The following is a 61,580-nucleotide window of genomic DNA, read 5'->3' on the forward strand; positions in this document are numbered from 1 at the left end:
AAGGAGGGAGGCACACAGAGTTGTGGAAACTATATGGGGATAAAGATAATCCCCATAGAATACGATCCCCAAGAGTCATACGATGAAGTGCACAGACCTCCTCCAAGCAGCTCGTCCCCCTCCTAACTGGATCTACACCGTCCGCATGGTGATCTGGATCAGCACCAAAAGGTTCTAGATTGTTCTTGTATCTTTATACACCAACCATGAAAAGTCAAAGTGAATCAGAGTTTGTGTATTTTTAACTGATTCTTGAATCCATAAATGGGTTTTAATGTTAAAATGTAATATTTGATCCTGACCTCATTCTGGATCAGAACCAGAAGACATGTTTCATGAGGGTTCATATCAGACCCCTTTATGACTGGGATGTTTGAATGCAGATTTTACAAGATAGGATTAAAAAAAAAAGCCTCCATAATAAGTAAATGGGAAAATCCAGATGTTTCTGTATCCAGACGGGAATCCGGATCGCTCTCAGAATTGAATGGATCTAAATTAGACTAAGACCCATCTTCAGATTTTAATTCATCCAGATCCATCCAGCAGTTTTTCTGTAATCCTGCTAACAAACAAACAAACGCTGTCATCAACAGAACCTCCTCAGCGGAGGTAATCAATATCCATCCATTCATAAAGCGGTTTCATGCCCCGCCCACACCACCACCCCATCAGACTACATGAGTCCGGTGAGGTCAAAGCCCAGGGTGACTTTTATCAGCCATGTTCATTGTCTATATTTATTCTCTTGGCCTAACAGTTGTCAGTAAACCAATCCCTGCCAGGAGAGGGAACAGCTGCCATTCCCCGGCTAAGGGACGGAGACAGTGGGGAGATGATTGACGCGAGGACAGACAAGCTTTCGGGTGACGGAGCAGGTCTGCAGCATTTTGACTTTCTGGGATAAATCAAAGCGATCAAACGCTCTCTGAAAGGCAGGATGGCCGACGGCAGCAGCCCTCCGCTGTCCTCCTACATCATGGACGAGGAGACTCTGAAGAGGAAACAGAAGGAAAAGCTGAAGAAGCTGATGGCTACAGGAGGGAATCCCAGGCCGGCACGCTCCCTGCTGTTCCTGAGCCTGAAGAATCCGTTTCGCTGGGCCTGCATTGGCATCGTGGAATGGAAGTATCCTGCTGGCGCTGTGAGGAATGCTGCCGTGTCTGTGTTGCTTTGTAGACGTGGGATTCGTTTTGGTCATACAGCATGTTAGCGTGCTGTTTATGATCCGAAGGAAGCAATGTTCGCCGTCGTGCCCCCCCTCCCCGGTTCAAGGATCAGGCCGGTAATTGGGCTCCATCAACGTTTATGTTCTCTGGTCAATCATTAAGCGCTGAGCTTTAGTTGGGTGAGCGTGACGCGGCGGCGGCTCAGAGCAGCAGACACTCTCTGTAGCATCATGTCCATGTCCACTTCAGCAGGACAGGTGGTGGTGGTCACCCATGTGCACCACCAGCTTCAGGAAGGGGGGCACCAGCACCAGCCGCCTCTGGGCACCGCCAAGTTTGGCTTGGGCCAGCCGCTGGTATTGGGGGTAAGTTGATCCGTCGGCTGGCGGCTCGGGGCAATGAAGGAATGTAAAAATAAAAGCCTCCATTTGGCGTGTTGGATTTTATTTTACTCTGACAGGTGATTTTAACGTTAGCGATTCCCCGGTCGTAAACGCCGACGGGTGATTAACGTGGTTTAACGACGTGATCTAGATTCCGATGATTAAAATGATCCAACGTTAAAGCAGGAATCCACGTCAAGCGGCGGTTTAAACACCCGGAACCAGAGTGGTGCCTTGAGTCGTTTGAACCGCTTCAGAATAAAGACGAAGAAAAAAATTGAAATCATTATAAAATAAAAAATAAAGACTAATAAAATACATCAAATGTTTGAACGCGGCAATAAAATGAAGTTTAACGTGAAGGTTGGACGCAAAGTCTCACATCAACCGATGATGTCATGATAAAATCTCACCCTTCATGCTGAAATCAGCATTTTCAATTTTATCATTATATATAATCTTTTTTTACGATCGATCTTCTGTCTGTGTCTCCAGACCATTCAGATCCTGATCGGATTGATCCAGCTCCTGTTTGGGATCTTCATGGCCATCAATGCAGATTCATTGGGGGTCTACAGTGGAATCTTTGCCTGGGGGACTCTGATCGTGAGTTCAGCTTCTGCTCTGTCTCCATCTGCGGTTTTAAACTGTCGTTGAACTTAAATGACCGAATTTAAAATGAGGAACAACAGACAAGCGTCCACTTCAAAATGGGAACTTTTCCTTTTGGTGAGTTAAACAAAGGGCGCACCATTAGCCGTTCCCAGCCCGGGAACAACTTAAAACTAGCGTGCCGATGCCTGACCCCGGACCACGGGTCCGGTCCAGCGGTACCGACCTTCCAGAAGCTGATGAACAGGGCTTCTCTCTTGCAGTACATCATCGCTGGGTCTCTGACGGTGTCTGCTGGCAAATCCTTCAACCGCTGTCTGGTGAGGAACCGGGGAGGATCCTGTCCTCTGCTAGCTCTGAGGTGGAGGTGGTCTACGCCTCAGCCAGTCACAGACTCTGTATCATCTCAGCCTATTGGCGGACGCCAGGATTGGTCCAGACGTCTCACCTGTGGTCTCTCCTAGGTGAACGGTTCTCTGGGGGTCAGTGTCGCGGCAGCCACCATTTCAATCCCTGGCATCATCATCTATTCGATGGATGTGGCGGGAATGATGTTATCATGCTGGTATCTGGATGAAAACTACACCTGCCATATGTACAAAGTAAGTTACTTACAGACCTATAAAGAGGGCTCCATCTTCTTCGGATGCTCGGGAGAATCTGGATCGATACGCTTGAGGTGAAAAAATGAACGACTGCTTTAGAGTTTGGATTCATCTCGGCTCACACAGTGTAACATCCGGGGCGCTAGTCCCGTGTTTGCTACTGTTCAACGCGTCATCATCGTAATGACATCCTACTGGGTCATTACCATGCTAATTTAGCACGATGTCATGCCATCACAAATCGTCGTCTTCCTTCCGCGAGCTAACCCGTCTGCTTCTTTCTTCCAGATGCGGATGCGGGGCTTTGCCATCGTGATCACTGTTTTGCAGATTTTAATGTTGGCTGTGTCGGTCACCATTGCAGGATATGCCTGCAATGCCACCTGCAAGTGCAACACGGAGGTGAGTGGGCGTGGCCGGCGAGATGACATAATCATCAATGTGTGAGATCATAGTTACACAGAACTGGGTAACTTTAAATTACGCTCAATTCATAGCAGCCTTAATTGACCTTTCGGTGACACGCCCAGTCCGATATGTCCGATATGATATCATGTCATTGTTCTTCTCTTTTACAGACAGTGAGGTACATGAAGGACCCACCAGAATACCCCCAGCATCTTCCAGACTACGAGAGTGCCGTAGTTGACCACCCTGTTCTGACTCCCTGACAACGTCACCACCAAACACTTCATGCCCTCATTAATCACAAAAACGGGAGTGTTTTCTGAATCGCTGCTAATTAGCCACAGACACTGCTAGCTAGAAATAGTGATTGATCCTTCCTTTTCTTGGTGGTTATTTCTACGTGATTGTCTCTGTCGGTTTGTAATTGGATGTTTATTTTTTTTTAATCATGCCTGCTCATCTGTTCATTAAACTGTTTCGTGCATCTAGTTTTTTTTGACATGTTCATGACATGTTCTTTTGAAGCAAAGTATGAGAAAGCAGTTGGACCGGATGACATAGCTGGGGAGGTATGGAAGTGTTTAGGAGAGGTGGCTGTAGAGTTTTAAACGGGGTTGTTTAATACAATCCTAGAGGGGAAGAAGATGCCTCAGGAATGGAGGAGAAATGTTCTGGTGCCCATTTTGAAGAAGGAGGGAGACACACAGAGTTGTGGAAACTATATGGGGATAAAGATAATCCCCATAGAATACGATCCCCAAGAGTCATACGATGAAGTGCACAGACCTCCTCCAAGCAGCTCGTCCCCCTCCTAACTGGATCTACACCATCCGCATGGTGATCTGGATCAGCACCAAAAGGTTCTAGATTGTTCTTGGTATCTTTATACACCAACCATGAAAAGTCAAAGTGAATCAGAGTTTGTGTATTTTTAACTGATTCTTGAATCCATAAATGGGTTTTAATGTTAAAATGTAATATTTGATCCTGACCTCATTCTGGATCAGAACCAGAAGACATGTTTCATGAGGGTTCATATCAGACCCCTTTATGACTGGGATGTTTGAATGCAGATTTTACAAGATAGGATTAAAAAAAAAAGCCTCCATAATAAGTAAATGGGAAAATCCAGATGTTTCTGTATCCAGACGGGAATCCGGATCGCTCTCAGAATTGAATGGATCTAAATTAGACTAAGACCCATCTTCAGATTTTAATTCATCCAGATCCATCCAGCAGTTTTTCTGTAATCCTGCTAACAAACAAACAAACGCTGTCATCAACAGAACCTCCTCAGCGGAGGTAATCAATATCCATCCATTCATAAAGCGGTTTCATGCCCCGCCCACACCACCACCCCATCAGACTACATGAGTCCGGTGAGGTCAAAGCCCAGGGTGACTTTTATCAGCCATGTTCATTGTCTATATTTATTCTCTTGGCCTAACAGTTGTCAGTAAACCAATCCCTGCCAGGAGAGGGAACAGCTGCCATTCCCCGGCTAAGGGACGGAGACAGTGGGGAGATGATTGACGCGAGGACAGACAGCTTTCGGGTGTCGGAGCAGGTCTGCAGCATTTTGACTTTCTGGGATAAATCAAAGCGATCAAACGCTCTCTGAAAGGCAGGATGGCCGACGGCAGCAGCCCTCCGCTGTCCTCCTACATCATGGACGAGGAGACTCTGAAGAGGAAACAGAAGGAAAAGCTGAAGAAGCTGATGGCTACAGGAGGGAATCCCAGGCCGGCACGCTCCCTGCTGTTCCTCAGCCTGAAGAATCCGTTTCGCCGGGCCTGCATTGGCATCGTGGAATGGAAGTATCCTGCTGGCGCTGTGAGGAATGCTGCCGTGTCTGTGTTGCTTTGTAGAAGTCGGATTCGTTTTGGTCATACAGCATGTTAGCATGTTAGCTTCCGATGAACAACCTTCAGACCCTTTGAAATTATCATCCTTCTGGCCATCTTTGCCAACTGTGTGGCTCTGGCCGTGTACCTGCCCATGCCAGAGGAGGACAGCAACAAGACCAACAGCAACCTGGTGGGTCAGCATGCTTCTATTGGTGGGGACGCCTCGCCTGAACTCGGCCCGGCCCGGCCGCTGCGCTTTCAGCCGTGGTTATTGGTTGATTAGATGGTCTCAGTTCAGACCGGGTCTCAGATCTTGTCATGTTGACATCCCGTCATCCAGTGACATGCATCGAGCTCTAACGTAGACACCAATCTAAAAAACCCAGATGAACCCAAATAGTTCAGTGCCGGCTGAACCCTGGCGTCACGCTGCCAGTGGGTAAAACACAGCCTCCTCAGAAAGGCTGATGAGCATGATGCAGATGATGAAGATGATGCTGGTTGCATTATTGTGTGAGTTTCTCTTTAATCTTTGTAAACATAGAGATTCATTTATTCTATAAACCGGGACTGATCCAGATCCAGAGTTCTAAGGCCCAACCTTCATTCTATTTACTTTGGGCTCTTTTGGATTCTGATGACAGACAGTTAAAGCTTAAACACAACAAGAACCATTTTTGTTGAGTAATAAGGTTTATATTCTACTGATTTGATCAAGTACAGCGGAACCTCGGTTCTCCAACAGAATTTGTTCCGTAATACTGTTCTAAAACCGAAACAGTATTTCCCATAATAAATAACGTAAACGATATGAATCGGTTCCGACGCAGCAGGTAAATGTCCATTTACACGCCTCCAGTTATATTAATATGTTCTGGCTGCGGTGTCGGGAGGGACAGAAGGGAGGGGGAGGGGTTATTCCATTTAATGGAGAGAGTCCTCCTCCTTTAAACGACTGGGTAACTGTCCTCCTGGGTTTTATTCCTTCTCTTTAGCTCAGTCTTCGATAGTAAAGTCTAAATCGTTGATTTCTCCATCCCGTCGTGCAGCAGGATCCCAGACATGGATGCTGTTTCCATATTTGGTGATTCTTTCCTTCTTTAATTCAACAGTTATTCTCACTGCTTTCCTCTTTTCTTTTCCAGTAGTTTTACTGCTGCCTTTCTTTGTAGCCATGACAAAGAGCTAAAGAGAACAAAGCAAAAAAACACGCATACAAAGCGAAACATTAGCACACAGTCTTTCTCCTACGGGTGAACCTGCTCAGGTATAGCTCTGCCCTCGTTCAGCCCGGCTCCAGTCGTGTGTTTGAATCTGTTCGACTTCCGAGGCATTTTAAACTCCAACTATTTGTTGAGTCGCTGGAGAACCGAGGTTCGGCCGCATTTATAATGAATTACTTTATTGTTGTTCCAATAAAAGAATGGGAGGATGATACTGAGCCGGGTCACATGGCTGCAGAACCCAGTACTGGCAGTGTGTTTCTACTGAAACAGGAGAGGCCATTGGACTTTCCTGTAGTGAGAATATGTGACGAGAATAGACAGAAGACCCAACTCACTCTGACAGCATTAAAATACCTGCAGACACAGAATGATGTCAGCAGGTGATTCCAAGCCGGATCGGACCACGCGGTGACTGTAGGCTTGTTTACGGCTGGTATTCTGATTGTCTTGCAGGAAAGCCTGGAGTACATCTTCCTCATCATCTTCTCTATTGAATGTTTCCTGAAGATCGTCGCTTACGGGTTTCTGTTCCATGCTGATGCATATTTAAGAAACTGTTGGAACATTCTGGATTTTGTTTGCGTGTCTGTTGGGTAAGTTAACGTGAATCTGGCAAACTGCAAATTCAAGTTTCAACAAAAAATCTTTTCATATTTCAAGATAATTTTAAATTTGGTGAAATTTTGAATTTAAATTTCTTTTGTCGGAGGAATATATTATCACCTGCTGACTCTTAATCCCAGGGTTTACCTGAAAGCCTTTGTCTGATCCATCGATTGTATTGATTGATTTGAAGTTAGACAGCTGGTCCATCGCTAATTCGTCGTTAAACAACACCCCGTTGACCGACAACTTGGACGATGTTTTGCGTGGTCAAAAATGTTTATATTTCATACGTATATTCCATTTATACTGTAATGTGTAGTACTCCCTCACAACTCTGATGCCGATGCATTCCACTCGGCTAAACACAGACTTTTACATTTCAGAAAGCCCGTCGGAACTCCGAGTCATCGTTAAACAAGTACGTTGTTAATAAAGGACCAGCTGTGTAATATACTACCGTTGAATTTCAAAACTTTAAAAACATGTAAAATGTAAAACGAGGTTAGAAATGTCCACAACGACCTTTGGACACCGTGGACTTCGTTCAAAGTTCAAGCCCATGCTGTTCTGTCTCCACAGCCTGTTCACTGTGGCCGTGGACGCCATTAACCACATCAGTGGGGTCGAGGCTCCGGTTGGAGAGAAAGGTGGCTTTGACATGAAAGCTCTACGAGCATTCAGGGTCCTCCGACCGCTCAGACTTGTCTCTGGAGTTCCCAGTAAGTGGACCGTCCACTGGTCAGAATATCCATTGCGAGTGTAATCCAGTGTCGAGCCAGAGCTCGTACTCCATTGTGGAATGGTTGGGGAACAGTTGGGGAATAGTTGCCTGCTTCAAGCAGCAGCATTGAGTCCTTTCCAAACCTGGTCCTGCTTTGATCCTCAGGTCTACAGGTGGTGATGAACTCCATCCTGAAGTCCATGCTACCTCTTTTCCACATCACCCTGTTGGTCTTTTTCATGGTCACCATCTACTCCATTATGGCATTGGAGCTCTTCAAGTGCAAGATGCATAAGACCTGCTACTACACAGGCACAAGTACAGCATGCAACTCAGTGTTGAAACGCAGCTGTGATGTTAGAGATGTGCTGCTCTGATTGGTGGACTGACTTCCCTTTAGTTTAGTCACAAAGTGCAAAAAAGAAGAATCAACTGGACTTCTTCATCCAAGAGGCTTCTTCAGTTCCCAGAACAGTTCTCAGAACTGAAGAAGCCTCTTGGATGAAGGTGAAACGTCTTCAATGAAGCTTGAAGTCCGGTTGAATCTTGGTGATTTACCTGCACCTGGATGACTGAGAACCTACACAGACATCTAGTTTAGTGTTGAAGCAATGAGCGTATATTTACATCTCTCCGACTCACCTGGCAGAGTGATTACACTCTAATCACGACTGCTTTAAGCTCGTATGCTGTAGGATTCAGAACTATGAAAGGTAGACGCAACCCAGCCACACACAGAGGAGGGCTGATAATGACAGCTCTGACTCCGGTTCTACTCAGACTGCAGAGAAGAGCTGCCCGGCTACCTGGGAGCACGACTCTGCAGACTGGTAAACGTTCAAAGATATGCTGGTACCAGACTGTCAAGGCATTTCGATGGAAAACGATATTCTGGTGGGAGCCAAAATCTTTCTGGCCCAATCCTGGTTTTAGGGTGGCATTAAAAAGGAAAACCGATGGGTGCATCTCCAAGAAATATCATCCTTTAACCATTATCAACCATTCTGTCCATTGTTCTTCATCTTCCTGTGACATTCAGACATCATTGCTACGGTGGAGAATGAGAAGCCGGCTCCTTGCGCCCAAGCAGGGAATGGCCGCCGATGCACCATCAACGGTACCGAGTGTCGTGCTGGCTGGCCAGGCCCAAATAACGGAATCACCCACTTTGACAACCTGGGTTTCTCCATGCTGACTGTCTACCAGTGTATCACCACACAGGGGTGGACTGATGTCCTCTACTGGGTAACGCTCAGTCTCATTTAGGCTAACAATGTAGTTTTGGATAGGCCAAGCTAAGACTGACTTCGGTGCTGGCCATAGACAAAGCAACCACAGAGCTACCAAAGACATTAATCGTACATGTACAAACGGATGTCCTACTAGATTCAGAATCAGTCTGATCATCCCGGATGTGTCCCTCGAGATTCCGTCTCTAATAGAACAAATAATTAATGGAGGTGTGTTATGCTAAAACTCTAAAACTCTTCTAATATTGACTCCCATGCAATCAATAAAAACATGCAATCAAAATAGTTCCTATTTTGGTTGACCGACAGGTAAACGATGCCATAGGAATGGAATGGCCATGGATCTACTTCACCACACTCATCCTGGTAGGCTCCTTCTTCGTGCTCAACCTGGTTCTGGGTGTCCTCAGTGGGTAAGATCTCGACCCACCCAGAGTCTGTGTCCCTGCCCTTAATGTGTTGTACCCGCCTTACTCAGAGCTATCCTCGGATGTCTGCTCTCCACATTACTTGTCTTCTGGTTTGTGATAGTGAATTCACCAAAGAACGAGAGAAGGCCAAGTCCCGAGGGGAGTTCCAGAAGCTGAGGGAAACCCAGCAGCTGGATGAAGATCTGAAAGGTTACATGGAATGGATCACTCAGGCTGAGGTCATGGATAATGATCAGGACAGACACGGTAAGACAGTCAAGTAGAAAAATAGGCAGATATGTTACTGATAGAAAGGAGACGAGTCGCTAGAAGAAGTAGGAGTTCAGAATAAAGTTCATCCAGTGCAGGCAGCTGAAGACATCCTTCGATAAGAAAATGTCTTCTTTTTTGAGTTTGAACTCGTTTAAGTGTCTGTCCATTTCAAATGTGTGGCTCTGCTCTAAATGTGACGCTCTGCCTGACGTGGACTTTCTCACCAGGTCTCCTCACCACAGAAAACGGAAGCTCGGAAACCGGAAGTGTCAGCAAAATGGACACCATGCAGCGGATTGTCTATTACTAGTCAGTCCAGCGTCCTCAAATATAGAGTTAAAAAAAAATATAGAGTTAAAATGATTCATACCTCCAGAAACCCATCAGCCGAAAAGTCTCGACATGCACTTCCACACTTTCACCACATTTCCGTGCCCATGCCATTCTTTCTGTGCAGTAAGATGGCGCGAAAGTGGAATCGCTGGTTGCGTCGTAAATGCCGAGTGTACGTGAAATCCAGGCTGTTCTACTGGTGGGTCATCACGCTGGTCTTCCTCAACACGCTGGCCATCGCCACAGAACACCACCAGCAGACAGAGCGACTCACCAGCTGGCAAGGTCGGACCCGCCGCTCGCTGGATGCTCATTGGTTATTATTGTTTGTTTAGTACGCGCTATGCTACAGACCTGCTTCCTGATTCGCTCTCTGAATGATGACTAGCTTTGTTGTCCCTGTGGACAGACAACGCCAACAAGTTCCTGCTGTCCATGTTCGCCCTGGAGATGCTGATGAAGATGTACGCCCTGGGCCTGCCGTCCTACTTCATGTCGCTCTTCAACCGCTTCGACTGCTTCGTGGTGTCCACCGGCATCACGGAGCTCATCCTGGTCCACATGGGCTTCATGTCCGTCATGGGAATCTCTGTGCTGCGCTGCATCCGCCTCCTCCGCCTGCTCAAGGTCACCAGGTAGGGCCGTCACTGATCAACACCCACAGCCTGAGTAATTGATTCATTGTAATTTAAGCAGGTGATCTGCGCTCTAATAACAGGACTACAGCTGGTCCTCACTGAACGACGGAGTTACGTCCCTCAGACCCCGCCGCTAAACGACCACGCCGCTAAACAATCCCGCTGCTAAACAACTTTGCCGCTAAACTGCTGTAACTGATTTACACTCTTGTAACCTTCAGTTACTCTGTAGTAATCTGAGTAACGTCTCCACCCTCCAGATACTGGACGTCGCTCAGTAATCTGGTGGCCTCCCTCTTGAACTCTGTGCGTTCCATTGCCTGCTTGCTGCTGCTCCTCTTCCTCTTCATCGTCATCTTCTCCCTGCTGGGCATGCAGGTTTTCGGAGGGAAGTTCAACTTTCCAGACAGGGTGAAACCTCGCAGCACCTTTGATAGTTTCCCCCAGGCCCTCATCACCGTCTTCCAGGTACGAGCCACGCCCACCTGTCCAGGATCATTCCAGCTGAAACGATGGAAGAGTTAACCTCTGGTAACCTTAAAGTCTGCTTTGATTAGAAACGGTGAACACTGGGCTTTAATACCTAGTTGATCAGTTTTGAATTGATCCTGAAACTCTCACTGGCTCCAGTTTTATGAACCTTTCTCTTTGTAGTGATAACTTCTGATACAAACAGGTCTGACGAGTCCGTTGAGCGTTCCGGGTCAGGAAAAAGGGACAAGTGAGATATGTATGGTGGTTTGTTTTAGGTTCTCGTTCATCGGCAGACAGTTTTAAGACTTCAAGTCCAACTGAACTAAAATCGTTGACAGTTGATAATTGAGTTCAGAAATTCTCTTTCAGATCCTGACAGGAGAGGACTGGAACGCCGTCATGTACGACGGAATCATGGCCCACGGAGGACCCGGCATGCCTGGAATTCTAGTCAGCATCTACTTCATCATTCTCTTCGTCTGTGGAAACTGTATCCTTATAGTGTGTGTGTGTGTGTGTGTGTGTGTTTTACCAATCAATCATTCGTTGTCTTTGACTTTCTCATTAAGTCATCCTTTTGAACGTTTTCCTCGCCATCGCCGTTGATAACTTAGCGGAGGCGGAGTCTCTGACTTTGGCGCAGAAAGAGAAAGCTGAGGAGAAAAAACTCAAGAAAGCGCTCAGGTTGGTAATCCAAAACCGATCGGGCAATACGATGATCAGGACATCGTCAATGGTAATCCGAAACCGATCAGGTGGAATGATGTCCAATCACACAGTACCAGATTTAATGCGATTACGGGTGTAGTCTGATTCCAGATGTAATCTGAGTACCAGATTGCGGCTCTGGCTGTATCCCGCTGATCGAACCGCCGGATTGATCGGTTCTGATTTTCAGGGCTAGCCTGCCCGACAAGGCGACAGAGGAGAAAGCAAACTTGGCAAAGAAGCTGGCTGAGCAACGAGCCAAGGTAGAAGGTATTCCTACGACGGCCAAGGTGAGGCCTCGGCGCATCAAACACGTCAATCTGCCGTTTGAACTCTTTAAACTTTCATTTTTAATCTGCAGCTCAAAATCGACGAGTTTGAGTCCAACGTCAACGAAATCAAGGATCCTTTCCCTCCAGCAGACTTTCCTGGTAAATCCTGGTATCCAGGTCATGCAAGCAAGAACGCCATCCTCTAAACCTTCCTCTCTTTCCATTGGCTAGGTGATGATGAGGAGGAGGACCCTGAGATCCCAGAAAGCCCTCGACCTCGTCCAATGGCTGACCTGCAACTGAAGGAGGAGGCGGTGCCAATGCCAGAAGCCAGCTCGTTTTTTATCTTTGGACCGCAGAACAAGTAAGGCTGAGATTGGTGGTGTTGATGAACACACTGATGAATGGTTCACAGGTAGCGATGAAGATGAAACCAGTTCATGTCCGCACATGTCCTTCACGTTCTGAATATGGCCCAGACATCAATCTCCAGCCGGGGTCCTCTGACGATGTGTTTTCATCCCTCCAGGTTCAGGAAGCTCTGCCACCGTATTATCAATACAACGTCTTTCACCAACATCATCCTCCTCTTCATCCTCCTGTCGTCTATTTCTTTAGCTGCTGAGGATCCCATCGACCCCATGTCCTTCAGGAACCAGGTGACCCAGTGCATGCCAGTCTTCAGTCAGGATCCATAAATGACGTGCATTGAGTAAAACCAGTAACACTATTGATGGGACCTTTCCAGGTCTTGGCCTACGCTGACATCGTCTTCACGTCAGTGTTTACGGCAGAAATTGTGCTGAAGGTAACGAGGCGTCCCGCGGGAGGTCACGTCTTCTTCTGCTTGTATGTTCTATCATTGCTAAATGGATATAACTGCTGATAGGACAGTATTAGAAATGAGACAATACGAGGGACAGTGAAGGTTAGACGTTTAGGAGACAAGGTCAGAGAGACCAGACCTTGATAGTTTGGACATGTCCAGAGGAGAGACAGGGACTATATCGGTAGAAGGATGCTGAGGACGGAACTGCCAGGGAACAGGTCTAGCGGACGACCCAGGAGAAGATACATGGACGTAGTGAGGGAGGACATGAGAGATTGATGAAAACAAAGGCCTTCGTTCCTGCCCACGTGTGGGTTCTGGTTGCTACCTCATTAAAACTGGGTCATCAGAGTGGATAATTAGCTTTCATTTTCCAGATGACCACATACGGCGCCATTCTTCACAAAGGCTCCTTCTGCCGGAATTCGTTCAACATCCTGGATCTGCTGGTGGTCAGCGTCTCTCTCCTCTCGATGGGCATTGAGTAAGTGGAGTCAGGTAGAGCAGAGACCACCTTCAGGTGGGACCGCAACGTGTCAGCCAGTCTCAGAGCTGAGTCGAATCCATGGGAGGGGCCCTACGCGCTTCCATTTCCTGTAACAATGCTCAGAATATTGTTGGCGCTGAGTTTACAAAGGTTGAGATGTAACACAGATGCTCTCTGGGTAAGTGTGATGCTTTTACACATGCAGATCCAGCGCCATCTCAGTGGTGAAGATTTTGAGGGTATTGAGGGTCCTCCGGCCCCTGAGGGCCATCAACAGGGCCAAGGGCCTGAAGGTGAGACATGTCCACCAACATGTGACTTGTCAAAGCGAGCCCCCCCCCCCCCCCCCCCATCTGTCCTGATCGGCCTCCTGTCTCCGCAGCACGTGGTCCAGTGTGTGTTTGTGGCTGTAAAGACCATCGGGAACATCGTCCTGGTCACCATGCTGCTGGACTTCATGTTCGCCTGCATCGGAGTCCAGCTTTTCAAAGTGAGAAGAGACGGGAATGAACCGGGAATCTGTGGGGACTGGTTGAGGTCATGTTTGTCACCTGTTTGCTCACCTTGCAGGGAAAGTTCTACGCCTGCACAGACTCCGACAAAATGACAGCGGAGACATGCAAGTGAGGACCTTGTGGTTTCATGAGACCGGTCCAGCTGCCTGCTCTAGATTTAGCTGGAAAGTCCAAAATGTGCTCTCTCATTTAAATGTCCTTCTATGTGGTGTCAAATGCAACTGGAACTGTCCAGGTGACTGTGCTCCTTCTCACCTCTGTCTCAGAGGCTGGTATATAAGGTACCAGGAGGGGGCGCTCCACGACATGGAGGTCCGGAAGAGGGAATGGACCAACTCGGAGCTCAACTTTGACAACATCCTGAATGGCATGCTGGCGCTGTTCACCATCTCCACCTTTGAAGGATGGCCAAGGTGAGCTGTGATTGGTGGGGGCGGTCTCTGTGGGGGCGGGGTATGGACCACCACACCTGGTGAAGTTTGGGCTCCTCTTTGCTGCCTGTAGGATCCTTTACAAAGCCATTGATTCCAACTTGGAAGACAAAGGTCCGGTGTACAACAACCGAGTGGCCATCTCAATCTTCTTCATCATCTACCTCATCCTCATCGCCTTCTTCATGATGAATATATTTGTGGGCTTCGTCATCGTCACTTTCCAGGAGCAGGGGGAGCAGGAGTATAAGAACTGTGAGCTGGATAAGAACCAGGTGAGCAGGCTTCTCCTTCAGCGATGTCTGCTGTTGCCTTCGTTGGATTGACCTCATCTTCCTCTCTTTTGACCCCCCCCCCCAGCGTCAGTGTGTCCAGTACGCTCTCAAGGCTCGACCCCTGAGGTGTTACATCCCCAAAAACCCCTACCAGTATCAGGTGTGGTACGTCGTCACCTCCTGCTACTTTGAGTACCTGATGTTCCTGCTCATCATGCTCAACACCATGTGTCTGGGAATACAGGTACAGGTGACACTCACACACACACACACACACGCACACACACACACACTTGGTCCTCAGACGGTACCTGTTTCACCTGCAGCACTGTAACCAGTCAGATCACGTCACTCACCTGTCTGACATGCTGAACGTGATTTTCACCGTGCTCTTCACCGTGGAGATGATCTTCAAGCTCATGGCCTTCAAAGCGAAGGTTAGGCCGTTCTGTGTCATCCGTTAGAAACCGGCAAGGCATTCGGCTTCTGGTCCGATCTCATTCAGGTCACATGACCTCCAGTCAGACTCGTAGCCACACCTGCTCCTCTGCCTCACAGGGTTATTTTGGAGACCCCTGGAACGTCTTTGACTTTGTCATCGTTATTGGAAGTGTTGTGGACGTGATGCTGAGCGAAATCGATGTGAGTACGGCGTCTCTCTCTGACACACACACACACACACACACACACACACCTCCTCTTAACTTTGTGCTTCCTCCCACAGGCAGCGCTGGCCTCCTCTGGAGGACTCTACTGTCTCCATGGCTGCGCTGTAATTATTCACCTGCTTCACTTCGTCATGACCTTCACGTGTTGCATGTAATGCTTGTCCAGAGTCAGCAGCTAAACCGAATGGTGACGCTAACGCTAAAGTAGCATGTCTGCATGTTAGCATAAAGCATTTCCTCTTTTGCTTGAACGAGTTTGTGCCCTGAGAAATGGACCGAGGAAAAGCCTCCTGCCACACCCACACCGCAGGAGCAGAAACAAGAAGGGACGCAAACCCAAAACGATCCGACCCAACCCGAGACCACGACGACGTGTTTACAGCCCCAGCTTTCACTTCTTTCCAGCTTTTGTTCTGCACTACTGCTTCATTTGCGTTTGCATTTCCACACACCGCCTTGCTTCTCGTAGCGATGGCGTGTGCGTGGGTTGAGCCGAACGTTTAGGCTTTAGGGCATGCATGTGAAAGCGTGCTTGTCCAGGCCGTGCGTTCAGACACACCTTTGTTTCTGCAGGCGGTGGATCCCATGCAGGCGATCGCTGTGAGTAGCTGGCACCTTTACGCGTTTCAGTTAGCAGGCCGTCGCCAGCCGTAACGTCCAGCCCGCTGTCTCTGTGTCTCTCAAGTCCTCTGAGAACATGAGCGTGTCCGTCACGTTCTTCCGGCTCTTTCGCGTCATGCGTCTGGTGAAGCTTTTGAATCGCTCCGAGGGCATCCGGAACCTGCTGTGGACCTTCATCAAATCCCTCCAGGTCAGAGTCGGCGCCGTGCCTCGGGTTCCAGCTGTCGTCGTGTCCTCACGTTGGTTGTTGTGTTGCAGGCTCTTCCTTACGTGGCGCTCCTCATCCTCATGCTGTTCTTCATATACGCGGTGGTAGGAATGCAGGTGAGCACATACCGGATATCCGTGAGGATCATGAGACTCCATTACATTTAAACTCTATCTTTCTATAATCTGCCTTGTCAATGACATTTTTGATTCTACCTTCAAATGTTCAGCCATTAACTCCTCCCCTCTGTGGCGATGGGAGGTCAGGTGAACTTTCTCAGGTGGTGTTTGTATTCGCTGCAGATATTTGGTAAAATCGCCTTGGTTGATGGGACGTACATCGACAGGAACAACAACTTCCAGACGTTCCCGCATGCTGTTCTGCTGCTGTTCAGGTCAGTCCGTGTTCCGCTGCTGTCGCTTTATCCGACAACGTCTGCTTCAAAAGCTCACTGACTTCAACCCGCCATTAGAAACCAAGTCGGTTCCCTAGTCTAGTGGATCCCGTCACTAAGGACTCCACTAACAAGACTGTTAAGGAAGGAGGGACTGAGAGAGGTTGGAGGTGCGATGGACACATGTTGATGCGTCTCTTGTCCAGGTGTGCTACAGGGGAGGCGTGGCATGAGGTGATGTTGGCGTGCATGTATGGGAAGAAGTGTGACCCCAAGTCAGATCACCTGCCTACGGAGGAGTACACCTGTGGATCCAACTTTTCCATCATCTACTTCATGAGTTTCTACATGCTCTGTGCCTTTCTGGTAAAAGGAAAACGTGCATTAACATATATTACACGTGAATACAGGTTCTGATGTGGACCGTCTCTCAGCCGGTTCGTTTTCAACCTGTCCTTTACAGATCATCAACCTGTTTGTGGCGGTCATCATGGATAACTTTGACTATCTGACTCGTGATTGGTCCATCCTTGGCCCACAGCACCTGGATGAATTCAAGAAAATCTGGGCAGAATATGATCCAGAGGCCACGTAAGCGTCGTGAGCTGTAGCAGGAGTTTGGGTTAAGCGGTTTCATTTTGACCGTGGACCGCCAGGGAAGTCCCCGCCCATCTCGCCAGACGCTGCCGTTAGCTGGAGGAACGTTTTGTCTCTGCTATTAAAAGGACGCTACTTTTCCCTTTGAGGTACTTTTGGTTCTTTCTCTTAGGGGCCGTATAAAACATCTTGATGTTGTGACTCTCCTGAGGAGAATACCTCCTCCTTTGGGGTTTGGAAAGTTCTGTCCTCATCGCATCGCCTGCAAGGTGAGAGACGTTCAGCCGGGCTCATTCACTCTGACTGCGCCGCCTTTCTTACCTTCTTTGAGGCCTTTTCTTTTTCTTCTGCTTCAAAAACATACTTACATTTTACTTAGGATTTAAAAGAAGGATTCCGTGCTTTAGAATTTGAAGTGGTGTTCTCGGTGCCTGTTGGCGAGCCTGGGATTTCTAACCCTGTGATTGGTCGCTGCAGAGACTGGTCTCCATGAACATGCCCCTGAACAGCGACGGAACCGTCACCTTCAACGCCACGCTGTTCGCCCTGGTGAGAACTGCGCTGAAAATAAAGACGGAAGGTTTGTGCAACCACATTGAGTCATGTCATTTCCATCGCTCACACATGAAGGACTTGGAGAGAATCATCCGATTCCTTGAAGTCACATTTGTTGACTCTTGACTTTAACTCATTGAATTGAATTTTCTTTTGCTCAGGTAATTTTGAACAGGCCAATGAGGAGCTGAGGGGAATTATCAAAAAGATCTGGAAGCGCACCAGTATGAAACTTCTGGATCAAGTCATCCCCCCCATAGGAGGTACACTACGACAACCACACCTCCAGATGGCGTCACTCCTTAAAGGTTGCAGGCAGGCTTACTAGGGGTGGGGCTTTTCTTTCTAAACCCAAACAGATGATGAGGTGACGGTGGGAAAGTTCTACGCCACTTTCCTGATCCAGGATTACTTCCGGAAAATGAAGAAGAGACAGGAAGAATACTATGGCTACCGGCCCACCAAGAACAGCGCTACGCATGAGATACAGGTGAGCAGTCACTACTGCGGACCCGCTAACACCGCCGCTGAGCAAATCTAGGAATCCTATGACGCTGATGCCATGACGACACAACGATGACGTGTGTAGTCGTCTTTATCCTCTGTGTCAGGCAGGGTTGCGGAACATCGAGGAGGAGGTGGCTCCAGAGCTCCACCGGACCATCTCCGGAGACCTCCTGACTGAAGAAGAGATGGAGCGAGCTGCTGAAGAAGCTGCGGAGGAGGGCGTGTTCAGGGTAACAGGAGAGGACGAAACGCTGAGCTAGCAGCAGGGCATGCTTTCTAACAGCGCTCTGAAACAGTCTTTCCAGTTGTGTGTCCACAGTGTGTTAGGGACACCCTCTGTCTCCATCAGTGTTCACTTGGAGTCCAAAAGACGCTGTTACCTTTTTCAATACAGGGACAAGGAAGTGTTTTTGGAAATCACTTGGAGCCTTTTTCTGTGGACGGTGAGACCAGACCAGCCACCAGTCAATGGCCGGTAGAAGGAGTCCCCAACACCAGTAACATCGCCAGCAGCACCAGTACCAGGTCTGTGTGCGGCACCTCATGTTTGGGTTCACACACCGTTCATGTCCTCGTAAACCACTATGACATCATTCGGATTGTCATGGAAAAGTCTCACATTTACTGCTTAGCCTTTATGATGGCATCATGGAATATTTGCCTCCCAATTATGCTGGTCCTGCCAGTTATCCTGCTTAAGACCTGGGACGTAGGCTTCCCTTAATGGCCTTCCTGGACAAGCCTTCACTCTGATGGGCAGCCCGGACCTTCAAAGGGTTTCAGAAGCCGACCAGCCTCCGGACCTCATTGAGCACCTTCTAATTCTCAAATATTTAACAAGAAGCTATAGAACCTTCGGGGCCAGGATGGATCTCGCATGAGATGTGACCAATAATACATCCGGTCTTGCCCGAGTGAAGGACCACGGTTTAACACCGCGTTCTACTCGAATTTAACGTAGAGCCCTTTTATCTAGACTTTATCTTCATGCTCTAACCAAGTTGCAGGTCAATGGAACCTGTCCCTGCTCCCTCTGAACATGAGATAACATGTCTGTCTCAATCTTTGCTTCCATAGCTATCATTAGCAGCGCTGGAATCATTTGGCCTCTGAACATCCACGTCTGTCAGAGTTCCTGAAATCCTCCGACACCAGCAGGACGGCGTTGCAGGAGCAAAGAACGGTGAAAAGACCAGGAGGACGAACTGTCAGTGTGTTCAATAAGTCTTTGAACTTTGGGTGGGCTGAGAGTGTGTCCGACCGCTGAACGGGTCATCGTCCGAGTTATTTAAATATCTGAACGCCCGACCAATCAATCAGAAACCAATAAACGTCCCGGGTGAATTGTTGTCAGATCCTAAAGAGACTTCAGTCTTCAACAATCAATATATTAATCACCTTTAAAACACATTTTACCATCAACATTTAGGAAACTAAGGGCAACGTTACTAGCTATTTAAAATCCATCCTTCTTTGTCAAACTCCTGAAGGCTTTGACGTCTGATAGGCCACAGGGGGCAGCTCAGCTCATCCAACCCCCCCGCCGACACGGTTTTGTGAATTTGGGTTTTTTCTTTTGGTGATGCTGATGTGGAAACCCTAAAGGGACATGATCCAAATCGTCTAGGTTTCTGGTGCACACCTTTAAAGCATGTCTCAAGACATTAAAAAAAAAAAATGTGGTTGTGTGTTTTCCACTCAGAGACACCGCTGAGTTGTGATCTGTACGTACCCGAAACGCGAGTTTAATGTTCACGTCCCTCGAGGAGCCGACCCGGAAACTATTTAAAAAATGTGAATCTTTGGTAAAACAAGTGGAAAATAAATTCTGGATTTACATCTACGAATTCAGTATAATGATACACAGTCCTGGAGATCTGTTCAGGAGTTACCTCAGCAGGATTACAGGAAAACTGCTGCATGGATCTGGATCAATACAATCTGAAGATGGGTCTTGCTCTAACTTAGATCCATTAGATTCTGAGAGCGATCCGGATTCCCGTCTGGATAGAAACACATCTGGATTTTCCCATTTACTTATAATGGAGGCTTTTAGCACTATGAGTGCAACCACAATGTTGGAGACATTTATCTAACCACATTGTTTTGGTGTGAGATGCTGCTCAGAGCATAAAAAAAAAACAACAGCACAGAATTATTCCATTAATTTTTATAAATGGATCAGATTATAACAGTAAATTATGATCAAGACACTTTACAGGTGTAGCAGGGAAACAGAGGGAGAGAGAGAGGGATTACTGATATATATTTATAACATGAATAACCAGATGAAGAGGGAGGAGTTCAGTGCTGGCCTATGACAACATATTGATTATTGCATTGATTAACTATAAGCTTTGTTAAGAAGGAAAGTCTTTAGTCTACTCTTGAGCATAGAGATGGTGTCTGTCTCACGAACCCAATCAGGGAGGCGATTCCACAATAAAGGAGCTTGAGAACTGAAAGCTCCGCCCCCTAGTCTGCTCTTGGACATTTTTGGAACCAAGAGCAGGTAAGGTAAGGAGGGGCCTGGTTGTTGAAGGCTTTAGACCTAAACGTGTTGAAAAGTCCTCTCCACCTGCTGCTACGTCAGCGAGAGCAGCTCCACGTCGTAGCATCCGTCCACCTGCAGCAGCACAAAACAAGGCGCCTGATTGGTTCACTTACCAAAGACCCCCCAACAGTCACTCGGGTGCTCATCAGCTCTCGGTAAATTATCAAAGCAGCACGAGCAGCGGCTCAGAACCAGCGGCGCCGACCCGCGTGTGTGTGTGTCGGACTCACGTCGAAGCGTCCGATGGAGGATGCGGTCTGGTTGGTCTGCATCACTTCAGTCAGGGCCCACATCTGCTGGATGCTGGAGGACACCGCCCGGGGGTCCGGGAGGCCCTGGGACACACGTCCACAGCCCTTTATTTATCACACAGGAAGGACGTCGGGATGCTTTTCCTTTACTTTTGATTTATTTAATTACGTGGATGTTTTTGAATTTCGATGAGACAAACTCATCGTCTTTGAAAAAGAAAAGAATAATCCACCCATTCAGAACCCTGGGGACGGGGCGGAGCTATAAACCGACCACCCATCAGGAAAAAACACACCTCCAGCTCAGGATGAGGGTCCACCAGGGTCAGGTCCGACAGCCAATCACAAGCCTCCTTGTCCGGGCCCTAAAAGCAGGAAATATCATCTCAAGGCTTAGCGCTGAATTAACTTTGGAGTCAAAGACGCAGCAGTGTGTCATCATTATATCCACGATGGTGATGAGGATGATTACAAGTCAGGCCAATCAATAATGAATAATGATCCAGAAGCTAGAAGCTAGTTAGCAGAGTGATCCAGTTGGTTTAGTTTGTGTTAACTAGACTAGAGACTAACCGGCTCCGCCTGAGGGAATATCCTGATGTCCTCCAGGCTGAAGGTGATCCAGGCAGAGGACGGCTGCTTCAGAACCAGCCTCACAGACACCACGTGATCCGGTTCCACCTGCATCTACCCGACCCAAACAGACGGAACAGGACCGGTTGGCTTCAGCGTTGATGAAGATGATGAAGCCAAACCCCACGCGGGTCTACCCAAACCCCACCCGGGTCTACCCCAAACCCCACCCGGGTCTACCCAAACCCCACCCGGGTCTACCCCAAACCCCACCCGGGTCTACCTGCCGAGAGATTAAACAAATAGAGGAAAGGCAAATTGGCTCGGGGAGCATTAGCTCCACGTTTCCACAACCGTTCCTGTATTTTTATTCTCACTCAGGTCAGGTGGTGGCGCAGTGGGTTGTGCTGTCTCCTCACAGCAAGAAGGTTCTGGGTTCGATTCCTCTCAGGTGAACCGATCACTACGAATTGGCCGTAGGGGTGAGGGGTTGTGTGTCTCTGTGCGGCCTCGGGATGAGCTGGCGACGTGTCCAGGGTGTCAGGCTCTGACCCTGCTGCTACGGCACCACCCACCTGTGTTCTGTGAATGGAGTAGTAGTCCTGGGAGCCTCCTTCGGTGTGGGGGCTGTCCATGAGGGGCAGGTCTCTGATGGCGGTGCACCATTTGGCAGGGGCCTCCTTACCGGGACTCCGCCTCAGCAAGCGTAGCGTCACATAGGCTGTGTAGTAGTTCTTAAAGGAGAGGGTCTCGATCTAAAAGACGGACAGCGAGCACAGAACATGAGACCAGGGTCCGGGGTGAGGTCCAGAACTAGGTTCTCGGAGAACCCAGAGGAAATTCAAGTTCGAAAACAGCAACTGGATCTAACCCTAACCGCTGACTCAGCCAAGCCCCACTCAAAGCTCTGGGCTAGCGGGGAGTTTGCATTAAATCTGATTTTAATGCAAAAGGGAGTCAGTGTTGTGTTAAAGCTCTCCCCAGACAGGAATAGTTTAATATTGAAAGAAATATTTTCTCTTTTATTAGACAGCACCAGCAGGAAACACCAGAAATACGGCTGCAGAGCAGATTTAAGGTCCTGGGGAGACAGCAGGGGGGGTACACAAAGATGTATTCAGTGATTAGGTTTGTACCAAACATGACCACTAGAGGTCAGCAGCAGTTCCCAGTCCGATCGGAGCCACGACATAACATTTATTTCACAACGGGCCAAAGCTTTAGGGCTGGGGTCACTAATCCAGGACGGGCAGCGTTTACTCTATGAAAGTAAACTGGTTTAAGATAAACTGCATGACATCAAGGGATTAAATTACACAGTAAATGTTGAAGTTATTGATCACAAGCTTGCTTTGCGCTGATTGGATAGTGAAGCAGTAAACACGTCCTTGTCTGTCCTGGTCTCTGCTGGGACATGTCTTCACTGGGACGACATCCGTCTGCATCATCTTACATTGACGGGCCGTCCGAAGGGGGGGGAGACGTCGACGGCGCACACCCCCGAGCGGGCCGGGTCTGCCACGTCGTCCCCGACGCGCAGGTACACCGGAGGTTTGACGGTGCAGGTGACGGGCTTGACGTCATCAGCGCCGCCGCTCATCTTCTAAATAAACACAACTTCATTTAAATGGCGATCACCCAGAAAACGACACGTTTTATTTACACGCACATGCGAGGCGCCGCGCCGCGCCGCTGGCTCGGAGCTTACCTCTCTCTGTCGCTGTTTGTGAATCTAAAGCAAAAAGGAACGCGAACGTGAAACGCTTGACGTACCAGCTGTTGTCATGCTAACGCCACTCTGTGATGTGACTTCCTGCCTGTAACCAAGGCGACGGGAAGAGTATTAAAGGACCAGCAGCAGCGGATGTCGTCGCCTAACACCGGAAGGAAAAGCGTTCTCAAAACAAGGACTCGGTCTAAGAAAAATTAGGGATTGTTATCTTGAAAATAGGCCTTTCAAACGTTTTAAACGGCGTTTTATTTCACTATCCAGCGTTTAGTGTATCAAGTCATTCATTTGAAATACTAATTTTCTTTTAATTATTTTAACTAATTGCTTTTCTAAGAACGCTTCTCGTTATTCTCAGATGCCTTTTTGTAAAACTAAATTGACATTATAATATAGAGTATCTTACAGCTGCTTCAAAAACACGGTAGCTTAAATTAAAAAAACAGCCATCTATTGTTCACGTCTATCCCAAAATCACGTCCACCATCAGAGAAACACAGAATAAACATTTTAAGTATAATTGCCAGCGCTCTAATTTCCTCATGTTAATCATATAGACACAAAAGTAATAAATAAAGCACCTGGATCTACAAGAACTACAAGAGAAAAAGGCAACATAGGTCATGTTGGCTGCACCGAACACCACAACACGAGTGTCGAAGAGAGAATTTGAGCCTCTTGAATGAAATCCAGTCTGATGATCCAGTCCCAGCCTGGTTCCACCTTTAAGACATTATTTAAATGACTGTATAACTCATTTTATATCTGCCTAAGAAGTCATTTTAAAGATATCAATCCAACTTTTGCAATACTCGAAGTTTTATCTTGTATCATCAAGCCATCTTGATGGAAAAGATGGCGAGGACATCAGCACCTCTGGCTGGGACATTATCTAGTTTCTGACAGAGGGACTTATCTGGTTATCAACATTAACCAACATTCTTTGGTTCAGGGAATAAAATCCGCAGAGCTTGTTGGTGTCGCTGCAGATCCTCCAGGAATTTCTTTTTGGACTGTTTTCAGATGCCAAGAAATGTATCCGGCGGTTCAGGCACCACAGGAATGTTTCTGAATGGAAAAATGTGTAATAATTAAACATGCTAGGATGACACAGACTGCGTATTGCAAACAACTAAAGGTCCCAGAAGCTGAAAACAGTGTTGTGCTGCTGCCCTAAAACACAGACAATTAATAAATGTAGTAATTTAATTGACAAATCTCACTGCAGGCGATTTAAAGTTGGATTTGATGCTGCCCTGCTTTTGGCTGCTGACATTACCCAAAGGACGCAGCAGAGGGCAGGTTTACTCCATCACTTACACCATCAGTGGGAGGATGGTGCAGCTCTCATCCACTGAGCTCCACGTCACCAAAAGTGATACATGCTCATCCCCACGAGGCCCAATCTCCAGCAGAGTGAGATTCAGCCGCGCCGGCCTGCTATCAGGCCCAGGCAGGACTTTATCAGCTGCTATTTCCCCGTGGCCGTGTGTTGATATCTATAAACCTGAGACACGGGTTCCTGAACGATTCATATCAAGTGTGAACAAGACAAATCACCATGGCGTTCCACGGTGAATGTCGGATTAAAGACTGAAGAAAAACACCCACACCGGGGAAAGCTCAGCGTTACCGATAACCTACGAGCAGAATATCAAAGCGACCGATACGCACTGGTCCGTCACTCACGTGCACGGTTCATTAGCTGCATCGTAAGAAGGACTGAATGCAACGATTTAAAAAGTGTCTAAAATATATGAATGAAAATATCAACCAATGAGTGGCCTCATGGAGAGAGGCAGGGGCGTGGTCAATCACGGACTTCTTTGAACTTTATTTATTGTGTCTAACATTGTGCGTTTCTATCAGTTGAAGGACCTCCAGTAGATCCAGATGAGCGGATCCCAGATTAGTTTGTCACTTTTTTACTACTGCGGAACTCGGAAGCACCGTCTTGATGGAACGGGGGATTGTGACAGAGTAATAAAAGAGTGAGAAGTCATTAAAATCTTGATTAGGCTTTAATTGAATTTAAATGGCCGGCTCGGCGCTGGCGGACGGATCGACTGTCAGAATCCATTTTCATTATTCCATCTCTTTTTCCCTGATTATTATTCAAGTGGAATCCTTCTCAGCGTCATCGTGCAGTGACATCCGTTCATTCGTCCATCCCTTCATGCATTCATCCGTCCATCCGTTCTGCTTACTGCGTTTGAAGCCGGGGAGCGGGGCTTCCCAGAGCCTCGGATCAGTCGGTGCAGGAAGCTGGCACCGCCGGTCCGGCTATGGAAACAATTCCTTTCTCCCAGATGGTTTTCAAACGAGTCGGTCGCTGCAGAGCTTTGGAGGAAGTGAGAGGAGGCTGAGGAGCAAGGAACTCCTACCCAGTCCAAAACACCTGGCTGTCTGTCTGTCGAGCTCCTTCCTTCCTTCCTTCCCCCCTTCTTCCCTCCCTCCCTTAAATTAAAAGATTCAGCCTTATAGAGGTCTGCCTTTAATTTATGCACAAATCTGCATTTAGTAATAATTTATAGAAAAGATGAAGGAATAAACGCAAAGTAAAGAAGAAAACATCTCAACCTGGAAACAGAACAGTCTCCTCACAGGCAGATAAAACATGTGTTCGCCGTTATTTATCGAGCTACACGTCGTTTCCGGTGGGTTCTGCCCTCGCTCGGCTCCTAACGCCACTGCGCACACGCATGAACATGAAACAGGATGAAGCGCCACAGCACAGATAAAGCGAAGCTAAGAGATTAGACAAAGTCGATCTCATTGTCCCGCAGCGACTCGTTTGACTCCTGATGTAGAGAATATCCGCGCAGGAAACTAGAACTACAGATTCCGGTTGTTTAATAGGAAAACAGAACTGTTGGCTCGAGTGAGAAAACAGGGCCGACATCCAATAATAATGCTAACAAGCTAACGTTTAGCAGGCGATGTTCACCGCTTTACTTATTTTACTAAATCAGCTGTTTGATGTTTTATTTCAATCATTCATTTATTGAATTTCATGTCTGCTTTTATCCACCTTGCGGGTCACGGGTGTCCCAGTTCTTCTGTGGACATGAGGTGGCGTACACCCCGGAAGCGTCGCCAGCACGTCACAGGGCCACACAAAAGGACAAACAACCACTCGCATGTAATTTCGGTGGGCCCAATTTCTTTTCTTTTTAGTTTATTTCAAGCAAAAGCTCAAATAAAGCTCCCAGTTACATCTCTGTTGAGAGACAGTCAAACTTGGGTGACGATGTGTAATTCGTCCTAGTCTGTAATCCGATTACTGACGCACATAGCACAGGACAGCGTTGGACAGCGTTGGACAGCGTTGGACAGAGATGGACAGACTTTATGGTGTAAATTAGAAACGACTTGCTGGCGTGCTGTTTCACCACCAAAACATGTCAACATGAAACCGAGTCTGAAAAGCAAGTTGGTGACGGAAACGGAGCGCATGAGCTGAAAGTGAGGATGAAAGTAAAGCAGAAGTGGGCCGGCTGTCCCGGTTGGACTGAGGGCCGGCGAGCTCCGGGCTGCAGATGGAAACGCTGGGGTTGTCTGAGCCGTTGTGAGTCCAGGCCGTCAGAACCGTCTCCGCCGCTATCGATCTGCGGCCTCAGAGCCTCGCCTGCTGATGCGACGCTTTTTCCTTTGACTTATTCTCTTTTTGCAACGAGACGGCAGGTCGTCTGGAGAGTTCCCCATGGCGCCAGCGGCGCGATTGTCAAAGGGAATAAGTCGATGTGTTAGTCACCGGGAGTAAACCAGGGAAAGGAAGTCTGTCCTGGGAATAGACAGAAGCTTCCAACAGACGTCCCTCAGCCAGCGTCCTCGTGTCCCCGAACCACGATTGTTCGTATCATGTCAAACAATCATGACTGAAACCCATAATTTGACCCTGTAATGCCTTTTTATCTGATCCGTGACCCTTCAGCACCCAGATGTGTTCAAACGTGATTTAGTGTAACTCTGCAGGAGTCACGTCTGCTTCCTACGAAACTCTAACGTCTGACCCGCCCACATCTTTTACAGCGTTGAACTGAACCCTCCTGTCCGCTCAAAGAGCTGGACCCAGACGGGGGACGGATCCATCCATCCATCCGTCCGTGTTGCTGTCTGGTGGAGTGTCCGTCTGTCGGTGTAGCTGTCTTTTTTGTCTTCATTAGTCTTTCCAGCTCTCTTCCTCTCCTCTGTCTATTTCCCCAGGTCATCCTTCACTTCCACTCTTTCGTCCTCCCAGCCCGGTCCCTGGTGTCTCTGTCTTCCTCGTTACATCTCCGCTGTCTTCCTGTCCAGTGTCTGACTGTTTCTTCTTAGAGGAGTGGGGAGCTCAGTCAAGCCTGACGATGAGACGGCCCGGCCTGCACTCAGACCGGGGGGGATGGAGAGGAAGACTATCGGAGGAAGAATGTAGAATGTAGGACGGACAGCCCTCTCTGGCTCCGCCCATTACAGCAGCCATCGTAAAATACAGGTTATGCTTCCATTTGATGCAAACAGCCTGAAATGGGTTTAATATCCGGGTCATTAAAGACCGGAGGAGAGAGAAAGCGTGCTGATCATTGCCCCGCCCACACCTGCAGAGCTTGCTCCCGCCTCCTGAACGCTTGTAGAAAAACGGACGGACATGAAAACCAAAGTTTCTCCTGTGCCGCCGTCGCACACCAGATGTTCAGCTTTTAATACGACTGAAGGAGGTTCTGAGGAACTTTACGGCTCGAGGAATGTAAAAAAATATTTCCTGCAGGCGCGTAAAAAAGAAATGAGTTCTGTGACACCAGGGTCCGAAACGTAAAAAATGCAAGCTTCTTAAACGGTATGTATATGAGCAGCTGGCCGGCGACCAGCGGTGACCAGCGGCAGCAACGGCGTCCTAATTAAACCAGCAGCGCTGCTAGCTTGATCAATAAATTCTGACCCGGCTGGCGGCGAGCGAGCCTGAAACCAAAAACTTCAGTAAATGGTGCCAGCAGTGCTAACTTCCTCCCAGGATGGAACGGGAAATATTAGCCTCACCGCTAACATCGACTGAGGGCCAGGAGAACAACGCCTTTGGCTCCACCCACCAGCAGCGGCCGCTCCCGCTTTACGGCTCTGTTAGCATTGTGGGACGCACACAGAACACGCTGCATGATTCCGACATACGGGCCACAAAGAGGGGATCCTTGCTCCGATGTTTGTGAAGTGAAATCCAGACGCTGCTGGGGTTCATCCTGGTAACGGCTGATCACCTCACAATGACTTCATCCGTCTCGGTCCTGGAGGATGGACCGCTGGTACCAGTGACAAGAAGCAGTCCTGGTCCAGCTGAAGCCGGTTCTGGATGGTTTGTAGTTTAAACTACAAGAAGCAGTGAATAATCACAGAGATCATTGCATACACATTTCAATTTTTCCTTTGCAGACCCGTGGGAGGGGCTGGAACCCAGCTGACTGCGCGCTGGAGGCGGGGTAAACCCGGGACAGGTGGGCAGTTCATCACCGGGCTGGCACTCCTCACGTCTGAAGGACTGGAGCCGCTCTGTTCCGGTTTCTCCATTTGATTTACTCATTTCATCTATCTTTGACGCCGCCCCGACACCGGGGGCCAATCAGCTCGCCACGCTACGAGGAATCCTCCCAGTGGTCCAGATGGTCCGGGTTCGGCCCGTGTGTGCAGGCGGCGCTGATGGAACACATGTATCACCGATCCCAGCGGATAGAAACACTAAATTAGAAGCGGCATTCCTGCTGCCATCACTGATGCTCAGTAATACCGCCGATCAATCATGAGTGTGCGTCGCCGTCCGCACACAACCGCGTGTACCTGGGTTTTCTTCCCATTGTCATTCCGCTGCGTCGAGGATGTGTTGTGCGTCGTGGACAAAACGAACAATAAGTCTGGTCTTGCCAATCAGAGCAAGACCAGCTAAAAGCGTAGCCACCAGGCTACCAAGGCGTCAACGTCTCTGTCTCTTTGTGGACGAACGGCAGAATGAACCAGGACATGCCGGAACGCGACGGCCTTCCGTCAAGCTTCGTGAAAAACGCAGCCAACGAACCGGGAAGCAGGAGCGACGGCAGCAGGAGGTGCAGCCGTCAGATCAGGAGGCCTCCTCCCTGTGGCCTCCAGCCCACCCTGCATCGCTGGACGACGCTGGATGAAGGGGACATGTCCGGCGTCCCACAGATGAAACATCCCGCTCCGCGCCAACCCCACTTGTGAAACCGCGCCCACCCGCTGCTGCAGCCATTTTGTTTGGTGCAACGACAGAAAGTTAAAGTTGCATTCTCTTATACAACTAATGATCAGCAGCAGCAACGCAAAGCGCCACAATGAGGCTCTTTGTTGATTTGTTTGTTTCTTGTTTGTTTGTTTCCACCCTGGACCCTCGCCAGTGGATCAGCTCTTTTCTGGTTCTGCTGCTGCGACCAAATCACGCTCCGCTCCAGCCGGACGCCTTCAGTGTCATCAGAGAAAGTAAAGGATGGAGGGATGGATGGATGGAGGGATGGAGCTGTTTATGACAAAGTGATGGGAAAATAACTGACTATTAAATGTGTCTTCAAGAACTCCTCACTTCTTTACGAACCCCGTGGATTCAATATCTGTTAGCAACTAACTGACCTGATTCTGTCTTGAACGCAGCGGGTAAACTCCTCATCATCACTCTTCATCCTCACTCCTCATCCTCACTCTCCGGTGATAAAACAGGCAGCGTGGTACCTGCTGGATATCCCCTATACCTGCTGAAGGTAAATGGCACTTCCTATCAAAGGAAGTGAAAGAGGAATGCAAAGGTAGATGTTCCTCTTCTTCACATCATCATCATCATCATCAGAATCCACCTTCTCCTCTTCATTTCCCCATCCTAAAGTTGCTCCTGCATTCTTGGAACTCGTGGCAAATCCTTTTACACACACACACACACACACACACACAACATGTCCTTATGCTAATGCAATTAAACACTGGTGTGTGGGCGGGGGGGGGGGGGGGGGGAATGAGCGTCGGCGCTGCTTTTGATGATGAGCAGAATTCTGCATTACCATGAGATGGAGGAGGAGGTGCAGAGGGAGGAGAAGGAGACAGAATGCAGACAAGTATTTTTGAAGCAGGGCAAAGGAGGAGTGGAAATGGAAGAGAGAAGGAAATAAAGGAGAGGAAATGAAGTTTTGTGTCGATGTGAGTGGGACAGATGAGATTATTCTCTAATCAATACGTGAGTTTGATCAGTCGTGTTCAGCCCTGATTGAGTTTGCACAGTGAGATTAGTGATCGCATCACATGTTCACATTACAAGGGTACACACACACACACACATGCACTCTATAAAACCTCCACACATCCTGGCCTCCTGCTCTCGGGGGGGGGGGGTCGTTGCAGATGGACGTCTACCTGGCTGCCAGGTGATCCGTCATATTTCTGACCAATCAGGCTGGTTGTAAAGCCACACAGTCCGCTGCAGCAGGACGGATGCATTCCAGAGGGTCTGCCTTCGATGCAACCGGATCGTGTTGTGTAGAACCTTCTTGAACCTTCTGCTGCTTCAGGGACATGGAATGTCCTGGTCCCTTTAATAAAACCGGAATTATTTAAACCAAAACAGCCAGGCATTAAGATTCCACTCTTCCTGCAGACGGCCGTCGGTTCAACCGGCTGGATTTCATACCTCCTCCCATTATCTTATCCTCATTCGTGAATTATTCCCTCCTCAGAAGTGCATTTGGTAAAACCCCAAACACACACGGCCGCTCATTGCCTGAAATATTATCTTTTCCACGCTTTGAAATTTGACGGACAAATTGCCGTTTTAAGGTGATTTCAGTTTAAGTGGATGAAACTACTTCCTGCTGCCTGCGGCGTCCAAAAGTGTCAAAATATAATAAAGTTGTCCCTTAAAGTATCGTGTCTCATGCTGGAAACACGTGCACATACACGGACACGTGCACACACACGGACACGCGTGTAGAAAGTTAATGATCTCATAGCAGCCCGCTCTGTGAGCTCTAGTCGGGCGCCCGGCGTGATCCCGCGCTTCCTGTGACGGCGTTTGGAGCGTTTGATTGAGGTGGACCAACATTATCATTCTCACCGCAGCGATGATATTAAATCTCATCCTGGGGGGGGGTTTAAAGCGCACCGGCTGAAAATCATGGCTGACATTATTGATTCCTGCAAGTTAATTCTTTCTTAACCACACCCCTCCCTTTCTGACCCGCCCCGCATCTCACTTTCTACAGGAAGTGAGATGCCGGTCGTCACGATATCAGTAGATCGATTCAGTTCTGGTTCTGGACTGTTCTCTGTTAGACCCCCCCCCCCCCCTGCTGTGTTTCTATTGGAAGGAATTGATGATAAATCATCCGTTCTAATTCCTGCTGTGCCTTTGGAGCACGGAGCAGCCGATTGGATGGGAATTGTTAGCAATGACGGCTGATAATCAGCCCCCCTCCTCTGAGAACGTCTCGGGATAGATATGGAAATCCTGATCAGTGTCGGCTGGAAGTCATTGATCGTTGATCGGTGAGTCCATGAACAAGAGAGGAAGGGGGCGGAAAATTAGAAAGAAAAAGGATTTGAATTCACTAAACCGACGGAGAAGGACAGGAAAACAGGAATGATGGGAATGCCGCCGGGTTAAATTGGAAGGTGTTTAATTTAATTGTCAAGCCCCATCAAGTTAGTCAGGAATGGAATCCAGGAGCTCCTGAAGGAGAAAACATGTCCTCTCCGTTTCTCCTGATCCCATAAACGGGTCGTTAATGACTTCATCTTCTATTGACGAAGAGCAAAGATGGACGGATGAGCTCGGAGAGGAAAACAGCCGGGTTGTGTTTTTAATCACCATTAAGTTTATTGTTATGATGCAGGTTTACCTGTTTGTGTTGTCGGTGGCACAGAAAGGGTTCATTAAACCCAACTGATTGTTTTAAGGCGTTTCTTTAACAGCGTGTTAGCAGCATAGCATTAGCATGTAGCACAGATCGCTTATATTTGAAAATGAGGCGGGCTGAGGCGGGGCCGGGCGGAGGCGCATAGCTGGCAGAAAAACAGGAAGCTGCCTTTTACTGAAGGTGAAGACGAGGCTCCGGTTCTGCCTCCAGCATGAATCCTGTTAAGGGAACCGGATCAAGTGCGGCTGGATCCTCGCCTGAGGCTGAGGGTTCTGGATTCTGCCCCGAATCTGCGTCCTTGCCCGGGACGTCCCGTCCAGAGACGGAAGCTGCCAACGGGGAACGGCCATGAGACGTGATGGAGGGGGACAGCTGGGTCCTCTATAATAACCCCCCCCCCCAGCTGCTGACTCAAACTTGATTGCAGCTGCATCTGTCCTACAAATATTTCCTGTTGGTCCAACAATATTGTGTGTGTGTGTGTGTGTGTGTGTGAGCACCATAATCTCACAGCGCGACTTTGAGCCAACCAGAAGCTCAACAACAGTTGCAAAGGAAATGACATCCCGACCCCGGCCCGGCAACCAGCCCGTGGGGATGTGGCGCCGATGCCAGCGCCTGTTGGGTTTGTTTTGCCCTCCTTCTCGTCTGTTCCCACCAATCATCATCCAGCACCGCTTCTCCTTTCCACACAATCCACAGCGATAACTTCGGACTCTGCCAGGACATTTCCGTCATTAAAATGACAAATAAAAAATGTAATGAATCCGCCCACGCTGAAGGAGGCGCCGACTTCAGCAGCAACGCTGTTCGTCTGGTATCACCCGGCCGGCGGTTGGGACGCCTGCCGTAGACCGGTACCGGTTTGCAACCCGGTGGTTGGGACGGCTGCTGTACCGGGCCACAACCCGGTGGTTGGGACGCCTGCCGTAGACCGGTACTGGGTCTCGGCCCGGTGGTTGGGACGCCTATAGAAGAGGGGAATCAGCTAATCGTCCCGTGTCTGAATGCAAAGGTATAGCAATCCTCACCATGGACATCAAAGGAGTGTGTCCTCGTGTTAATGCCGATTTTATATATTTATATCAGAGTGAAGCATCAAAAGCTCAAACAGTACGGTGAGAGAGAGAGAGAATAACAGACTGATAGAAAGAGGGAACAGAATTAAAGAGATACAAAGGACAGAAATGAAGAGATTTTGGCGTCCCGCTCTCCGTCTGTCACCCTCAGCCTCCCGAAGAAATCTCATTTCCTCAAGCTGCTTTGCTCCAAACAGAGAAGTGTGTGTGTGTGTGTGTGTGTGTGTGTGTAGATGTGTGTGTGATGGAGGGAGGCTGACAGACAGAAAGAAGTCCAGAAGTGTACCCAGCCACAGGGCATCCAACTGGTCACCATGGTAACTCGGTCCGTGGCGAGCCACGGGCTGCTTACTTCTCCTTCCACACACGATGCACCCTGAGACTAAAACTAGCTGCAGCCCGACCCCTCCCACCTGAAAGGAAAAAACAAAAAGCAAGTGAAGAAGAACGACAGGACTCATCAGGCTTCCGTCTCACCGGAATGAATTCACCACCTGATTCAGTTCCACAAACAGGATTCAGCTTCAATCAAGCTCGGTTTCTATGGCAACTAATGCTGGCAAACTAACGGTCGGCAAGCGCTGTTGCCTCATGGTAAGAAGGTCACAGGTTCAAATCCTACTTGCGGCCTTTCCGTGAAGGCAGGGGAAATTAGGTGAATTTGCATTCCTCCCCCCCATGCCTGACTCCCCCTTTCACTCCCCCCCCCCCCTGATCTCTCTGCGACGTCAGCAGCTTGAAAGATGTTAGCATTTATTAAAACTGACAATATTCATTGCCTTTGTGTGTGTGTGTGTGGGTGGGTGGGGGGGTGTGTGTGGCAGTGGAGAGAATGGAGGATCGGAATCTTCCATCAACGCTGTTGGTTACTGTTATGAAGTGGGAGGAGCTCTGGAGCAAACACACAGGTATCTCCTCCCACCTGATCCCAGGCCACACCCACCCTCAATCTAACTCTGAGCACCAATGGGATGAGCTGATCAGAAACAGGTGTGTGCAAGGAGTGTATAAACAACAACAACAACAGATCTCAAATCTTTCCAGCTGGAATTCCGCTGTCTCCTCTTTGGTATTCCCGTCTGTTCCCTTCCTTTCTGAAACGCTTCCAGGCCTCGCAGCACGCCGGAAACAAACCCAGGCTTCAGTGGGAAAGTTTCACAAACTTTTATTAGGATGGTGGGACTTAAAAAAAAAAAAAGGTATGAGGAGCTAATCTGACAGGAGAAAGGCATCGGTAATCTCGGTTCTTCCTCAACTCGCAGTAAACGCTGAACCCGAATCTAATTTGCGGGGGCGGGGGCGAGTCTATAAACATGAGACGCAACAAAATAAATACTGGCCAATCAGAGCAATGATGTGTTTTTGTTGCTTAAAATATCACCTGAAGAACATTTTAGTGAGCTAATCAGTCAATATTTCAGTGAACTTTTCAGAGTAAAAGAGAGCCACTCAGGGCCCTTTCAAAATAAAAGGGAAGCTGAGATTTTTGAAACGGGTTTCCTTGTTGGGAGGTTCTGTTTGTGTCTGTTAGCGGGATTACAGGAACACTGCTGGATGGATCTGGATGAAATCTGAAGTTGGGTCTTGGTCTAATCCGGATACCCGTCATGGAAGCCGTGAGTTTTCCCGACGTCATTCCATGTTTTCCCTGAATGTTTTTCTGCACGGACAAGCAGCCTCATATCTTTCATTTTCCTTGACTTCCATTGTTTTCTTTGTTATATTGCCTCTTTCTCTCCCTTCTTTCTATCCTCCACCTCATCTCCCTCCCTGTCTTTTCATTTCCTCTCTCCACCTCACTTCTCTCTCCCTCGTTCTCCCCGCCGTTGTTAGGAACGCCGTATCTCTGAAACTCTGGCATGTTATTAAGGTTTAAGAAAGGATATCAGATCCCGTGAATGTCGGTCGTGCGTCCAGAAATTGCGGCTCATTATGGTTTCCATGTTGGGATTAATGCCGGTGGACTTCCCGCCTCCTTCCTCCTACACGACCCCCCCAACTTCTCTCCTCCGGCTAATTTCCTCTCCTTTCCTTCTTCATTGAATTTATCAGACGTTCTTCATTTCTTTTTTGTCGGTGGACGAGATGCTGCGGGTTCATTTAACCATCGTTAAGTTAAAGCGCTCCAACATTTAATGATGAGAGATGACTTTGAATTTTCACCGAAGCTGTAAAGTCTCTTTTTTAATCCCCCCCCCTTTAGGTGCGCAGTGTCAGTGTCACAGTGGCACAGTGGTTAGCGCTGTTGCCTCACAGCAAGAAGGTCGCAGGTTCAAATGCCGCTTTGCCTTCAGCTCCACCCCCACCTGGCTCCACCCACACCCGGCTCCACCCACAGGCTCTTATTCATTGTTTTGCATAAGAACAAAGCGTTTGACTCCAGTTTAATTTATTATCGGTGTGCACCTGTTTAGCAGGTTCTAACGGGTTAAATGTTCTGTGTTTACCTGCAGAACATTTTTGGACCTCTGCGGTTCTGCGTCCGGAACATTTGATGTGTGCAGCATCACTTTGAGGCGCCGAAGTCTCATCAGCACCGAAGCAGCTGGGACTCCTGCCCCCCCATTCCTTCCTAAACCCTTTCCCATGGCCTCAGAAACCCTAAACCCGCCTCCAGATCGGCAGCGCATCCCGTCCGCCGTGCCAGCTGCCGCCCCGTGGAATGTTAAGCTCCACTTGTGGCGAGCTTTGCCCCCCCCCCGCCCCCCGCCACAGAAGGAAAACAAAGGGCAAAGTGGCTTTTCATTGTGTGAGGTTTTCCAATCCCCCCAAATCCTTCCTTCCACCCGTTCTTCCTCTGTCCCCATGACGCAGACGGCTGCAGCCCATCATTTCCTGGTTTGGTGGTGCTGTTGATGTCACAGGGTCGTTGATCTTTCCTCCACCTGCCCCGTGACCCCTCCCCTCGGCATCAGCCCCCTTCCTCTGACCATAAAAGGCAGACACTGGTTTGCCTTAGTTGTGTATAAAAGTCATTTCCAGGATGACCCAGAGGACGACCTCGTTAACCTGCTTCCTGTGTGTGCAGGTGGTTCATTAGTGGGCGTCGGCCTGCAGGTATTTAATGTTGCATGAGTCCACTGGGGGCGTTTACCTGCTGAGCCCGGCGTGACCCAGATGTCAGAAGAAGAGCCGTCGGTCGGGCCACGATCTCAAACCAACCAATTACCTGTGTTCAGGTGCATTCAGGTGCGTCTCTGGTTTAAATATGCAGGGGAAACAGCCACATAAGAAAACAGAAGTACGATGACTGTGGTCGAGATGAATCACGATGAAATGGGGCGGGGGGGAATGGGTGAGGCAGCCGATTAATGGAACGTCGAGTTGATTAATAGAACGTGTTACAAAAACATAGACAAAGACGTTTATAAAAATGTTCAAGAACCACCGGATTGAAAGGGGAAATGCCGGATTGGGCTATGGATCAGGACAAAGGTTCCTCTTCTCTGCTCAATGAGGGAGAACCCGCCGGGAATACGTTTACGTCCCGGGATGGAGACTTTAACGCCGCAACATTCGGTAAATCGCTGCAGGTCTCTCAGACCGATGCTTTGACAGAAGCCCGAATCTTTGCTTCTCTTTTTTCAGACTGGTTTTCTGTCTCGTCTCAGCTTTCATATCGTAGACGCCGTCGGAGCGATGCTCCAGGAAGCTCAGGATCCAGGGATCGGTTTAGGTCGTCGGCTGCCGACGTGCAGTGTCTGTCCTCTGATACAGGATGCTCAAACACAATTGGCTTGACATCCTGTCCCGTACGCTGGTGTTCGTCCTCCAGAGCCTTCCCTCCTGTCGTCCTCGCTTGCTCGGCGGAGACGGCTGCCTCGTGTCTCAGAGCTGGTCGGATGCGCTGCCGTCTCTCCCGTTGCTTTTGTTGCAGCTCCGGGGTTTGTGAAGCGTATCAGTTTAGATAAATGCAACACGTGTTGCTGCACAATGACAGCACAGGCCGATGTCCCGGACCTGTGCTCAGGTAGCATCCCAGCCGAGAAGGCGTTCCATCGAGGATTTACCCTTCTCTGAAAACGCTTTCTACAGCTGCCAGAATGCCTTACGCTCCCGTTTGTTGCCATGCCGACTCCGGACTCTGGCCAGCTGTGTCTATCTGTAGCTGTAACCCAAACCTGGACCCGGCAAAGCAATTCCAAACATTTCCAATCCTCAGACAAATGATTGTCTCCCACGGGGGGGGGTCCTTGGTGGGAAGGGAACAAAAAGGGATTGTTGGGGGGGGGGGGCTTACAAGAATAATTTATTGATTAGATGCCACAAAGGAAAGTGAGAAGGAGGGATTAGTTAGAACCCCGTTTGTAAAACAATGAAAGGAGGGAAGGGAGATTTAGAAAGATGAGTGGAGGGAGGGGCATTCTTATTTTAGGTCAAAGTCATAAGGGGGGGGGGGGGGGGGGGCACAGTAATGAAAGGTCCCGGGTTATGTGAATGCTCATAAAGTCAGAAGGAGCTGCTGTAATGAAAGGTCGGAGGTCACGCCGTCTAAAGGTTCCACCTAAGAGAGACGAGACTAAAGACCTGCCGAGAGACACGACGGCAAAATTAGCCTCGCATAGCGCTGCTCCTTTGACCTTCACTCTGGAATGTGCCCCCCCCCCCCCCACCCCCCCATCTTTGTATTCAGAGCCAGACGCCAAAATATTCCATCCCATATGTCTCTGTGACCCGAGCCGGTCTGGGTCAAGGCTCAGAACCCAACCAACAAGCGATGAAGCACCCGGGAGAGACCACAAGGTATCAGGAGATTCGACGCTCCGTGTTTTGGGAGAAGAACTCAAGGCCATGGCGGAGTTCTGGATTCTTCTCTCGGCATCGGCGACGCAGCAATCTCCCTTTCAACGTCTTTTGGAAAGCCCTTTCTCCTGGGGGGAGGGCGGAATCTGGTGTTTAGGGAACGGCTTGTTTCTACACGCATTGGAATAAAACAAGTCAGCCCAAGCAAAGACGAAGAACCGGCACCGGTACCAACGGGCCTCTGCAGAAGCACGTCTCATTCGTCTCTTTCTGCTGACTTGAATGTCTGCACAGGGTTCTGTCTGTAAATCAAACGAACCCTGAACCCCTGGAATTCGGGATGATGAATCCCAAATTGGTTTCAGAACTTCAAAGATGGACGTTCGTCAGGACCCCGTGAAAGCCGGGAAGGAATCGAGCTAATGCCGCGTAGATGTTCTGAATGCCACGCGGGAGTTTCCTGCTGCACCGCCGACCTCTCTGTGCTCCTGTTGCCACTATGAGAGGAGGTATTTGCCCCCCCCCCCCCCCCCCTCCTCATCGCTGACCTTGACAAGAATCAAAGCTCGTATTTTGGGTTTTTCCTCGCTGTGGAAAGTTAATTGTGCGTGGAATTCTGCTCATGCCCAGTTGGCATCCGGGCCCGGAGCACGGCTGCACGATAAAAAGGAACGGTGCCCTTAATCATTGTCCTCGCTGCTGCTCCTGCTGCTCCTTCCCGCTCGGCTTTATCTCCCTCCTTCCACGCCAGCTCTTCATTTTCTCCCTTTCTTTTCGGAGTCGTTATGAGATCCCGTTTGATGACATTTAATCTGCTTGGCGCTTCTCTCCCGTCTCTCTCCTTTCTCCCGTCATCCCTCTCTCTTTCCGTTAATTACCCTTGCAGTCTTATCTTTTGACATCCTTCAAACTTGAGGCTCCCTGTCATGAATCAAGCACCCCCCGTCCTCCTCCACCTCCTTCCACCTCCTCTGCTCCGCCCATATCAGCCAAAACAATTAACCGAGCGGCTCGCTCTCATTAAGCGTAGACGAAAGATACAAAGACAACTACACCTTTACCCTTTGTCTGCAACACACACACACACCCAGGTGGGTTCGGATTGTTCTATTAGCTTTAGCCGCGTATTCAACAATACTGATCAATACTGATATTGATTGAGCCGCTGATGGGATGCTTCACTGGACGTCCAGCTCACGCGTTAACGAGGAATGACGAGCTTCCCCAGCGCCCGGCGAACCTTCAGGGGGGGCGTCGCCATGATTGATGAGTTTAATACGAAGGATGCAATAAAGCTGAACTAAATACAGAATTAGCTGAAATGGATTTGGTGCTTTATTACTTCATTATTGTTTCTGCGGTGGCGGAGGAGCCACGTAACGCAGTTAGTCAATCACCGTGTTGTGTTCAGGGTCCTGGGGAGCCGCAGGACTTTAATCACTCCATGCAAGAACGCACTTGTTTATCAGCAGCGTTACGATCAGCAACTGTTGACGAGTTTAATTTATTGAGAATTCATTTGACTTTTTCAACAACGACCTGGACATAAGTTGCATGTTTGTAGTGGTGGGAGGAACCCGGAGAACCCGGAGAGAACCCAGAGAGAACCCAGAGAGAACCCTGTGTAAAGGAAAGATACCAAGAACAATCTAGAACCTTTTGGTGCTGACCCAGATCACCATGTGGACGGTGTAGATCCAGTTAGGAGGGGGACGAGCTGCTTGGGGGAGGTCTGTGCTCTCTGATTGAGGTTCTAGCTATTGGTTGTGATTATTGATTACTACTTTGAAGTTCCTGCTGCTTGTTCTCCCTGCATGAATTTTAAGAATATAAAGCATAAATATTCAGAATAAAGTCAATTCTGTCCTTCGTGTTTTCTGACCTGGGGGACAGAAAGTATTTTAAAGCGTCCCTTTGTTTTTATTGCAGCAGAATTCCGTCTGGGTTCATCAGCTCCATCAGAGTTTTCCTGCTTGCTTCCTGGACTCTGGTGATAAGAGCCGGAAAAATCCGTCCAGGCTCTCTCTCCTCCCCTCCCTTTCTCTCTCCCTCACCCTCCTCCTCTCTCTTCCTTTCTCTTGCCCTCTCTCCCCTCCTCTCTCTCTGCTCCCCTCCTCTCTCCCTCTCTCCCCTCCTCTCTTCCTTTCTCTCCCTCTCGCTCTCCTCCCCTCTTTCTTTCAGACGCTTGCTGGGATCAGCGGATTCTTCCCATGCAGCTCCCAGTAATGGACTTTTGGATTGTAATCTTCAGCACTTTATTCTAAGAGTGTCTGCAATTATAGTGATAAATGGCTGTTTACACATGTAGAACAGCTTTAGGACGGGTTCTGATTCCAGAACCGTACAGCTACGAGGCGGGATAAATATCAGCTGAGTTTTTATTCCTGTTTCGAGAAACTTAATTCAAGAGGAAGTCGACTTGTTCTGGATTTTACTAGCTATCTACTCGCTATCTACTAGCTATCTACTCGCTATCTACTCGCTATCTACTCGCTATCTACTCGCTATCTACTCGCTATCTACTCGCTATCTACTCGCTATCTACTCGCTATCTACTAGCTATCTACTCGCTATCTACTCGCTATCTACTCGCTATCTACTCGCTATCTACTCGCTATCTACTCGCTATCTACTAGCTATCTACTCGCTATCTACTTGCTATCTCCCCTGCTATCCATAGCTTCATTTTCCCTGTCCAAACAATAAAGTTGGAAATATCATCAAAAAAAAATTGTTTTTTTGCTCGTCTAAACGGGAGGACATTATTCAAACCGATAGCGCTCCTTCCTCATCCTCCAGCTCATCTGTTTCCAGGTCTCGTACCGCGCACCCTGTTTGGAATGATGGTTGGGATAATGTCGGGATAATTTAATGCCGCCGTTAAACAGTGTTTAGTTGCCCTCTGTTTTATTAGGGGGAGTTCACCGGCTCGCTTCATAAAACTTAGGTGGCTGACAAAATGACCTGATGGCACTAATTTATGCTAAGTACCTGTTGTCATCGAGAAGAGGTTGTCACGGGAACAGTAAGCAGGGCTTTAATGTGGATTTGTGATACCGTGGGCCAGAACTGGGTTAGACCTTGAACTGATCTGAATTAGTGTGGCTTCATTCAATGAGCTAGATTCTGGTGGAGGCCTGCAGCGGTCCTGACATACCGGTCAGTGGTCCAATAATGGTATACGGGCCAAAGACTCACGGAACCATCTCGTAGCTGGTTCCGCCCCCTCTTTTGACGGGTTCCCCTGAAGGTTCCTCAGGATAGCTGGCACTCAGGGTTTTATCTTAGGATCCAATGATCAAAGGTCTTTGGACTGAAACCATCTCAACCTATCGTCAGACTTAAAGCTGGCTTGGGGGGGCGTGGCTCAGAATAAATTAGCCATGACGATAATGGATCATGGTAAAAGCAAGTTTTGTTGAAAATATAATCATTAATCATGAGAAAACAGAGACACAATGAATCTGTTGTTTGTATTCTGACTCCAACTGTGAAGTCCACACATTCACCATTAATGACCGGGGAACAGAACCGGGGAAAAGTCCAAGCAACCCTGCAACCCGGTCGGACACCCAGTGGCTAGAAACGCAGCCATTTCACCACGTCTAACACCAACCCAGGGTCGTGCAGGCCTCCGTCAGCAGAGTGTCATCAGCGTTCATCCAGTGTCCGGCGCTGATGATCAGTGTGAATATCCAGTAAATTAATGCTGATTACAAAAGGACAGCGAATAACTCCGTGGCGTTCCCGCATTCAGCAGCATGACCCGCCCCTCGGCTACCGCCGGAGGATGACAGGGGTTAAACTTACAACCTACTTAAGTGCTGTCAAGGCAGAGAATTGGACTGAGCACCGGGCTGTATAATTACAGAATAACAAGGGAACGGGGTCTTTGTTTTGCCTGGGGGGGAAAATAATTGATTCGGCAGGGGAGGAGCGGCGGACTGTTTCCTCCCCCACTTCCTTTTTTTAACGCACCAGAGGACACGCAAGGTCTTCCGGCAGCGGCGGCGGCCTCGGAGGGAACTTCCAACTCACTAGATGGAAGAGCAGGGAGAGCTCGAGAAAATGTAATTAATTGGATCAGATTAAAATTAATGAAGTAATTAAGGAGCTGCCTGCCCCAGTTCTTCCAGTGTGGAAGTGTAGGCTCCAGGAGCAGGAGGAGCAGGAGGAGCAGGAGGAGCAGGAGGAGCACGGCGGCCTTTCATTACGGACGGCGCTAACAGCAAACAGCGCTAGGCTACGGCGGCTGTAATCTACGGAGTACCGCTTTATTTATTTATGTTTGTTTTGTATATTTACAGTACAAGATGGCCGCAACCGGTTGTTGACAGGAAGCCGGCGACTGACGGATCGGCGGCGAGGTGAGGATGAGGAGGAGGGCTCCTGCGGGATGACACGACCTGCACGGCTTCAGAGGAGATGAAGACCTGGAACGCTGAGCGGCTGATGCCGTTCCAAACACGCGGGTCGCCCCGCCAGGTGTGTCATCGCACCTTTAATGCTGCTGCTGCTGTGATTGGCTCCTCTTCTTTTTTTTGGGGGGGGGGGGGATGTTTGCTGCACTAATCAAGTTGAAGAGGATGTCATGGTGGTCAGCTCGATGGTGGAAGATTAAAAAAATTCAAACGAAACCCAGAACATTTTGGACCTGATAAAGTTTAGACACTTGTACTCCTGTTGAAGCAGAAAACACGGAACGAAGAAGGGACCGAAACCACCAATCAAAACCAGACTCCCCCGGAATATCGGCATTTCTTCGTAAGCATCGTCTTCCTGTCTTTTGTTGGATCTTGGCCGTTTGCTAACAACATTTTTGGTGCCTGAACACACAAACAAGCTACAAGTAACCACAATGAACAGAACAACAGACACACGCGAACCGGGTCGGACCGTCCGGTTCTGTTTGTGCTGCACTTCCTGTCCTGCTGAGAGGAAGCTTCTCGCAATTAAATTGCGTTGAATCCGAAGCTCTTTAAAAGAAGCTTCATTTTTCTGAATCCTCATTTCTCTCCTCTGGTCAAATAAACGTTCAATAATCATTGAAGGTATAATACGAATAATCGATCAGAAGAATCTGCTCCCAGCGTTTCAAGTTGTTGGCGTCATTTCTAGGGCTGTTTGTTGCTGTTGGTCACAGCGCTGAAGACCTTTCCAACCTGACAGACTTACCTTCACATGTTTGTCCTTGTCTTGTTGCCGTGGTGATAAGCGTTACAGCTGGACTCTCAGACTCCTGGCCTCCACATGACCCCCCCATAATGCTAATCCCAAAATGATCCAATCCACTTTATCTCCAATTAAAGCCCGCCCACCTGTCAGCGTCTGGCATCCCGCCCCTCGTTGTAATTTGACACCAGCCTCTGGCCTCCGGCTGGCCGTTCACATTTGTGTGATGATGACTGAGAAAGTCGGCATCAGGCCAACCAAGGGTGTGTGTGCGTGTGTGCGTGTGTGCGTGTGTGCGTGTGTGCGTGCGTGTGCGTGTATGTGTGCGTGTGTGTGTGAGAGAGAGAATCTCAATTAATAGAATGCTGGTCTGGGCAGGAAGAGCAAAACTGAGTTAGTGGCTCTCAGTAGAGAAGTGGGAGCAGATCAGGTTTTATGACCCCACGTGTATCGGAGCGGAGGAGATTAGCTGAGCGAGCTAGCGATGGCGGCGGCGGCGGTGGAATGCTTAACGAGCTGCACTTTGTTTTATTTTTGTAATTTTCCTGGCGAGGTAGCAGGGGAGGCACTTAATAACATTTATTTAGCTGGGGGAGGCTTCGCTCAGCATTATTACCTCATTTCCCCTCCAAACCGTTTCTGGTCTTAAAAATAAATTTAACTGCTTGACTGGAAAAAGACAAAAGACATGTGTGATGTAATGAACCTTCATCTGTGACGGGGAATTTAATTTAAACCCGGCGGGTTGTATAAGATTTTAGTTAAACTACGCTAAAATGACGTAGAGAGTTTATTCGAGTTCTTCAAGGCCAACAAGTCGAGCAGTGAAATGAAATCCAAGATTTTATTTTTCCCTCTGGAGGTGTTCTACTGACTCAGAACCAGGCTGATCCAAAGTTTGTTGGCTTCTCGTTTCAGTCACAAAAGCGCCACCAGCAGAACCGGTTCCATGAAGCAGAATTCTGGATTTGCTTGGCCAGAAGGATGAAACAGATCTGAACAGGTGGGTCAAGGTGGGCGGAGCCTCTGCTTTGGGGGTTAGGCTTATGAATGCAGGAGATGAGTCGCCAAATGATTGTGAAACACATCAACTGGACGGCTGGGAGCAAACCGATCGATGTGAAACCAGAACCAGATCCAATAGAACAAAAAATATCAACTGTGGAGTTTCAGGTGTGAAGGCTCTGTAAGGTGGAGCAGGAAGTCCCCCTCCATGACTTCCTGTCCAGACCGCCGCCATGTTTCAGCCTGACGGGTGTTACAGCGGCGAGAAGAGCTGACAGAGACGGACTGAACAGAACCGCAGAGATACTGTTCAGACAGTTTTCCTCCAGAGATAGGAGGTAATACTCTGCAACACACACAGACACACACACACACACACACAGACACATCCACACCATCTCTGCCTTCTGGGTCGGGTCATAAAAAAGTGAAATGTAAAATGAAAGTTAAGCAGGAACTTTCCACCGGGGCATTGTCCCAGCGTTCTGCTGAACGCACGGGTTCGGTCCGGTTTTAACGGGTGGCGCGGCCGTAATGGCGGTTGGCTGTGACCAAACCATCCGGGCTTAAAGGGTTAAATGCACACATGCAAATGAAATAGAATTTACTTTGATGTAATTCCACCACTGTTTTCTAAATCAGCTCCTAAAATACGGGGAACCCATGGCGATAAGGAGATCGGATGGAGAGAGCTGAAGGAGGAAGAAAAGAATACTACATATGAATACTAGTACTAATGCCGCGATGCGTTCACTGTCGCTTTGAAGCCGTCTTTTGCATTTGAACAGGAAACAAAGCCTCTGCATGCGATGCGGCTTTGTCAACGTTGACTTTTAGCATGCGTGAGGCCGTTAGCCCTGGACGGCCGGCCCCTCTCTGCTCCTTTCAAACCGGCCACTTATCATTAATGTGCGTTCTCCTCCTCTCCTCCTCTCGTTTACTCCCCGCTGTGTTGTCTCTCGTCCATCTGTTCTCCAGAGTACTCTGAACGTCTCCTCTCTCTTTGTCAGCGCTCCTTTCATTGGACGAGGTCACTAAAAGGTTTGTTTGTCGGTAGCAAAACGATTAACAGTCGAGCTGAAGAATCTGCTTAACACACCGAACGTCCTGAACAGCTGACGGCACGTTTCAGAGGCCTCCGAGGAGCGCTCGCTTGCCTGAGGAGGAGAGAGCATGCAGGGGGGGGGGGCGGAGAGGAGCAAGAGCATACGGAAAGCAAAAGTGAAAGACAGGAAACAAAGGGTGAGGGAGGGGAGTGACGGTGGGAGAGGGAGGAAATAGATACTCCTGAGAGGAGGAGGGGGGAACGTAGGGGATGGAGGGGGGAGCCAGAGGGAGACGGCATAAAGGATGGAGGGAATGAATGGAGGGATGGAAGCAGTGCGTTAGTGATTAGCATGACTATCAAGATCCTGACTGCAGCTCATTAAGAGGCCTTTTAATTCTGCCTTTGTGTGTCCGCTGCTGGTGCGACTGAGTGGAGGAGGTGGAGATCCAGTCTGGAAGGGGGCACCTGCAAAACCTGCAGTTATCTCAGAGCAAGTTCTGGCACCGAAATCTTTCTGTTTACTGCAAGAAACATATTAGTGTTACATGCTGCACGACTCCGAGTCTGCAATAATCTGATTCTGATTCTGAAAAAAAAGGAAGCTGCCAGGTGACGTATCGGTACGAGGAGGAGTGGCCTCTGCCTGGCAGGCAGCCACTAGCGGGACGGGTCGGGTTACGGTTGGACCGGGGTCGACAGAGAGACGGAGGCTGAGAGATGAAGGAAGATGGAGGGATAGGTGGAATATTAACGTTCCCCGGTCCATGCTGCACTGGATTCTGTCTTCAATAACGGTGGACTCCCTCTAGCCAAAACTGCTACGGACCAGCCCGTGGGCACTTTAGACTCAGAGAGAGATAATGTAGGCTGTATGCGTGTGTGTGTGTGTGTGTGTGGGGGGGGGGGGGGCTGTATCAACAATGACTGGAATGCTGGGAATGTTTACATTTATACGGAGTGGGTCATGCTAATTTACAGGAGCAAGACGCGTTTATAAACGCAGCCAGGCAGAACCTAGTGAGAGATAAAAATCACGGCCGACTCGGTCCATCATGCCCCCCCCCCCCCGGTACCGTGGGGAGTCCTGCTGATGAACTGCTGTTTGTAGTCCAATACTCTCGCAGTCTTTATCTCCATCCACCAACGCCACGCCTTCTTTCATTAAAGGGGAGAGCCAATCCAAGGCTAGCGGTTCTGTGACATCGTCACAGTTTCCTGTTTCCAGGATCTAGCGTTAGTTTGGAGCAGCAAACGTGGATTAATGGGGACTGACATGTAACCTGCTGATTGGACGGCTGTGGAGATGTCATCATGACAGCATGGCGTCATCAGCGCATGATCAGGAGGCTCGTTTGGGAATCCGGTGACTGACAGATGTTTGTTCATCTATTTAAAGCATCTGATGACTTTGTTCCCCGTTTGTCTTTGAACGGGTCAGAACCTTCCCTTCTAATCCTGGATTCTGTTAGGACTTGTCGCCTCTTTAAGGTAAGTTGTGTGTTTTTTTTTTACTGCGCGTCCATTTTATTTACGGACTTCATCCTAGTAAATACCTGACTAGATGATTCATCTCACGTTTCCAGCAGCTACATCCTCCGCCAGCGGTTCTGGATGACGGCAGGTGAACTCGCCTCCGCGCCGTCTCTCTCTCCTTCTGCTTCCAGTTTATTCTGACCTGCTGCGCCTCCGTCCTTCATGCAGATGTTTCTGCTTCGGCGTCGGGGAGGTGAAGCAGTTTGTGTCCTTAGAAGGCTTCGGCGGGAGCTGATCAAAGCGGAGACGGGGGGGGGGAAAGACTCTCGCTGAATACCTCTGTCTGTCTCTGTCTCTTCTTTGATCAATGAGCCTGGCCTGGATGAGCGTGGCTCTCTGCAGCACCCATGAAACCACGTGCAGAGGAATCAGCTCTTCATCACGCCTGCAGGGGAAGCTAGGTGTCGGCGTTAACCGCTGTCCATCGTCACCCGCTCACCTGTTCAGCTCTACCAGGTGAGACAAAGCATCGTCTTCATGAGTTTGTGGATTTGTTTGACCCGTTTTCTCCCCAGCCGCCCGGTTTCCGGGCTTGAATCAGGTGTTACCTGCAGGAGGGGCGTGAACCCAAGCACACAAACACCTGCCGCCGCTTAATGTGATCGGATCTGCTTGACGACAACGACCGGGTGAAAAGAGGAACAAGCATCATCCCATCTGGCGTGGCACACATCTTCATGGCGACATCACATCTGATCTATTTAGAACTTCTCTGAGTAAGAATCTTTATAGATCATTCTTTTTATTTGCCCATATTACGGCCTGTTTTAAAAAGAACGTGGTTCGGGTCAGAAATAAAAAAAAGACAAAAAGAAAAGGGTTCTACCCTGAAAGCCTTGCTGCGATTGGCTGAAGCGTGGGACCGGACCGGGCAGCGGGACGACGAGACGGTCCAACGTTAGTCTTTATAAACCCGTCCTTGTGTCTCTGCAGCTCTGGTCTGTCACATGGGACTAAAGCAGGGATCAACAGCCCCTCAAGGATTCCTGGATTTAATTGATTATATGACATCATGAAAAGGGGGCGTGGCGTCACAACGGACAGGTGAGATGAGATGAGTCGGTGTGTGTCTGACCGTTGCCTGTTGCGAGCTGTCAGCTCATGAATCCGGTGTTCTGTTTGATTTATGTGGGTTGAATCCCCAACATCCATTTATCAGGTCAGGCAGAAATCAATGTCGATATAGAGGAATGTAGAAAAGTCAGGCAGCCAAAGCGCCGCCGCCCGGCCCGCCGAATGAAGACAGACGAGAGAAAGCAACATGGTGGCGTCGCTCAGGTCGATGGATATCTGTGAGTTATCTTCCTCGCGTCTCACTTTGTCGTCTTTAAATCTTTATTGGATCGATGCGCCCTCCACCAACCCCTGCCATAGATGGATGGATGGATGGATGGATGAGGTCCACACCCAGAGGCTGATCATTTCCTGAATCGTTCTCGTACCTACAATGATGAAAAAGAGCCATTTTGCTTCGGTAGGGGAGTGAAAGTCTTCGTGGAAGGAAGCCAAAGGCTAACGTTAGCCTCTGGATGAGACGCACAAGGCCATGAAAGAGTGTCATTATGTGCTGAGGACGAGAGACGAGAGACGACAAGCGTGGAACAAAACCCACAGGCGCTCTTCCAAATGTGTGACGCCTGAAAGATTACGATCTAATTTACTTTTAAACACGGTTTAAAAAGTAGCGAAAGCATACGAGTTCAAATCCCAAAAACAGGCAAAGAGCAGAATGGATACGCACAGAATGGGAAGGAAAAGGGGAAGCGTTCCAGACAGTGTGACCGAGGTTGCGTCGGTGCCTCCGTAAATACCGAGCCACTGGATAGCTGGTCTCAGCTTCAGCGTTAGCGTCAGAGTTAGCTTCAGCTCGCTCATCCACGCTGAGCTCTAAGTAGAACCGGCCGGGATATCTTCTTCGGATGCCTCCCGCATGCCTCTCCTTTTAGATTCTGGGAGGAGACTCTGGATTGGACCCAGAACTCGCCAGAGGGCTTGCATATCTCCTTTGGCTCGGGAGCTCCCCTGGATACCCCAGGAGGAGATGCAAAGTGCTGTTGGGCAGCGCCACGGAATATTCTGCCAAGCAGCTGCCACCGAGACCCAAGGAAAGTGAACAGTGAAGAACCCGGCCCGACCCGGCAGTCCAACTTCCCGTCATCTCTGGGCCTGTACTTATTCCCATGCTGCTCTTTTTAGTCTCCACTGTGTTGTGTTGCTTCTCACTACTTAACTCGGAGACGAAGCACAGAGGAAGACTTTTCTCAGTGCCCACTTGGTGCTATTACCTCTGTCTCTGTGCTCTCCTCTCAGAGGCTGCATCACCTTCTCCCCGGGTGGCGTTCCCGACTGTCATCCGGCATCGTATAGAGCGTCTGCGAGGCCGTAAGCTCACCGTATCTCCACCGCTGCTGGAACTAATTGCACATAGACCAGCTATTGATTTGCTTCCAGACAGGGAGCAGATGTTTGTCTGCAGTTTTAGCAAAAGCAGGCGGTAAATCCACAAAAGAAGAGAGGAATTCAAGGGCTCTTCATGCCAGGCAGACGTATCCCATTCCTTATTGTCTGTTTATGTGGCAGAAAAGCAAAACGCAATGTTGGATTCCTCAAAACCTCAAAAGCTTTTCTCTGTAAAATAAGTACAAGTTCTTACATGGAACTGGATTCCTTTGGGTCCCTGTGTTTCTGTTGTCATGCGTCTCGATCATGACCCGATTCAGGGGCTCCAGGGAGGAAGAAAAATAACTGAATGTACAAAAGGCAAAACTACGTTAATGAGATGAGTTGGGCAAACATTTTCCCCACGTCATTTTGTTTAAAGCGTGAAGAGAAGAGATGGAAGATGGAAGATGGAGTAAAGCTGAGCTGGGAACGCAGCTGTCCAACTGAAATCTGTGCAAATCGAGTTCAAGCTGAAAACACAAAGCAGAGATGATTAACGGCAACATGTCGGCCCGTCGGGCTCGGAAGGTGTTTCCACGCTGATTCAACACTCAGTCCTACAACAGTTTAGTTCAGAGACGGACCTTTAGATCAGCAGCAACGACCGTTTACAGGAACATTTACAAAACAATGAGCGACCAGCCAGACCGCCTCATGGCGTTCCCAGATGCTCTCCTGCACGGCTGTTGACCGACTCCGACCCGGGTTAGCTTCAGCCATCGGACTCAGTCGGGCCGATCCGGGACGGAATATTAATGAATAGTGAAGGGAAATGTGTAAAAATGCGTCCAGGATTTGAAGGCAGCGTCAGAAAAAGAGGACAGAATATCACAAGATCCAGAAGGGGAGACCGATGTTACCGATAGGAGAGCATAAAGGAAAGATGGAACGAGAAGAAACTGCAGATGAAGGGGTGATGACACGGAGGACAGCACCGGTCCCCGCTGGGCTAGAGACAGCTGGACAGCTTCTGTCCTGGTGGCGTTAAAGCAGAACCTTGTTCAAATACGACCGCTGTAAAACAATAAACGGGTGTAAAGGGAGGAGGAGGAGGACAAGGAGGACGAGGCTGATGGAAGGTGACAGGTCATTAATCTACGGCACAAATGACGGTCTGATGGCGAGGGAGCGAGAACGCCACAGAAGAATCAGGGAGGCCGAGCAAGGACAGGAGATCTGACGGAGGAGGCGGGAGGATGTGAGGGAGGACGACACCTCGGAGTGCCATTCCGCCGCTGTTGGTTCAGACTGAGTGCGCTCGTAAAGACGCCGCGAGGCTCGGAGCCGTTTACGGAGCTGGCGTTTTTAGGAACAGATGCTTTACTGGACCAGCCGGCCGCCGTCGGAGAACAGGAGCAGGAGTAGGAGGAGGAGGAGGAGGAGGAGGAGGGGAAGGTGATGAAGACCGGTGCTGACAGACAGAGCTGGAAAGCCAAAGCCGGAGGAGAAGAGAAGATGGAAGGAAAGCCAAGATAACGAGGCTGCCAAAGACCGGATGGGATTCTTTGTTGTCTTCCCGGGTTGGAGCGACTGGAATGACTTTGAAGTCAGAAGAGCTGAGCTGGAATTGTTAGGAAGAAGGGATTTATAAATGAATGAGAGTGAGCCTTCACCTCCGCTTGGCTCTGCGCTCCGTCTTCCCTTCATCAGTCTCCAAACAGCAGAAGAGAAGAGCTTCAGTTGTTTGGTCCTCGTTTGACGCTCCAAAATTAAAATCAGGGTCGGAGAAGCTGCAGGAAGTTTTTCTGACGCTGCTCGTTCAGGAGTTCTACTTCAGAACGCCACATCAGACGCATCTGGCGCGCCGAGCCACGGTAGCTCCAAAGCCGCGCCGTCCCGCAGACGAAAGGGATGCAAGAAGCCGGGACACGAGAGAGGAGCCGCGTGGGCAGCGATCCGAAGCGGTTCCTGCCCAGAGACAACGTTGGGCCAGTTTCACTTGAACTTCTGAAGACTGCGTTCAAGTCACACCTGATTGGGCCACTCCAACCCAATCACGTCCCTCCTTTCCTGCTCCTCATTCAACTTCCCGGTGTTCCATCTGCTAAGGCGAGAAGCCCAGTCGCTGGATGTTAATAGGAGCTCGGCCCACTATAAACCAGTTTCACACTAGAAGGGGGAGGCGCCAGAGTTGCATTGTTTCACAGCCAGAGAGCTGTTTTTAAGTATTTACTCCGTTTTGCTATCTTGTATACATTCTCATCTATTATTGTATTTCATTTTTTTACTAAAGTTATTTTATTTTTCTGTGATATTTTTACATCATTTTTATTATTTCATTTGATGCAACCTGAAAGAGAAGTTCAGTCGAAGCTCTGGTGAAGAGATCATCTTTAAAAAGGTAAAGGAAGTCTTTGCGTTTGATACTTGTCTCATCGCTGTGTTTGGTGAACTGTTCCTTTAATTTGTGTCCTGTCAGACCCCGAACAAAGGAGACCCCGAACACTGGAACCCCCCCACCACCACCTCCATTCCCTCCCCAGTGATTGTGTGCATTTCATGTTCCAACCTGCACTAAGTGGCTTCAGGTCGGCCTCATCTCCGCTGAGGCGCCGTGAACATCCCTCATTAATGAGCCCGAAGGCTGTGGGTAGGAAGCTCGTAATTACAAGACATAATGCACAGATGAGCGAGGTGAGGCGAAGACGGGGGGACAAAGAGGACGAACGAGGAAAACAGAAAGGAAAACAACTTGACTGATGAGCGTGGAGGCACCGGGAGATGAATGGAGGACAGAGATAGGAGCGTACAAAGGAGAACGGGCAAGACTGAAGGACAGCCAGACAGCGTGACGGAGGAGACAAAGAGACGGGCTGGATCCGAGCCTCGTTTGTATGAACTGGCGATTACCTGAGGACTCTCCTGGAGCCAATGAACGTCCCGCCGGTATCTCGTCACGCTGAAAAGTGGATTACAAAGGCAGAGCCAAACAAACCCTCGCAGCGAGCGCGCCGCTACCAGCGAGCCCAGCGATCAACCGACTCATCCTTTGCTCCTCCATGTCTGTGACATCAGAGAAATCACGACTGTGCAGGAAAGTAAAGCAAAAGAAATGCTGCAAAACAATCAGTCGGACCCGTTGAGTCGCCCTCCGCCAGGATGTTAGGATCACGTACCAAGTAAATACAAAGCGCGGTAACGACGTTTGTCGAGCGCTGCTTGTATTGTAGCTACACCCTCTGACCATCGGGTGGCGCTGCTTGTATTGTAGGTACACCCTCCGACCATCGGGTGGCACTGCTTGTATTGTAGGTACACCCTCCGACCATCGGGTGGCGCTGCTTGTATTGTAGCTACACCCCCCGACCATCGGGTGGCGCTGCTTGTATTGTAGGTACACCCTCCGACCATCGGCTGGCGCCAGTCAAGGTAAAAGACAACCAGCGGCTGTCCTTTAGCCCCATACTCCCAAACAGGAAGTTAAACTCTCACATCAAGCTGGAATGTGTGTGTGTGTTCCCGGTAACACAGCGGGGTAACACAGGGTAAAGGGGAGGGGCTATTATCTTCCGGGAGGAACATGCCAATATTGCTCTGTGCACATTTCTCATGTTCCGGAGCGGCGTCCCCAATGGCCCGACTGATAATATATCCATAGTCTGCTTGTTCTGGTCCACCTGAGCTAACGGATCAGTTCTAATCAGGTAACCAATCAGAGCGCAGGTACACCAATTAGGAAGCGCCGGGGATCCTGGGAAAATCAATTAGAAGACGTGATTTGGCTCTAATTCAAAGCAGCTGCTGCTGAGCGCTCAGGGTGACAGCGAGTATTCCGCTTCTCTCGGACTGTGGTGCATCTGACACACACACACACGTGCACACACACACACACACACACACACACACACACACACACACACACTCCAAACGTCTAACCTCCACTGTCCCTCTTAGTGTCTCATTTCTAATCCTGTCCAACCTGGTCACTCCCAAGGAGAACCTCAGCATCTTCATCTCGGCCACTTCTAGCTCCGCCTCCTGTCCTTTCCTCAGAGACACTGTCTCTAACCCATACAGAAGAGGCTACAGCCATCGCCGCGGCGACAGATAAGTCCATTTGGAGGATAAACGAAAAGGACTGAGATTTCTGGTGAGTGAATTGAATCCAGATTTTACCAAAAAAAAAGCCTCCATTATAAGTAAATTGGAAAATCCAGAAGTTTTTGCATCCAGATGGGAATCTGGATTGCTGTCAGAATTTAATGGACCCATCTTCAGATTCTTATTCATCCAGATCCAGCCAGAAGTTTTTAATGTGATCTAACAAACAAACACCTTCCTTTATAGAGAGGACCCCCTTCATTTACCCAGCTCACACCTGTGTGTGTGTGTGTGTGTTACTGATACGTTATCTCCTGGCAGCTAAAGGCGCTATCTCTGCTCGGATGCTGTTCGCTCAGACGTAGCCGCTGCTCCTTATTGATAACTCACTCCGGCTCCCGGCCAGCTCCGTACTCGGACAGCTTTATTTGACCTTCCTGCCACGGCTAATTCTCCAGGAGCCTTTATTAGCTTCACATTGGTAGCTTCTGGAGAAGCGAGGCTGCAAATGAGCAGGAACCGACAGCGCGACCTTTATACCCAAACACACATCTCATTTAGACGTGCTTCATATACAGCATGCTGCTGCAGCGTGGGTGGAAGGACTCTTTATTCACACGGGGGACCCTCCGGGGGTCAGGCTCGACTCCGGCGGTCTTCCTCTGTTCTGTCTCATAACCAGAGCCGGGAAAATTCGTCCTGCAACCAGTGTCTGACCGTGACCTGAAGACCCCCCAGTAAAAGAAGAGGATGAAAAAATACAAACATTCACAGTAAAATCTGATTAAAGTCAACGCAAATTAATATTTCATTCTATTGTTTATAAAAATCTTCCATTTTTTTCTCCGTTGGACAAAAAAGAAATCTTTATTTGTGTTGTTTTCGTCCTCTTTAGTTCTGCCCTGTAAATCCGGTCTGATCAATCACCAGTTGATACTAACTAGTAATAACTACGGTAATCAATAACTAGTTGATAGTTGTATACAACATAATACGTTCATTTTTTCAAGGGATGTCGGAGCAAAACAGGAATCGGATCAGATTCCCAACATGAAAGAAATCTGCTCCCCAAATTGATGTTTGTTCATCTTGTTTACTACATTTGTTTACTGATGGAAGTCAGTAAACAGCCCAAGCATTATCACGTCTGGTCGGTGTTCTAGTCTCAATTCTTCGCAGAATGTGTAGATGGGTTTGCTAAAAATACTAAGAAAGCCTTTTATTTTGAAGGGACGTTAGTTCCTGGACGTTTGTGGGGTTCTGGACGCACGAAACAGTCAGTGTGTGTGTGTGTGTGTGTGTGTGTGTGTGTGTGTTGCAGACCCTAAACATGCGTGCTAAATCAGTTCATTATTTTTCAAGGCGCTGCAGGAGGTCGTGGCGTGTGGGAGGGGCTAATGGCGATGCACATCGCAAACCCGGGAGGAGGACTAGATAATCAGAGCCCATTCTTTCTTCAGTCTCCGATCTGGATTGAACTGTCAAAGCACCTCCTGAACCGGGCCGACACAATGGAGGCCTAATGAGAGCAGGTGATTGGACGGGGGGCGGGCCCACGCACCGCCAAAACAACCAGGAGGGAATCCGGCGCCGATTAGGCTGCGATTTGCAACCAACTTCCTTTCGAGTGCCGATAATCAGTGGGCGTCGACGCAAAAGCGCAAAACCTCCAGTCACTTAGAAAGAGTTCTTCCCGGGTTTTAATTACAAACCGGGGCTGAGAATTAAAGAAAAACTCACCGGGAAAACAAGAGATTGTATTTTTTTTAATCCTCATGAAAGCAGGAATTATTTCATGTCATGAGAGTAAAACTTTTATCTCGATATTGTGGCCTTACTTTAACCGCACTCTAAATCATTTCTCATTTAATTCTCCACATTCATTTAGTTTTGCTGCCTTTCGGTTCAGATTCCGCCCCCTCTTGCCCCGCCCCTTCCTGTCTCTCTATTTTTAAAATCTCCCTTTAACTGCTGTGTGATATTCGGATCTGCTTCCTCGTCGGATCCATTTGTCGTCGGGTTTCTGTCCGTTTCCGACCCGCCTCCTTCTGCTTCCTACCTGTGCACCAAAGGATGGAGACGGCTGTCCTGCAGGAGCTGCACCTCCTGGGACACCTCCTCCTCCTCCTCCTCCTCCTCCCTGCATCACCTGCGCTGGCTGCCCTTCAGTGCTGGATGAATTCCAAAGTCCTTCCCGTGTTTCAGATCCCTCCCTCCGTATCCCCTCTCCGCCATCCCTTCACATCCGTGCCCATCTGCTCTCCCTCCTCGCCGTCGGCCTCGCTCCACGGATGACGGGCCTTCGGGTGGTTCCGGCCCGGAGCTGTGGAACGTGAAGCCTCTGGGTCTGCATCTGTGCACATCTGTCGCTCCTTCAGAGGTGCGACGGCAAACACATCTTGTCGAGCAGCGCTCCTTTAGCGCTCATCTGAACTTCCTCCTCTTTTCTCTAAAGCCTGGGAAAACAAACTGGTTAACGTTTTATTTATTAGCTCTTCTCGGAACCAGCATTCTAAGAACTGATGTAAAAGTAGGAGCCCAGAGACGTGAATCCACACGCCGGGGAGTCGGCCGTGGTGGCCGGAGCCGGAGCCGGAGCCGGCAAGCTGCTGAGCAGGGATTGGAGGAAGTGTAAGAGGATTGGATGTAAGCGACCTCCAGATTGTTCCTCTGGGCTGCGACTGCAACACAGCTTAGTCCGTAATGAGAGGCAGGGATTGGGGGGCGCCATTTGATTTGGGTGTCCTGGAATGGTAGAAGGAAGAGAGATTTCAAAATGAAAGAAAACGTTCTGAGGAAGAATAGAAGAGTCGTTTGTTTTTAGTCGATGCTCAGTCGAGCGTATACGCACACACATCAATAGAAAAATAACAATAGAAGTCAAGCAGCCGAACAGACCAGTGTGTGTGTGTGTGTGTGTGTGAGAGAGAGTCCTGTGGCGTGGTGCCAATCACTCCTCACTTCGTAATTACAAAGAGCAGAGGGTTTCAGATAATCACCATTGATCAGCACATGTACACACACACACACACCATTGATCCACCCAGCTTCCAGGGCGATACAAAAACAGAGATGAGGAGTGAGACGCCGAGTAGCCTAGCTTTGCATACCTTATCTTAGCATAATTTATCTCAGCTTAGTTTAATGTAACACAACTTATCTTAGCCAAACTTTATTTAACTTAACTAATCTTACCCTTGCTTGACACAGAAGCTTAGCGTAGCGTGACGTCATTCTCTCTGCGGTTCTGTTTCCCAGCAGGGGAACCTCTGAAGTCTCTCTTTTTGTGAAGCTCCAGAAAATTATTTTTTTTTACAAATGAAAAAACTTCCCTGAATCCCGTTGATTCCCAACAACAAGCCTCGTTTCACGTTCACCGGCATTCCGGATGGACACACACACGGCAGAGACTCATGGAAGATGTGGGTCTGCGGGGCAGGTTCTGTCATGAAGCTGTTCAGGAGGCGGATCAGCAATGTTTACATCCCACGGGTAAGTATGGGTCCTGTAGCCCGCTCCCTAATTCTGGAAAGTCCCTCCGTGACAGTGATTCCGAGACTGAGCGAGGATGCCTCCGCTTCATTCTTTGCATTCTGTGGCATTTTGAATGGAATGCTTTTTTATTGATCCATAATACGTAAACCGTATTTACCTGAAAGCCTTACTTTGTGCTGCGGCGTCGACAGTTCAAGGAAACGTTCACCTTCTCTCCCAGAGATGGAAGGAACATGAAAACTTCCCTGCACACACTCGTTTGTTTAGAACTGTGCAGCGCTGCTTTGATATGAAGCGCCGGAAATATTTATGAGATTAAGAAACTCCCTCCAAGTTTCCAAAAGCCTGAAGGTGAGAACGACCAAATCGGAATTGTAATCTTTGGGTGAACTTTCCCTTTAAAAGATCCCGTAAAATGAAGCAGCTGAGCGAGATGATGTCACAGGTGAGCGAGATGATGTCACAGGTGAGCGAGGTGATGTAACGGGTGAGCGAGGTAATGTAACAGGTGAGCGAGGTGATGTCACAGGTGAGCGAGATGATGTCACAGGTGAGCGAGGTGATGTCACAGGTGAGCGAGGTGATGTCACAGGTGAGCGAGGTAATGTAACAGGTGAGCGAGGTGATGTCACAGGTGAGCGAGATGATGTCACAGGTGAGCGAGGTGATGTCACAGGTGAGCGAGGTGATGTCACAGGTGAGCGAGGTGATGTCACAGGTGAGAGAGGTGATGTCACAGCGTAGCATCTCATCCAGGTGTGCATCAGGGTTGCGTGCGTGTTGAAGCTTCTCCAGGCGTGATGGACGTCTTAACGGCACGACGAGTCAGCAACAGAAAATAATAAATCCTGGAGTTTTCTAAATCTTCCCTGAAAGGCTTCGTGTCTTTAACCCTCCTCTAAAAATAGCAGCCATGTTTCATGCTGGCGGCGAACCGTTCCAGTCCAGACTTGATTATTGTCTGTCTTCACTGTGATTGTCTCCCTGGTTATTAGATTCTACATGAACTCTGCGCTTCAGGCCGTGAGAGGCTGTCTAAGCGGGGGGGGGGGGGGGGGGGGGGCTTTCTGCTTCATTAGCGTTTGATTGTTGGAATCTCAGCGGACGCAACAGAACCGGCACGAACCCGCAATGGAGGAAAGGAGGAAAATCCTTCATCACATTTCAAAACCAGAATACTGGATTAAGAGAGGAGGGAGAAAGAATCCCTTTATAAGGAGTAGAACGCTTCCGTTTTATCGCCACACCCTCTGAGGAGTTCCATCTAATTAACTTTAATGCTCCTTTCTAACAGCCAATAGACTGAATTGATCAGATCGCACGTCGGGCTTTATGACGCAGCCTTTTCTGTGCTTCATGCGGTCGATCGCTGGAGGCCTCCTTCATGTCGGCGTGGAGCGTCTGCTAACCAGAGTGGCACTCAGTGGAGCGCACACCTCCGCCAAGGCCCGACAATCCGCTTTAATTAAATCAAGCCTAATTCAGAACCGAGGCAGCAGCAGCCTTGTAGCACAAAGACAATGGAACCCACGCCGCCATTTAAAACGGTACCGGCCAAGAAGACTACAGCAGAGAATCACTGAATCATCGATAGATTTAAACCAGGAGCGTTCAGGAGGCGGACGCTTCGGGACATTCTGGAATCGGGCCGTTCTCCTCTTAATACTTCTAAGTCTCCTCTGAGAGGGCTGACATTTTGAAAGGCTGTTAGCTGATCCTTTAAAACCTCCAGGCCGTCCTTTTGTAGTCTGGTCTGACGGAATCCGGCCGGTGACGGAGGATCACATCCGACAGCCGGCAGCTGTGGTTGGTGAATTGAGGCTAGCTGATGTTTTGGCTAACCTGGAGTCAACCCAGTCAGAAGCAGACTCTGAATCACAACGTGAGTGGGCTGACGTCGCCCGCCGCCCCGCCGAAAGCCTCAGCTAATTAACTTCGATACCTAATGACAGGCCGCGAGATAACATCCGTTATTATCCATTACATTCCAAGGGAGCCGTCGCTCTCTGTGATGGTGATCAATCCCCCCTCGGACCAAAGCAGACGGCTTCTGTTTTCACATTCCTTCAGCCAATATCGCCCGGGGGCTGATTTTAGATGGGACCCCTCCTCGCCAGGAACAAAGGATCAATGGCGAGACGTTACACGTTTGTCTGCGCGTCATTGAATACCTTAGCAACCCGGTCTATGTGGCCCGAGGGCCGGTTAGAAACCTCGGAGTCAGCAGAGGCCGACGGGATTGCATTTCCATTTAAAAGAGCAGAATGGAAGAAGCGTGGTTGCCATGGTCACCGGGGGCGTTGTCGATGCTGTCGTCACCGTGGTCACTGTCGTGCCGTAGTTGCTGTTGTCGCTGTGGTTGCTGTCGTTGCCGTGATCGCCGTAATTAGGCCAGGGATCCACAAATGGGCATCGATCACACAACAGGTGGCGAGAAAAGAAGTGTGTGTGTGTGTGTGTGTGAGTGTGTACATAGTGGAGTGTTTGTGTAGGTGTGCGTGTGTGTGTGTGTGTGTGTGTGTGTGTACATAGTGGAGTGTTAGTGTGTGTGTGTGTGTGTGTGTGTACATAGTGGAGTGTTTTTGTGTGTGTGTGTGTGTGAGTGTGTGTACATAGTGGAGTGTTTGTGTGTGTGTGTTGTGTGTGTGTGTGTGTGTGTGTGCACACTGAGAGAAGCAGCCGTTTCTCCAGCCCGTTTTGCTCTTCGGGTCTTTATCGTCTCATCGAGCCAAAGCGGCTCCGACGGTTTCTGAGACCTCTCCCTGGATTCTTATCAGTTTCAGCTGATTCCGTGACGGGGCGGGCGGGGGGGGTATGAACACCCCCGGGTCATGTCTGAACACGGTCTCATATCTTTTACAGGTCTGTACAAAGGCGGTAACTCTCCTGGCTCTGGAATGTGTCCTCGTGACATCAGGCGTGGTTTTAGGTCACGCCAGTCTGGATTCATTGGACTTCCAAAATAAGAGCGTGTCACAACGTCGTTAGCATGTCACCGCTGCCACTTTCAGAAAGACACATTTAACTTGTTGCTGTTTTGGCCAGTGGATGTTGAACCGTAGAAAAAGTTCCTGATGAAAATGTAATTTCTAAAATGTCCTTGCTGGAGATGAGTGTGGGTGGAAAGTGAACTCTGCTAAAGTTAGCACACAGTTAACACCCGTCAGTATGAAGGCACTTGTAAATATTGAAAATGGGACTGGTGGCAGATTAGTACTGTAAATTGATAATTGATCCTGCTGCTTGGTCAGGTGAGAATTGAGATTCATGTTCAGGGGCCGGGCCTCATCATTGGTTGGTCCAGTAACATGTCATCGGCGTAAAGCCTTCTCCTCGTTTTGCTGGAAGTCCAAGCGCTGCAGGTCTTTGTCCGTTTGTCGATCTTTGATTTAAAGTTGGTAAAAGACGATGGCAGAAGTTCAGCTGTTTATAAAGTCAAGCCGACGGCATTGGTTCTCTGAAGGAGGGCTAGAAAAAGCTGTTTAAATCAGTCCGAAAGCAGCCAGAGACGCGTGTAATTTAGCCTCCTGATTAAATCGCTCAATGCTGAAAAGATTTCCCCCCAAATTCCCCTTCTTTTTGCCCGAGAATGTTTCCCTGCTCAGATAAATACATGTCCCGATTGTGTTTGTGTTGATCGCGGTGCAAAATTCTTAGCTAGCATGTGGACGAGATAAACATGCTACTGATCCGTGTGTGTGTGAAGCTTACACGTGATGCCCGTAGAGTTCATTACATGCAAAGATCTTAAAACGCGGGAGAGCCCCCCCCTCCCCTCCGCCGGTAGGCCTCCGTGTTCCATTTCTCTCCGGCAGCACCGGGATGAAATATTAACGAGGAGGACGACCCCCTAACCCGCATCCTGGATGCCGGATTAACGACCCAAACAGGCAGCGGAACACGTGTCCACGAGGACACGCAACCTGTGTGCACGCTTGCTGCTGAAGCCACACCCACATGTCCGGGTTTCATCTGCCGCAAAAAAAATTATTTGAGTCATTTAAGAAAATATTTTCCATTGTCTGTCCAATCCAAGGGTCATGGAGTGTTTTCTGGTTGTGGTAGACAATGGGGACAATGTCTTCTGTCGGCTGTGATAACGCCCTGAAGGATGACCTTCTGTGACAAAACACCAACAATGTTCCAGACGTTCCAGTCGTCTTCTCTCAACGTCATGTCGGTCTCTTCCCGATCGCCTCGCCTGAATGGACGCTTTAACGGCGTGACAGACATTCTGTCCGTTGTCAGAGAGACATCTTCTTTTCTCGGTAGCTTTTAAAAAAACATCCTCTGCTCTGGGTTCATCTTCAGCTCCCGTCCTCACGGATCAAAGACTCCCAGTAGTTAAACCGGAATGAAAAGGAAACCCTAAGAAGGTTCAGGATTCACATTTTGCTCCCTAAACCCGGACCCCCAACGCCTGGCTAGACCCAGCTCCCGTCAATGGGAATCGTCCACCATGCGGATGTAGAACTCTCGTCCATCGATCTGCGCTGTAGACCAGTAGGAGGGTCCAGTTCCCCCTGGACCACCGGTCCCCTGGCCCGATCCATCCTTTTTCTAAATCCAGGACAAACAGGAATTATTTTAGAATCTTACCAGAACAGAGACATTTTGTGTCTTCAAAGACAAACAGCCAACGAGGCGCGGGTCCAGTCCTAAGAGGCCTCCCAGAACCTTTGCCCAGATAAACACGTCGGGCTTTTATCACACACGAAATGGATTCTATTAATTTATTGACCACTTAGTGGTGCCTTTACACCCAAAGCAAGAAAGACTTCACGCATCGCTGAGAAACCACGGAGACGGAAAGAGGTGGTTTCATCAGACGGACGGAGGGACGTGCGGTTGGACAGAGGGTCGGACGGTCGGTCGGTCGGATGGACGGTTAGGACGGCTGGTCGGTAGGATGGACGGACGTAGGACAGACGGTCAGACGGACAGTCGGTCGGATGGAGGGAATTATTGATTGATTAAAGATGGATTAAATGCAAAATTCAGTTTTAACAACATCTTT

General features: G+C 49.0%; 3 protein-coding genes across 4 annotated transcripts; 2 read left to right on the forward strand and 1 right to left on the reverse strand.

Annotated features, from left to right (window-relative positions):
* The first annotated feature begins 1,390 nt into the window (after positions 1–1,390).
* Positions 1,391–3,655, forward strand: LOC137898911 (membrane-spanning 4-domains subfamily A member 4A-like). The gene is made up of 6 exons (XM_068742964.1): positions 1,391–1,534; positions 2,048–2,158; positions 2,428–2,484; positions 2,629–2,766; positions 3,058–3,171; positions 3,348–3,655. Exons 1-6 carry the CDS (start codon positions 1,400–1,402, stop codon positions 3,438–3,440), a joined length of 648 nt encoding a protein of 215 aa, XP_068599065.1. The 5' UTR covers positions 1,391–1,399; the 3' UTR covers positions 3,441–3,655.
* A 1,151-nt stretch (positions 3,656–4,806) lies between these two features.
* On the forward strand, positions 4,807–19,855 carry LOC137898923 (dihydropyridine-sensitive L-type skeletal muscle calcium channel subunit alpha-1-like). The gene is made up of 42 exons (XM_068742974.1): positions 4,807–4,994; positions 5,109–5,214; positions 6,704–6,843; positions 7,436–7,575; positions 7,743–7,895; positions 8,617–8,822; positions 9,137–9,240; positions 9,359–9,504; positions 9,738–9,819; positions 9,968–10,128; positions 10,253–10,478; positions 10,742–10,949; positions 11,325–11,445; positions 11,525–11,639; positions 11,854–11,953; positions 12,025–12,094; positions 12,167–12,299; positions 12,465–12,594; positions 12,684–12,743; positions 13,142–13,248; positions 13,457–13,544; positions 13,634–13,741; positions 13,822–13,874; positions 14,033–14,179; positions 14,271–14,472; positions 14,558–14,716; positions 14,799–14,909; positions 15,031–15,114; positions 15,197–15,244; positions 15,714–15,740; positions 15,826–15,951; positions 16,020–16,085; positions 16,272–16,363; positions 16,570–16,729; positions 16,827–16,954; positions 17,133–17,229; positions 17,438–17,540; positions 17,677–17,778; positions 17,875–18,005; positions 18,127–18,252; positions 18,417–18,547; positions 19,100–19,855. The coding sequence occupies exons 1-42, from the start codon at positions 4,807–4,809 to the stop codon at positions 19,107–19,109; spliced, it is 4,995 nt and encodes a 1,664-aa protein (XP_068599075.1). The 3' UTR covers positions 19,110–19,855.
* Positions 19,856–20,210: 355 nt separating this feature from the next.
* Positions 20,211–23,212, reverse strand: nicn1 (nicolin 1). Of its 2 annotated transcripts, none has more exons than XM_068742976.1 (7): positions 23,109–23,212; positions 22,854–23,003; positions 21,976–22,155; positions 21,401–21,514; positions 21,124–21,192; positions 20,807–20,911; positions 20,211–20,648 (listed from the first exon to the last, which is right to left on the reverse strand). In XM_068742976.1, the coding sequence occupies exons 2-7, from the start codon at positions 22,998–23,000 to the stop codon at positions 20,607–20,609; spliced, it is 657 nt and encodes a 218-aa protein (XP_068599077.1). In that variant the 5' UTR covers positions 23,001–23,003; positions 23,109–23,212; the 3' UTR covers positions 20,211–20,606. The 2 variants fall into 2 exon arrangements, with proteins under 2 accessions (XP_068599077.1, XP_068599078.1); XM_068742977.1 differs by having other exon boundaries at positions 22,854–23,000; positions 23,109–23,210.
* Positions 23,213–61,580: the final 38,368 nt, after the last annotated feature.

Source organism: Brachionichthys hirsutus, chromosome 8, assembly GCF_040956055.1.
Source record: "Brachionichthys hirsutus isolate HB-005 chromosome 8, CSIRO-AGI_Bhir_v1, whole genome shotgun sequence".
NCBI classification, from domain to species: Eukaryota; Metazoa; Chordata; class Actinopteri; order Lophiiformes; family Brachionichthyidae; genus Brachionichthys; species Brachionichthys hirsutus.

What these genes read in the sequence shown, in the direction of transcription:
- LOC137898911 (XM_068742964.1), top strand. Translation starts at nt 1,400, where the DNA reads ATGTCCATGTCCACTTCAGCAGGACAGGTGGTGGTGGTCACCCATGTG. An exon ending in GCCAGCCGCTGGTATTGGGG is followed by an intron (nt 1,535 to 2,047) that starts GTAAGTTGATCC and finishes CTGTGTCTCCAG; the next exon opens with ACCATTCAGATCCTGATCGG. An exon ending in AATCCTTCAACCGCTGTCTG is followed by an intron (nt 2,485 to 2,628) that starts GTGAGGAACCGG and finishes GGTCTCTCCTAG; the next exon opens with GTGAACGGTTCTCTGGGGGT.
- LOC137898923 (XM_068742974.1), top strand. Translation starts at nt 4,807, where the DNA reads ATGGCCGACGGCAGCAGCCCTCCGCTGTCCTCCTACATCATGGACGAG. An exon ending in GGACTGATGTCCTCTACTGG is followed by an intron (nt 8,823 to 9,136) that starts GTAACGCTCAGT and finishes GTTGACCGACAG; the next exon opens with GTAAACGATGCCATAGGAAT. An exon ending in CGGAGGAGGGCGTGTTCAGG is followed by an intron (nt 18,253 to 18,416) that starts GTAACAGGAGAG and finishes TTTTCAATACAG; the next exon opens with GGACAAGGAAGTGTTTTTGG.
- nicn1 (XM_068742976.1), bottom strand. Translation starts at nt 23,000, where the DNA reads ATGAGCGGCGGCGCTGATGACGTCAAGCCCGTCACCTGCACCGTCAAA. An exon ending in ACTCCATTCACAGAACACAG is followed by an intron (nt 21,515 to 21,975) that starts GTGGGTGGTGCC and finishes TGGGTCGGGTAG; the next exon opens with ATGCAGGTGGAACCGGATCA. An exon ending in TATTCCCTCAGGCGGAGCCG is followed by an intron (nt 21,193 to 21,400) that starts GTTAGTCTCTAG and finishes TCCTGCTTTTAG; the next exon opens with GGCCCGGACAAGGAGGCTTG.